This window comes from Eretmochelys imbricata, chromosome 16, assembly GCF_965152235.1.
Source record: "Eretmochelys imbricata isolate rEreImb1 chromosome 16, rEreImb1.hap1, whole genome shotgun sequence".
In the NCBI taxonomy this organism is placed as follows: Eukaryota; Metazoa; Chordata; order Testudines; family Cheloniidae; genus Eretmochelys; species Eretmochelys imbricata.
Genome location: NC_135587.1, coordinates 21,911,760 through 21,970,475, shown reverse-complemented (window position 1 = coordinate 21,970,475; position 58,716 = coordinate 21,911,760). Strand labels below are relative to the sequence as shown.

The 58,716-nt window shown below is 42.2% G+C and overlaps 1 protein-coding gene and 1 long non-coding RNA gene across 3 annotated transcripts; both read right to left on the bottom strand.

Moving 5' to 3' along the window:
* Positions 1-1,753: 1,753 nt before the first annotated feature.
* On the bottom strand, positions 1,754-55,989 carry UBAC1 (UBA domain containing 1). 2 transcript variants are annotated; one of them, XM_077835851.1, is made up of 11 exons: positions 55,684-55,989; positions 47,805-47,925; positions 43,245-43,318; positions 40,380-40,487; positions 38,517-38,619; positions 36,395-36,503; positions 34,410-34,641; positions 31,009-31,095; positions 30,004-30,142; positions 10,496-10,616; positions 1,754-3,134 (listed from the first exon to the last, which is right to left on the bottom strand). In XM_077835851.1, exons 1-10 carry the CDS (start codon positions 55,819-55,821, stop codon positions 10,543-10,545), a joined length of 1,185 nt encoding a protein of 394 aa, XP_077691977.1. In that variant the 5' UTR covers positions 55,822-55,989; the 3' UTR covers positions 1,754-3,134; positions 10,496-10,542. The 2 variants fall into 2 exon arrangements, with proteins under 2 accessions (XP_077691977.1, XP_077691976.1); XM_077835850.1 differs by lacking the exons at positions 1,754-3,134; positions 10,496-10,616 and adding an exon at positions 27,382-27,571 and having other exon boundaries at positions 55,684-55,988.
* Positions 18,268-21,101, bottom strand: LOC144276032 (uncharacterized). The gene is made up of 3 exons (XR_013348180.1): positions 20,432-21,101; positions 19,050-19,160; positions 18,268-18,360 (listed from the first exon to the last, which is right to left on the bottom strand). It is a non-coding gene; the product is annotated as an uncharacterized LOC144276032 (long non-coding RNA).
* Positions 55,990-58,716: the final 2,727 nt, after the last annotated feature.

Sequence of the window (58,716 nt, the reverse complement as noted above, 5' to 3'; positions counted from 1 at the left end):
GTATTTAAAATGGGAGGGATATCAGTGAGTTGTTAAACTTGTTTGCTTTTGCCATGAGAATGTTAATGACTATCCCGTGTTCTGCAGCATTAAGTAGTAGCAAACTGTTATTATTCACATACCAATTGCTCCTAGCCCCATCTTGTGCTATAATACTTTAAGACTTAGTTGCTGAAAAGTGTTAATTTATTGCTTTTTCATATGAAATCATTTTTCTTTTATGATGCTCTCCTTGATTTATCATCAGAGCGAGTGTACATATGCACTGAGGACTGTTGTGTAACTCATTTTTTCAGGAGTACTCTGAGATCATTAGCTAGTCTGTGCCGCCTTTGTATCAAAACATGGCACCTTTCCCAGTGATATTGTAGATGGCAAAGCTAGAACCATGCTCCTGATTTCCTTGCCTTTTTGAAAGAATGCTTGGAATTTTACTTTTTTTTTTTTTAAACACAAACCAGTTTGGCTCTCCTAAAGGGCAAAAATACCAACTTGTACCAGACCAATGATACACAGAGGTATTCTGCCACACTGCAACTACCTTCAATATTGCCGTCATAGGTCATTCAGCTGCAGAAACAGAATGAACTGACCCCACCCACTAGCAGCACCTTTGTTGGCAGTCTCAGAGAGGCCAAGAACTGAACAGGCAATGGGGTATTAAAACTCTCTCAGACCTACAACAGATCCCTTCAGATCAGAGATGGAGTATTACAGTGGGAGAGGACATGGAAAGTTTATACTGCCACTGTCTGTCCAGCATCTGCTCTATGGATAAGCAGAAGATTCCAAGGGCTGGAGCTGTCACTCACACATCTTTCACCAACACTAAATTCACAAAAATGGGCAGGGAGGATTTGTGACTGGGGCATTTTGTCACACTGGATAACTCTGGCTAGTAAAGGTAGCAGCCGCACCATGTACAACCTACCATCTCATAAGAACACTCTGCTGTCATTCAGGATTTGTTTTATTGCTATATTGAGGCCATGTTGCCTGGAGGACAGAACACTGGACTGGGACTTGGGACACCTGGGTTCTATTCCTGGCTCCACCACCAGCTCTATTCAGTGACCTTGCATAAAAGTCATTGCCTCTCTGTGCCCATTTCCCCATCTGTAAAATTGGGATAACAATACTGACCTTTTTAAAGTGCTTTAACAGCTACTGATGTAAAGTGCTAATAAAGTGTGGTTATTATACGAAGCTCTCAAAACACTTCTCCAAAGGCAAGTGTTATCCCCATTTTAGGGATTAGGAACGATAAGAAATCCAAAATAATAGAGCCAGTCACTGGCTGAGTAGGGAAGTTTTTCCTCTCCAACCCCTGCAAAAAATGGTCCATAATATATCAAGGTTTTCCCTACCCAAGCTATAAATGGTATAAAGGTTGGTTTGCTTCTGGCAGCTTGGCCACAGTGCAAAGAAGAAGAAACCACGTTGGTGTCTCATACTCCAGCTCTCCCTTCCTTCCATCTGATTTATAACCCACATCCTTCTGGGAATCAGCTGTCTGCTGCTGGTGTGGCTCATTAGCATTTCTATGGGACCACCTGCCAATCCTCCTATGCATGCCGGGGTAGTTAGCTTTATCTAGAAGTTGTTTTAACAGTATCCCTGCCTTCATCTCTGCACAATTGTTCTTGCCTATATCCTGTCATGGATGGCATGGGAGAGCGTCAGTAAAACAACAGATTTTTTCCATCATCATGCCATTAGGTTTTAATATAACTCTAAAACATACCTGATCAAGTTAAAAAATAGCTATTAAAATATTATACAGTAATATTGTCTTACTGGACATTTTAAATAAATAAAATATGGTATTTAAGACAGCACACTGAGAAATGGGACTTGATAATCCCATATGATGTGAATATGAAATAAGGAATTAGGCAGGGCTTTAATTCAGCTGTTGCCTTGACAGTTTTTAAATGTCTTTCTCCCCAATGTACAAAATCCTATCTCATGACAGTTCATTATGTATCCATCCTTTAGGAAGAGAGATCAAAATAATAGTCTTAGTAATACAGGAACAGTCATAGTGCAATTATCAATAATACAGGAACAGTTTCTACATTGTAATGCAATTGTCAGTGATTACCGAGCTTCAGATCCATATCGCATCAGAAATACATGATCGCGTGTTTTCTTTATGCATTGGGGAAATAAGAGTAGGCCACATGCAACAAACAGATTCTTTTGCAGAAAAAATAGAGTGAATATGTTCTATTAATAATGCAGACAAAATAAAGTGTATCCTAATCCATTTAATAATTATTTAAGATATAAAATGTAAATAAAGCCCAGAAACTACACTGATGCGACCCATATAGTTATCTGGACACATGCTATTTTCCCTCACTTTAAATATGTTGTATTTCAGAGTGTTATCCTAGTAGCACTGTTATTTAAAAAACTATTTTCACTGTTTTTAAGCCTGGTGGAACTTCCCACCAACAGTCTGTAGGTTGCAGTCTATGGGCCCACTCCAGCATTACTCTAGTAAGCTAACTCTAACCGAAAATCAGGGAAGATGACTTCCCTTGTAAGTGAATACAGAGCGTGGTGCTGAGTACCAACATGTTACAGAAAGGGGCAACTTACCCATTTATTGTTCATTGCCCCAGTATGATAGTCATCTTACTCAAAGTAATATTACTACTAAGCACTTATCTTCAAAGAGCTTAACCAACATGAATGAATCAGTTATTGGCAGGGAGGCTGTCCTTTTTCCTATTTTTCCTCTAATTCTTTTCTTAAGCCTCCCAGTTCTTCCATCTCTCCTATTTGATTTACCAAATGTGAAGAATTTGCAATTTTTCCTCACTCAGAATTGTGACAGTTCTTAATAATTAGAGCTTTAGTGAAGAAGTCCATGGGTTTTAATTTTTTATTAAAATTGGACAGTATTAAATAAAAATACCTTGCATACAGTCAGTTCATGTGTTTCTTATAGTTGCAGAGTTACATCATGTTTTTCAGGAATATGATGGTGCAACAGTACTTACAAACTAGTTTGGTTTTCCATAAGAGATATTTTTTAGCATCCTATCTTTGCCTTTGTTCTTGTTTTTCCAGTCCCGCCCCAGAGATACAGGGCATTTGGAAAGTTTTTTGGGTGTTGCCACAATCTAATCAAAAACATTAAATCAAACAGTCAGATAATTCTCAGATGGGCAAAACAAAACCCACCCTACTTCAACGGCTTTTTGGTGGGATTTATTCATTTGTTTTACATTTACTATATATTGTGACAAAGTTCCTCCTCTACCTTGGTGGGTCTTGTGCTTATTGGCAGATTTGCTCGCCTTGGAGCTTCACGGCAGCCCTCAGTTTGGCTGTTTTCGTGAACCCACAGTCCAGGTCAACTCCTCCTGTGTCTGACCAGGAGTTGGGATGTTTGGGGGGAACCCGGACCCGCCCTCTACTCTGGGTTCCAGCCCAGGGCCCTGTGGAATGCAGCTGTCTAGAATGCCTCCTGGAACAGCTGAGCGACAGCTACAACTCCTTGGGCTACTTCCCCCTGGCCTCCTCCCAACACCTTCTTTATCCTCACCATAGGACCTTCCTCCTGGTGTCTGATAATGCTTGTACTCCTCAGTCCTCCAACAGTCCGTGTTCTCACTCCCAGCTCCTTACACACGCACCACAAACTGAAGTAAACTCATTTTTAAACCCAGGTGCCCTGATTAGCCTGCCTTAATTGATTCTAGCAGCTTCTTGATTAGAACACCTCCAGCCAATCAGCCTGTCTGTCTTAATTGTCTCCAGAAGGTTCCTGATTGTTCTGGAACCTTCCCTGTTACCTTACCCAGTGAAAAGGGACCTACTTAACCTGGGGCTAATATATCTGCCTTCTCTTACTCTCCTGTAGCCATCTGGCCCGACCCTGTCACAATATTTAAAAACAAAAATAGATTTTTTACAGAGCACCAGTTTCCTGAAAGATACCTTGAAAAGTAAAATTCCACCCTATTGTAAATGACTATTCCCAACTTTTATACTATTTAAATATTATTGGAATGCAATGATTAATGGAAGGATAGAAAAATGAATAAGAAAAATATCTAATTGAAGTGCTACACCCCCACATGCTCAGGTCCATTCCATTCTGGGTGGCATATTATAACAATTGGCATGTTTTGATATACACAGCAGCATCTTCATGCCAATTTAGGAGTACCTCTTTTGTGGACAGAGGTGTATAAGTCTCAGGACATTGGCACATTTCAGTTCCAGTTAAACAACACATACCCCACTCATGCTTCAGATGTCTATACCTGGTATTCTCAGCAACAATGGTCTAAACTGCACTAAAATATTACATTTAGAAAGAGTGGACTCCTACCAACATCTTTCTAAAGCTTGTACCACATTTATTTTCACTTAAATGTTTTGCATTCACTGGAGAATTCTGTACAGAGGTGGGTGTTAGCATGGGAACAAAACTGGGGCCACTGTGTTCCAGTCTCATTGTGGGATAAATGACGACAGAATTTTCCAGGCATATCTTGGGAAAGCACATGCTCTAAGATACATGGATGATTTATCTGACCAAGACATTTGTTACATTTGTAATCAGTTTCTATAATGGCCTGGGATATGTATGCAATATAGTATTTCTAAGAATGGGGTTCCATTTCTACATTATGCCATTACTCCCTAAGCAGAGAATAAGATAGTAGATAACAAATGGCCCTGGAGCACGAACATAAGACTAGAGCTCACTCCAGGGGAACAATAAATTTCATAATGTGTGCAAGTTTAGCTCAAGTGGCTTATAAACAGAAGCAAGACCTCAGAATGAATTTGAGCCTTCTCTTGCTCTGGGCCATTTATTAATATAATAAATCTTTTGGTAGTACATAAAAGGGAGAACACCCTAACGAAAAACACTACTGTATTTAGCAGCAGCTGCCCTAGCTGCTGCAGGATCTCTAAGATGAGCTGCAGTGTTTCAGATCATGTTATATAATACTGAACAACATATTTTCCTCTGAAGGGCAGGCTTGGCTCCAGGGATGGGTAACTGGATAGAACCTTACACCTTAACTTGATGGGTCCGAATTCAGCCCTGGCCAGTAGTGATTAGCAGTAACCATATGACAGCTGTTTGATGGTCTGCTGGGTTTGGAGGGGTCAGCTCAGCTTCCACTCGATGAATGTTGTCATCGCAAAAGCAGCACTGACTCTTCCTTATGGGCGGTCTGAGCTAAAAGGACTGAATGAGTCTCAGAGAATGAACCCCTAGAGGTGGATCCTTCCAACACAAAGTGCAGACTCAGTGGCAGCATGACGTAAGGAAGTTTACCTGTCCTACTGGAACCACGCTGTATCTGTTACACTGCCTCACAGGAGACCAAAGAAAACTCTGAAGCCATCTCTCCACCACATTAATTCACTAAGACAGAATATTCATCCTTTACAAGGTGCTTGCAGATTCCTTTACTGCAATAGACAGCCTGTTGCTGGCTGAGCCCTTCACTGTTACATCTATTGCCACAGGAAAATGTTAACTTGCAACATTAGTCACTGAGTGACTAGGACAAGCTAAGGCTGATAAGTCTATGTCCAGAGTAGTACAAGAGCCTTCTTAGTTATAGGACACTTCGATATTGTTCTGTATTTAAAAACATTACATTGCAGATCTGAACACCTCCAACAACAAATACAATTCTGAAGCTAAATCTTTTAACTCAATGGTTCTGCCATTCCCCATCTTTAAACAGCCAGATTATATATAAAGAGGTTGAGGGAAAGGCCCATGAAAAGATGCATTTGTAACACTCCCTAAGCAGTGACACCAATATTTGAAGACTATTGAGGTGCTTATAACTTTAACCCCTACTGAAGTGCAATGGAATAGATGGATTCTCTTCACTGGGGGAGACTTCACAGCAAAAAAATAGCAAGAGTTTTGCTCAGTTATAAACAAGATGGCACAGTCTGAGATTTATACAGGCAAAACTGCCATGGAAATGATTGAGAATTGTGCCTGCACTGGGACAACGGGGTCTGGCCCTGATTGTCAGTTGTGACCCCTCCATTCTGGGTAAGTAACTTGTTTTGGAACTAAAAATGTCTGCAAAGCTTCTGGGTTCACTGCATCTGAGTTTTCATCAACAACCATTTATAAAGTACTTTAAACATATAGGAGACCTAAAGAAGAGCTCTGTGTAGCTCCATAGCTTCTCTCTTTCACCAACAGAAGTTATTACCTCGCCCACCGCATCTCTGTAAGTGTTTATGGCACTGTACAATGGCAGGTCTGTACCAAATAGAGAACAAGTCAATATCCTCAGGTTCATTTCAGATATGCATTCAGGTGCTTATCTGAATGTCTTTTGGTCACTGCACATTCATCTAATGAGGCCAAATATGGAATAGTCTGAGGTCTTTTTTTAGCCTACTTCTCCATTTATCGCTGACTCTACATGTTTAGTCTTGGTGGTTGGATCCTGCTTGTGCTTTTCTTTTTTCCCCCCCGCTTTGTTTTGGAGTCTCTCTTTTATACAGCAAAAGTGATGGTGCTCATGTATACATGAAGAAAGACAGAATGGCACCTGTGACAGAGTAGAGAGTATTAACCTGGTAATGTTGCATGGGAGTTTTACTAGTTTACTGTCTGCATTAATACTAAATGGTGGTGGGATATAAGGGTGTGACTTCACTTGAGGGATGATACTTGAGCACATTACCTGAGCCCAGGAGGGGGCTGGGGCCAGGTGACACCTTCTGCCCAGGAAACTGGACAAAGGCTGGAGGAGGAGGAGCCGGGCGGATACTGCTGCAGGGGTTTCAGTTTGGAGTTGGCTGGGGAAACGGAGGGAGGCCCAGAACTCGGGTCTGGGCTCCTGGCTCCCTACCCACCCCCAATATGGACCTGACTGCGGGGTCCTGTTCTCTGTATCTACAAGATCTGTTTTGGACTGTGTTCCTGTCATCTAATAAACCTTCTGTTTTATTGACTGACAGAGTCATGGTGAATCTCAGGAAGTGGGGGGCGCAGGGCCCTGACTCCCCCACATTCCATGACAGCATCTACTCCAGATAAGCCTTCCCCTAACCCATGTTATTAGCTCCCACACTTTCGTGAGTATCAGGTTAAGCCACAGTTTAAAAACAAGAACAGTTTTTCTTTTGAGTAAGTCAGAATAGCCCCTCCCCCCCTTGATTTATTAATTTTAACTACAGGGCAGGGAAAGATTAGAGACGAGAAGCCAAGATTTGAAGGCAAATCGGGTGCCAAGTCACCACCTCATCCTGCATTGAGAACTAGGCAGCCAGAGGCCAGCACTCCTGCAGAGGCTTTGATTCATATCATATCAGGGTTGGAAGGGACCTCAGGAGATCATCTAGTCAAACCCCCTGCTCAAAGCAGGACCAATCCCCAATTTTTGCCCCCAATCCCTAAATGGCCCCCTCAAGGATTGAGCTCACAACCCTAGGTTTAGCAGGCCAATGCTCAAACCACTGAGCTATCCCTCTTCCCTGACTGACTTCACAGGTATTCCACCTGCCTGGCTCTCCATGAAGGATCAAGGCCTGACTGACAGATTTCTCCATGCACCACACTTCTCCCGCTTCCTGTTCTTTCTTGCAGCAGGGATACTGCAAGCTGTAGCCTTGTGGCTGAAGAACAGTACTGGGAGTCACAAGATCAGTATTCTACTTCCAGCTATGCCACAGACCATCTGAGAGACCTGGGGCATGTCCCAACCTTCCCTGGCCCTGTTTTGCCCCATCTCCCCATCTCACATGGGGATGTACAGCTGAGCGCTTGAAGACCCTTGGGTGGAAAGCGCTGTAGCAGGGTATTTTACCTGTACTATTAACTTACTGGAGGTAACTGCACTTTTGGCCTTTTCTGCCTGAATCTTTGCAGTCTCCTTAATCACCTGGTGCTCAAGTGACTCCCTGCATAAGCAAACACAGCCACTGTCTGTGCGCTTCAGCTAGCTGCTCACCGACACAGGCTTTGGCCTCCAACCCACATTCTCTGACTCATTCCAGTGAATGACTGCTGCAAATGTGGTGGATCTGAACACGAGCATAGCAAACATCACCATGGCAACCACAAAATGAATCATGATCATTTTATAACGTGACATCACAAAAAAGCAAGAGAAGTGGGGGGAAGAGATGAAGTATTTCCAGGCAGAGCAATCTGTGTATGTTATACCCACAATTGAGACAGCAAAGAGCTCAAGCGCAGAGAAGTGCCCTCTGCCTCCACTTGCAGTAGAGATAGGATGAAAACACCAAGTGGCTAGTGGGATTTTTCCCCCCCTTGCTCATTAAAGTAAGAACATTATGTCTGAAGAAGACATTTCAATTCTGTTTTCTTCCCCCAGGGTAACATTTTGGTTGCCAGCCAATTCCTGAAGCATGGAGGGTATTTCTATTTTCTGTGTGCATCTGCATAATTAGGATAGGCTGAGAACGACTGAATCCATTTAAATTTCTGCTTTGTTCCTTGACAAAAGCTGACCTCAGGATGATATTTTCAATCTGCTGTAAAAAGGCCACCTCCAGGGCAGAATTTAGGATGGGGGATCCAAATGGTACAGCCTCTGCGGTTCCATAGCGGACAGGATATGAGCCCCATTGACATAACAGATCTTCTGTTCAAGCCCCCCTAACTGAAACTGGTCTGATTTAACTATAATGGGGGGCAGGGGGAGAGACCACCATAAAACACCAGCCAAAATAATCTCTCACTTACATGTGGGTTTGGGCCTCATCTGGAGTAACTAAATCAGTTTAAAAATCAGTTTTGTTGGTGCTAACCCCTAATGCAGATGCACTTAAATCAGTTTAATCCTTACCTTACTTCGATTTAGCTTATGTAAACCCTAAAACTAGAAGGCTTACAGGGAGACAACTCTGAATCCTCCTAGGGGAGAAAAAACTAGCTGCAAAGCAGGTTTTATTTACATGAATTAGAATTTTGCTGATCCGTAGTTCCAGACAGGCCAGTGTCTCCAAATAACGCAGCTGAACGTGCTAACAGAACCAATTTTTAAGTCAATCTAGTTAAACGAACGCACCTCTCTCGTATGGCCTCAGATTATTTTCTCTGTAGGTCTAAGGCCTAATTCTGCATTCCTTGTACAAAGGGGCTGGTCTATGTGAGGAAATTTACCAGCAATACTATACCAACACAATGACTTCCCACGTGGACACTCTTATCCAGAACAACAGTGGCCCTTTATCGGTTTTTCTTATACAGAAGAAAAGGCCACTGATATTCTGGGCTGTCCACACTGGGATGTATACAGGTATAATTAAACCACTAGTAATGCTGGTAAATTTCTCCAGGCAGACAAGGGAATTGTCATTTGCTCCAATTAACTAGAGAGTTTGAGGGCCTGGTTCTCAATTGCCCTACATCCTTTACAAACAATACCATGCTAACTTGGTACATTTCACACCCATTTTGCACAATATAATTGACGACCCAAGGTGCAGGACAATGAGAAAAATCAGGCTTCAGGTGTTCAAGGCATGCATGTCAGATCATAAATTTGAAATCTGTTATTAACATGTTGCCACAACCACCTCTCTAGCCTTTCAAACAAGAGATGGCTTCTGGAGCCTAGAGAAATGAATGTACAGGATTAAACTAGATGGAACAGTAACTAAGATTTACCGTGTATCTAGAAAGAGGAAATCCTGCTGCTGTTAATTTATTAAGACAATCATGTCTTTAAACATGTGAAGAAAGTTGAAAGTTATTACTGCAGTGATAGTTGCCTGATAAGTCAGCCAAGTAAAACAGACAAATTACACATTGAACTCATGAGAAAAGCTAAAGTTTGCTCTAAAAGAACAGGACTTCGTCAATTAGCAAGTCAAATTATCTCTCTTGTCAATGTGATATATACCCATTAGGTGTATTCAGAAGATTTTTTTAAAATTCTTATCTATATTACCAGCACTACTTTTAGTTAACAACCAAAACAGTTTTAAATACTTGCTTGACTTTTTAATCAACCTTCAAGTTGGATGGTGCATATAGACTCAACTTTTGCTTTCTGGTTCTCATGCATTAGCACAATGCTGCAATACTTGGCTACAGGGGAATAGAAAAACCGTAAGTCCAATCATAAGAGTTTCTTCTTAAATTTAAAAGCATGTTTTATAACACTTTTTTTTTTTTAAAACATGAAACTTACATTTGGCCCCAAGTTTTCTGATGGTCTCTTTAAGGGCTTTTGCTTTTATGCACCAGGCTGAGGCAGGTGCTTATCCCAGCTCCCTGTTGATATCAACACTTACTATTATTGTCCTTTTATTTGCACACCCTTCCTCCTCTGACTCTTACTAGTGGTGGTAGCATAGCAACCTCTATTGATGGCTTCCCAACAGTTCCGCAGTGACAGCCACTCAATAACTGACACACTGGTTCATCGGTGAAGGCTACTCCTCTCCCTTTGCTTCGACTCTAAGCCCAAGAGGAGAGAAATTTGTCATAGCCTGTAAAACCTACCTCTTTCCTTCTTTGTGATTCAGGACCTGACTGGCACCACCAACTGCCTAACCACTGCATGTGCAAGGCTCAGGGCAGCAGGTCTTGCATGTTAAATCAGGAAATCCTGGTCCTCCATCTCCTTTGAGAAAAGAAAAATAAAATGCAAATAACATCAGATGAATGGATGGAAAGCCTGATAATACTGGATAGTGGGTTATATTCCCTCCCTCACAAATTGAGCTGAGACAAGCAGCCATCTGTTCAGGATAGGTTCCATCAATCTGACATTTCTGCCCCCAAGGGTGAGAAATAACTAAGTTATCTATTGTGCCCCAGTCACCTAATTTGTGAATTTCACCATCAAATATTTATTAGCGGTTATAACGAAGGGAGAGATTTAGCATTAACAATGGAGGCTTTAGGTAAACCCTGCCATGGATAAATCACTCCTTAAGCAGACATTAAAATGGAGGATTAAAACAGTATCTTTTTTCGTGAGAAACTACCCCAAGGATCATTTTGCACATGAGAAGCTGTGAAATCCTTTTGATCTCAGATGCAAGTGTCACAACATGTGACACATTTTACCATTTTGTTCCTGGCTCTTTCCTAGGCCGTGCCCTGGGCATGACTTATGTTCCCAAATCCGGCAGCCCATTTACAGTCAAAACTCCCAGTGAAGCACTGGAAGATTTAGCCCATCATGCACATCCAGAGTTAAGAGTCATTATGATAGTAATAATACAAACCTAATTTGAGTAATATCTGCTTGTTCACCAAGATACAAGTATCTATAATACACCAACCCTTTATAATGAAATTTCTAAAATGGTTATTGATAGCATCTTACGTACTCTTCTTTGGTAAGTCTTTTACCAAAGCCAGAACTAAGCTGGTTTATTGTGTATATTGTATGTAACTATGTATGCATCTGCTGTCCAGTAGGTACAGTGATGAATACCACTACAGTGTTGTTTATTTTGTAATTGAACAGTTTATAATTAGAGAGACAAGGAAGTTTTAACTTAATCTGATCCCATAAGCAAAGGTGGGTATTTGAGATGGATGAGGAGCTGCCACGTAATAATCTAAGCATACTGAGATGTAATAATCTGATGAACACTGCAGGTGACCTGGTCAGTGAAGTTATTGCATAGTGGGTAGTAAGACTTGCCTGTATAAATGCATTGATCTCACTTAATAGATGGTCTGGGAAGAACAAACAGGAAGGCAAGGAAATGGCTCCCCAAATGAGAACACCCCAGCACACACGATTGACAATGGCCTACTTTCAGACTCTAGGCCAAAGTGACAGTTGTTTTGCCAGGCTGGGAGACTGGACATCAAAAGAAAAGGAAACAGTTAAAAAACCTTCCTTGGGACAAATGAGGTCAATTGGGTGCTGCCCAGGGAGAGACCAGCTGATGGGGAGAGACTCTGGAGGAGTTGGAAAGCATTGGATCCTAGATCCAGGGAAGGATAAGCCTTAGGGAAAGGCAGTCATGCATATAGCCTGGTTGATTGTTTCAAGGTCTGTTTTCTCTGAAACGCTTTTGTTCTAAATAAATACTTTGCTCTAAGGGGGCTGTTTCATTTCTGGATACTATCATCCTAGCTCTAGAGGAAACAAAACTGCAGGGTCTGAACCAAAGTCAGACCTGCTGAGATAATTTCTGTTGATATACTGCAACCCAGGGGCCGTTCTGAGTGTGAGAGAATTGTGTGATTCCAGATGGCTAAAGGCCCAAGACCTTGCATTGGGGGGTGTGTGTGGGGGGGTCTTTCAAGGGACCCCAGGAGTGGTCAGAGGTGTAGTTAGTGTCGTAACTGGGACATATTTGGAGGCAACAGTGAGATGGGGACAGTGGTGAAGTGCCAAGAGCAGCGAAAGCAAATACTGCAGAAGAAAAAGAAAAGAGAAAACCAGCCCTATATTCTTTTCCAGGAAGAGAATAGGGAAAAGATGGACATGAAGGAGGGTTACAAGCAACTCAAGAAAAGTCAGCAGGTGGAGTTATGCAGACAGGCAGCTCAACTCTCAAGAGCGGACCACATCAGTTAATCCAGTGTATTCTGACGCTCTGGAAAGGAACCAAGGACCATCACTGGACTGAGGTGGGAGGAAACAGACCAGAGATCTGAGGTGTTCTAGCTGCCAGGGATCAGGACACCAACAGGCCAACTGCCCAGGGCTCAGCCACTGGCATGGAGCCCTGGCAGGTGAGCATATTGATATTCAGGCCAGAGGAGGGCTGGGATGCTGGCCCTCCAATGCAGCAGACTAATCAGGAGGATATAGCCCCAAAGGGGAGGTTAAATGCACATGTGACTGAATTCACACTTCAGCAATCTGTGCACCTATCCTGCTGCACCCCAAGAGTAAAATACAGCCAGATCCCCAATAGAAACGTCCTTGAGTCAGATGGGGGAGGAAGCACGGCTCACCTCTACTCAGCAGATATGGAACAAAGGGGCCCCACAGCCTCCACGCAGGGTGCAAGCCCAGGCGGTCAAAGGGCTAGTCCACAGCCACCCCTCACTGGGGGAGCTGGGGTGTTGCCAGAGGGGATCCTGACCCCACTCAGGGGAGGGGCAGAGAATGGAACTCAACTCAGGGGAAGGTTTGAGAGTTCATACCTAGCAAAAGTTGGGGACCCCTCATTTACAAAAGGCATTGCTTGGCTAAGGCCTGTTCTGCAGGGGGACAAGCCCCTCACGGCTGCCCCAACTGATGAGAAATACTGGGGTGAGTAGAGCATGTGGGGAGCAGGGCCAAAGGGGCAGTTAGCTCTGTAGCCATGCCGGTATAATTTACTATATTTCCATTTTCCTTATGCAGCTGAATCAACATCCTATCCCTTAGATTGCCCTGTTAGTTTAAGTACCTTGTATTAAGTGGCATTGTTACAAGACTTCCCCAGACACTTCATTCGGTTCTTTGTTTCACTGGCAAATCTGAGCTAGTTTAAGGACTGAGTTTCTAAGGGCTTTGTTTTAAAATAGTTAATAGTACCATCTTCATAGCACTGCTAGTTTTTCAGCCTGCGTACAGAGAGAAACATACACATATAAAGGGATGAATTTGTTATGAGCTAGGCTACAGAAGTTAAATTTATCATTTAATTCAGATCATTAGACAGTTATACAGTCTAGGGCCATTTGTCCTCTATTATAGTCCAACAGGAGAGAGAAACTGCCCTGTCCTCGTGCATTTGGGATTATTCCCCTGACTAACTACGCATCACTTCCTAACCTCACTGCTCACTTTTGTTCCATTCATTGCCTGTCGTCTTCCTTGGCCCTAGCGATCACTTTTCTCTGCTAGCATTTAGCAGCAGCATGTGTTATTTTGCCCTTGCTATGCTTTGTTCTCTTCTAGTACATCTCCCCCTGCTGGGCAAATGCTAGCAAGACACACCCAGCATTTACATTTACTGTCAAGACACAGCCTGCTTTAAAGGGGACCTGCATGAAGGGTGGGAAATTGTGCTTATATCCCTTGCTTAGGTTTCCTTTTGAGGGCTAAAGAAGGCCGGACAGACAGTTGTCTCCCCCCATGCGCAATGGGGGTTTTTTGTGTTAGAAATTCAGGTTTCATCGGTCCTGAATGTCATGAATGAATGACAGTGAAATGAGCACACCACAACAGCTGAGGGGGCAAGGGATTGTTAGTCAGACTGCTTAACACACTGGTTTGCTAGTTTCTGTTCATGCCTGCTTTACTTCAATGACTAACATACATTCTGGAGGAAATATCTGTCACGGATTGAGCAGCCCCACCCCTCTCAAGTGCAAGAACTCACTCTCACACCCACACCCCTCCCCAAGAGGTCCACCAGCAAAACAAGGGAAGAGCAGCTTTGAGAGTCCCGATATTTCTAAGGCTACGTCTACATTATGAGGTAGGGGTGTTGTGCCCCTGCTCGTGTACTCACGCTGACGCCAGCTCTCATGGAGCAAGCACAAGTATAAACAGCAGCGTAGCTGTGGTAGCAAAGGAGGCATAGCCGAGCTGTGCTTAGTACAGACCCATATGGCTCAGCCATGGTTCCCCTTCTGCTACCCGCACTGCTGCGGCTTCACTATTATTTATACTCATGCTAGTTCAAGGAGAGCTAGCATGTGCGTACATGAGCAGGGGAATCATACCCGCAGCGCATAGTTTAGACATTGCCTGAAAGTAAAAACAAAATGAAGTCCGACCCTAAACAAAACCCTGTCAAGCCTTTTTCAGACACCGCAGAATCAAAAGGCCCAAGCTCTATTTTTAAAACTCCTGGGCACATCATCTTTAAAAAATAAGATCTACTGATTGCTTTGGAAAGGTGCCACATGCAGAGGAGTGGAACCTGAAGCCTTCTGTTTAGCCCTGAAATACATTCACTGTAGAGACCAGCAGAACAAGCTTCCTCACGTGCCCCAGTCTGCTCTGTGTGCTGGAGAGATGAGGGGGAAGTTCAGTCTCCATCACATCTCTGCCCATTAGGATAGGGAAGCTATTTGTGATGCCCTGTCTGTTAGGACCTGCAGTTAGACCACTCACTAGTTACATACTGGATTCAGACTAGTCATCAGATAGTTGCATCTTTGAGTCAGAGCTTAGGAAAAAAATGTTTCTTAGAAATGCAGACATGGCCCAACATTCCAGCCCTTGAGAGCCTCCCCCGGCCTTAGGGTAATTATACCTCCAGAGCCATTTGGTTAAAGCACAGCACCGGGAGCAGGACTCTCAAGCACTCTCTTCAGTTCTACCACTGTCTCCTTGTCTGGCCTTTGGCAAGCAACTGAATCGGTGCCTCTCTTTAATCATCGAACTACTTTACCTGCCTCACAGGGGCATTGGGAGACTGCCTAAGGCACTTGAGCCCCACTCCTGAGGTCTGCTTTGCGCAGGCGGGAATCTTGCTCATGTAGAGCCCTATAGGCTCTGCCTGCATGGACAAGCTGGTAAGATCAGTTCCTAAGTCTGGAAACACTTTGAGTTCCTTGGCTAAAGATGCTAGAGAACTATTAAAATACACACATGCTACTCTAAAGCAAATGTCATCTTAACTTTACATTCAGAAACAAATATTTTCATAATTTGATGCATTTCACAGAGTTGTTACTCACAGCAATGCTGTGAGTACCTTTCTTCTATAAGATCAGATAAACAAAACCAGAAATACTGAAGCTTCATTATCTCTCAGTCACAGGCTTTGTTTATTTGATCTCCTAGCCAGAGATGACAGCAAGAAATATTTTTAGTAAAAATTCTGTGCAAGGCTCCACATTTAGCATAAAGTGATGGTAGGAAATTAGTTAGCTGCAGTGAAACAGACTTCCCACCTAATCTAAAAATTAAGAAATACTGTAATTTCAACTGCTTTTATTTCTTAGAGAGCCATTTGCATGAGGAGTTACACACATGAATGACTTGTCCCTAGTGCCTGCATGCATGGCTCCCCACTCCTCTGGCAGTTTTTCCTATGTACCTTTTCATATGAAGCCAGGGGTCATGGAATAGACCACTGCTCAAGTACCATAAGCTTTTATTTTCAGAAAGGAAAGCTATATATATAGACATAGTATTAACTGATGGAAACCTGATAGACTTATTCGCTCAGGAAATGTAACATTGATGAATGCCAGAGAGTTATAAAGGGTCTCACTCTTGGGCCATTTCACCCAAGCAAGGGGGGCATGGGGAGCATAATTTACACTTGATCCTGCAATGAGCTGAGCAGGGGCACATGGGTCCAACACTATAGACACCATTGCAAAACATGGCCTAAATTGATCCTCCATTGTGTACTTCACCAGGCCTTTCTATCTATCTCTGCCTCTGTTCCCAAATATATGCGTGGCCCGTTATTTAAAAACAAAAACAAAACAAAACAAACCACACACACTTCACTTCTATCTAAATTGGAAGATGATCTAAGCTAATTTTTTGTTCCCAGATCTCAACTAATGAGACCTCCACCTCCCTCTTCTGGCAGCGATATCCCTTGTCAGCCAGGACCCCGGGACACAGCTGGGAAGAGAAGCAACCTCAAGGACCAAGATGCTACATTTCCCATCACTTATGGTTTTCTACTGTAGTTTCAGAGCTCTGAACAGATACAGGACTGTACTGATAGCAGATTTTTTTTTAGAGCATATTGCCCCTTCTTGGGGAAGAAGGAAACACACATGAGCAACCGAGATCAAAATCCTTACAGTTTTGTGATTTACAGAGGTAAATATGCTGCTAGATTCTTAAAGAGAGAAGAGAACCTCGTTAAAGCCCAGCAGTCACCACGAGCAACAAGCTTGTGTGTAGAGAAACACACCCATGACAGGGCTGTTGTTAAGAGTCGGCAGCAATATGGAAGTCCCATGGCAGTGTCCTTTTAGGAGAATTCAGAAGGGCTGAACTAAAAGTATTTCCCTTATCTTCTGGACAGCTGAGCTAAATACGTTTCCATGCACTGGCTGCATGGAGTTCAGTCACATGGTTGTAAATTGGCAGTGAGCATTTTCTGGCTATTGCAATGTTACTGCTGCCCCTTTCTGTACGGAGAAAGGGAATGCACAAGAAGGGGAGAAAAATAAAAAAAATCTCATTACCAAAGAATCCAAAAATTGTCTTAATCTCCATCCCTCCTCCTGCATACACACAGCACTTGACAGCGCAAGAATTGGAGATCTAGTAAGCGCCACACTGGCATTATTCAGGTCAGTCAATTACTTCAAATAGCCTTTTCAGAAATCGTACTATTCTTCTGGCAACAGTATGGATGGATGTCAAAAAGCACCAGAATAAATAATTCACTATAAAAAGCTCGGGGGGGGGGGGGGGGGGAGTGATGAAGAGGGGTATACAAGACTTAAACCCAAAACACTCTCGGGGGAAGGGACAAGTGCTTCACTCTTACTGTGCATTTTTAAAATCAGGAGTTCAGCCATAGCTCCATGGATTTTGTCAATCAGCTCTGACATAACAGAAGGAAATCTTTGATTAAACCACTTTCTTTAGGAGTGCACCAGCAGCTGCACTTGGATATTTACAGCAGACATTTACAGCTAAATACATACATTTAATGGAATTTAAATAGCATTTGCTGAGAATAAATCTTAAGTATGATCTGGGCATAAGTTGGTTTCATCAGTGCACACATGCTGGCAAGTGATCAGAAGTTCAACCAGTTAAGCAAGCTCCCAGCTTGATGTACATGACTTTTCCAGACTAAATGAGAGACAGCCCTTTGTGCAATCACTGGTGTCATCTTCAGAATATTCAGCGAGGTCTAATGAAACAGGTTAGAGAACTGGTTAATCACAGCAATGCTAGAGAGACAATTGAATAAGTAATCTGGTTAATTCTGTACCTTTTTAACAATGCGCATGACCAGGGCCTAATCCAGACTGCACAGAATCACAGGCCAATGATTGCAAAACTCAACTGCCTGAAATTAAGGACCCTGTTTCATAATGAGGCATTAAAATAAGCAGCCACATTTTCCAGAGCTGAGCACCCACAGCCCTCAGTGATCTCCGGGGGAGCTAAGGGTTCACAGCACCTTTGAAAATTAGGCCACTTATTTAACGCAGGTCCCTGTTTAGGCATCAAAGTTTAAACACTCATGTTTGAAAACATTAGCCACACCGTCCACTCGTATTCTGGTAGAGTACGGTCTAGTCCTTTACATCTCAAAAGGACACATTGCTTCTGGCCTGCTTATATAAAATGGCACAGGATTGTTAGTGATACTAGATACACAAGGGTTTGGCCAACAGGAGGCTATTCTCAGGTCTCACTGCACTTACGTGGTAGGTCTTCCGCCAGTGCTTCCACATTCACTTTGGAGATGTTTTCCAGCTGAAAGTCAACTTCCAGGCTAAAGACATTTGAGCTATGGCTAGGTTCAAACACACATATCAAAGTTTTATTTGGAGTTAGGAATTTTTGGCTGGGGGGTGGGAGGAGAGGAGTTAATACCATTTATTCTGCCCCAAGAGAACCCATCCTCCTTCCCCACCCCAAATATTGCAATCCCATCTTAGACAACCACTGAAGTACCCTCATCTCAGAGCAGTTTTCTACTGTCTCACTCTTTCCAGTACTCTGGATGTTCCTTATCACAAGTTCACTGTATTTAACAGTAAGATCAAACGTACTATGAGATATTAGATGGATACATGCTCTCGAGGGGACTATATCCATGACCTGTTTATGATGGACTTCCAGATTTTAGGACCTCACAGGGACAGCATCTGCTGACTCATTCTGCTCTATCCTTGAACCCAGTCCAGACGGCATACATTAGTTGAGCTGGTCAAACAATTTTACACTGGATTCTACCCCTTATTTTTAGAGCATCTCTACTCATTAGCTCCAATTCAGGGTAAAGAAGGTGGGGGAGCATTCTCTTCCCCCTTCAGAGAGACAGACCAGTTGGAGAGGCAAGGGCAAAAAGGGCTTGCAGGAAGTAACCCAAGGATGAGCCAACCTAGGGTGAAGGCTGGTTAGTGTCTAAATTTTGCTGCTGTCCATAAGGCCTGAGATAAGGACTAGGCTCAGATTGCATGCCATGCTTTGAGCACTTACCTTTCCCATCCTTTTTCAGGGCAGAACACAGGTTTTGACCACAAGGTCTCAGTCAAGGCAACGCACTGCAACTTTGAGACCAGAATAGAGGATCACTTCTGGTCAGCACTGCTGAAGAACAACATTAGTAATAATCGCACTTAGCCATTTTCAGCACTTATGTGATTTCTGAACATAGACTGAGTCAATGTCTAAACTTTGGTTATTGAGATGCCAGCCGCTACATGTGAGAAACCCTGCTGTGCCCATTTAGATTCAGTTTGAAGTGCTACTACCTAATCATGTGCAGCAGTCAAACCATGATTGAAGACTTTTAAAGAACTGACTATTGAAGAACTGGAGGTTCATCGATTCCAAGGCCAGAAAGGGATCACTGTGATCACCTGGTCTGACCTCCTTTCTAACAGAGGCCAGAGAACTTCTCCAAAATAATTCCTAGAACAGATTACTTAAAAAAACATCCTATCTCGTTTTAAAAATTGTCAGCAATGCAGAATCTACCATGACCTTCAGTAAATTTTCCAGTGGTTAATTACCCTCACTTTTAAAAGTGTACACCTTATTTCCAGTCTGAATTTGTCTAGGTTCAACTTCCAGCCGTTGGATCATGCTCTAAGAGTCCATTATAAAATATTTGTTCCCCATGTAGGTACTTACAGACTAATCAAGTCATCCCTGAACCTTCTCTTTGTTAATTAGATTGACTGAACTCTAAGTTTATCACTAGAAGGCATCTTTTCTAATCTACTAATCATTCTTGTGGTTCTTCCCTGAACTCTCTCCAATTTAAAATCAACATTCTTCTTGAATTGTGGACACTAGAACCGGACACAGTACTCCAGCCATGGTCACACCAATGCCAAAGACTGAGGTAAAAACCTCCCTAACTCCTACTCGAGAGTCTCCTGTTTATGCATCCCAAGATCGCATTAGTTCTTTTGGCCACAGAATCATACAGAGCTCATGTTCAGCTGATTATCCATCATACCCTGCACCAAATCTTTTTCAGAGCCACTGCTTCCCAGGATAGAGTTCCCCATTCTGTAAGTATGGTCTACATTCTTTGTTCCTAGTATACATTTACTTACGCCGTATTAAAACACATTGTTTACTTGTGCCCAGTTTACCAAGTGATCAGGGATGCTCTGAACCAGTGACCTCTTCCTTATTTACCCCTCCCCCATTTTTTTGTCATCTGCAAACTCAAGACAATTACTCAAGGTTACTCTCTTGAGTCCAGCTGATCTAGGATATTTGTAAACTTCCTAATGGAAACCTTTCCAAAATCCCAATCAGTTGCTCTCTGGAGCCACCTCAAACTATCTAACCTGTACTGTGCCACATGGCATAGGCAGAGGAGAGGAAGAATTCTGAAGGAATACCTGATAGGAATTGGGAGCCAAGTCATCTCCTTTCTGCAAAGGATGTAGTCAGGGTTATGGCAGGCTCTTTATTACACGCTGCACAGTGTCCAATTCTTCTTTGCAGAGGCTCTTCTCTCCTCTATACATTTTGTTAAAGTTTTAATAAATCCCAGATGCTCTCCAGAGTAACCATCTGACACAGCTACGTTTCATGCTCAGCAGCCTCCAAGGCAACCGCACACAGGCAAACTTAGGGAGAAAGTCTTCAAGTATGTTCCCAAATAGCCACAGTAGTACTGGAACGTGAGTAGGAGCAGCATTTTAGGTAACTCATATGCAAACGATCGTACTGATGCATCCCACCTTGCTTCCGCACTACCCCTATTTACTTTAGCTCCATTTCTTTCTAGCCCAGAATTTTCCAGTCAGTCTGTTGCAAGAGTGCAGCGCATGCTGGATATGACTTTTTTCAGCTCAACAAATCAACTAAGATTCAGGATAATCCCTGGTAAGCAAACATTCACCACTATGCAGAAGGCCAGAACAAGGTCTATGCTCCATTTAAGCCCTTAGGGTAAATTTCACCCTGAAGGAGCCAAGTTGATAGGAAGGAAGAGGAATATTTCCCAGATGCAGAAATGATTATTGGAATCAGACTGTGCTGCTCACTCTTTGTTCCAGGTTTGCTCACCAGTAGAGCTGGTCAGTAAAAGATAGTCTGTTAATGAATCGCTTACCAATAGTGCCTTAGAGACTAAAATTTATTTGAGCATAAGCTTTCATGAGCTACAGCTCACTTCATCAGCTGTAGCTCACAAAAGCTTATGCTCAAATAAATTTGTCTCTAAGGTGCCACAAGTACTCCTTTTCTTTTTGCAAATACAGACTAACATGGCTGCTACTCTGAAGCTTACCAATAGGCACACAGTTCTAGAATCCTTCCGATACAGACTGGTCAGTAACCTGGATTTGTCAGCCCAATGACACTTTTCAAAAGGTTTAGAAACAGCTCATAATAAATCAAAAAACTTTATTATTTGATGTTATAAATGTACAACACACATTACCAGATCATTCTCAGAGTGCGCGTGTGTAGGTTTAAAAGACTCAGCGTTCATTCTAATCACGCTCATGGGTCCAACTTAGCCATACTAACGTAGGTAATAGTTACCAGCAAAGCCACACGAACCAAACACTCGTGATAGTCTCTCAGAATACATTTCTGCAGATAACAGCCTGACTGTTTAAAAGGCATCAGATTAGTAACAATGCAGAATTGATTTTATTTTGGTCAGACAATCATATTAAAGCAAAAATGGGTGACAAATGTTTAGTATTAGCACTAGTCGTTGCTGAATCTTTCTGCAGATGTGTAGCAGATCACTGACCCATGCTAGTAAGTTTTAGAATGAACCCTGAATTCTATAGGTTTGTTGATGTTGACCCAAGTTAAACTTCATAAAAGTAACATTACATCTTAAAAACAACTGTGCATGCCACACATCAGTGTCAATTCCATATAAAAACTATGTACTGTACCCATTCTATACACCGATGAAATGAAAAGTCATAGTACCTTACAGTATAACTTCACTAGTGCTACTTTGTGGTCAGTGCTGTATGGCAAATCACATTCTTGTACAGTTCATTAAACTATAATAAAAATAAACTTGCAAATTAAAAAAGGTCTACACGCCTTTCCTACCTGCTGCAACAAGACAACACACATTTCATTTGGTAGGTTTTTAGTTTAAAATGTTAGCACAATTTTTCCCCGGTCCAGAACATGATATAAAAAAAAACTATAACCAAATTCAATAAGAATTTAATGCTTTCACATTTATTAAAGTTTGTATGCTTCAAACAGGGATCTGCATGTAAGTTCTTTAAGCCTAGAGCAAAAGGTTCACCACATGTTAAATACATGCCGTCTGTAATGACGAAAGGTTGGGATGCAAGTGAACAGGACTTTTTAAACCATGTTCATGTAAACGTAATATGCACTGCTTGCTTTTCTTTCATAGGATTTGCCATCCTGACTCAGACTAGTGCCTAAGCTAGTCTGCTAACTAGTCTAACAATGGCCAGCACCAAATGCTTCAGAGGAATAATCTGCCCATGAGTGAAGATGCATTTAGTGGTTGGGTTACGCCCTGAAGCATGAGGATTTATATCCCTTTTAAATTATCTTATCCAACATATCTGTGGATGTAAATGGCCAGCTGTGGATGCAGTTATTCCATCAGCTCTTTATAAAGTCCTAGGAGTAAAGATTAATAACTGATAAAAAATGCCACTCTAATTAGCAGAAAAATGAGGTATTTCCTTTGGATAACACTCTATCTTGTAAATAGTGCTTTTGAACCTCAGACTACTGGGAACAACTTGTGTGCCTGCTCAATAGACAAGATATACTGACACAGTGATAGAATACAATCATCATTTGGTGTTGTGTCCATTTGCACAGTTGCTTCCAATGCAGTAATTCAAAGATTCTCAGCCCATGGATCATGATGCCAGAAGACTGCAACTTGCTCCAACTAAAAAGCATTTGAATAAACACAACCATTTCTCAGATACCAAGAGCCACCTCTAGAAGTCAAGTTTGGCTCCAGGCAAAATGGGGTAAAAGGTTCTGGGGAACAACTGTGACAGACTGCAAGTAGCCAAATGTGGGGAGATGGTCTGGAAACCTAAGAGCTCTTGCAGCCATGCGTTCTTGGACTCCTAGCAGAGTGCAGGTGTATTGACCACTGCACTAGAAACTGCGTGAATTAGCTTTCCACTTCCATCAATACACACAAAGCAGAAGTGTCCTTGGAACTGTGTAAAGGACAACGATGTGCAAAGCTGCTGTGTATTCTTGTGTGACCATTTCCACCATCCTCAAGAGATGGAAGAGGAAACAACGGTGGATTCTTTGGACTTGTCTATTACAGTGGCTCCGAGGAGTCTCATGCTAGCTCGGTCTCACAGGTCTAGACTAACCAACATTTAAGTTGCAAAGTGGCAACTAGCTTCCCCCCCACACCCCAAATACATCCCTTTAAATGCATTGCCCTATAGTATAAATATGAAGCCCTGAGAACAAACTTCTATATAGAACATTTCTATTAAAAATATCAAAGCTTTGTGATGACAAAATTATAAGTTACACATATATATATTTAAATAAATAGCTAGCTAGCTTTTAAGAGTCACACATATCAAAAGGTAAGAGATTATCTATGTCAACTGATGGGGCAAGTATAGACCAAGCATAAGAACAATTATAAGCAGTCAATATTGCAGCAGGTAATCCACCTACCTGGCCCATTTCCTCATTTTTCCTTGGTTTTATCTATCTTCCACTTTTTCCCTTGACCTAGTTCCGATGATGCAATAAGACACTTTACAATGAAGCCAGCACCACTGCTAATCTCTTTGCTAACTTTAATCGAGACTTCAGACATGCAAGCACATGGCTCAAACCTGCAAATCCTTACTCACGCAACTACTACTTACTCACACACGTAATCCCATTGATTTTTAAAAAACGTCTACTCCCAAGATTCTTGTAGTTTTGCAGGTTTGAACCCACAATCCTTTCATCATGACACTGCCTGGAACCAGCCCCTGCAAATGCTGAATCCCAGCCTCATTGCCCATGTAGGGATCTTTATGCTTTCAGAATTCTAGAAAGCACAGGAGAATTGCCACAACTGCAACCACAATGGACTTAAAAAGCAATAGTAACCTTGGAGTAGCAACCCATCCAGGTCACAGGACGTGCCACTGGACTTCTAGCTCCCGAGGCACTGGCAGCACACAGCATGTATTAGTGTCAGACATTCATACTAATGAGCTGAATCAACTGATTCCTCAAGTGGCATTCTAAGTTACATTTGAATTGACATAGTTAAGTACATCTTTATTCATGCCCAAGTCTTGCTGAAAAACATTAAATCCATATAACCTTCCACTAATCCCAGATATTGGCCACTGGAAACTTGTGTTTTCAAAAGTCAAGCAGCATTTAAAAATAAAAAAGCCATATGAAAAAACCAAGGCTGGAGGACACTTTATAATGATAACCAGCCTCTCTCCTTCTACACTTATACTGTACAGGTGTAAAGCTCTGAAATAATAGAGTCTAAAACTGCACATCCTCAAACTTTTTAGTTTTTTAAAGATGCAGTATTCCTTTAATCACAAGGTTTCTTATATCATAGTTGCCATATTAATTTTATTAGGAAAGCAGATACACAAGGCATTCTTGCCTTCATTTATTTCAGTTTCTCTACTGCAATTCTATTGAAAGCTATTTTAAAAGATGCGTTGAACCTGTTGCGACAAGACAACAAGTGCAGTTTTGATGTACTTGTGTCACCTAGATAAGCCTGACATAGAAACAAATACACCCTGTTCAGAAACAGACAGTGATGAAACCATACAATCTAACTCAAGTCCATTGCCATGGGGATAATGCAGAGTTATACAAGCAGCAGAACTTACAGTCTAAAAGTGAACCATTCTGCTCCTTGAAAGAGAAGGCTTAAGTATGAAGGATATGTAGATAAAAACAATATTTTAGTTCTTTGTGGAATCGGTTTATGAATTATTTTAAATAAGTGTCTGATCTTACTGCATGAAAGTTAATGGGAGCTTGGGCACAACTTAATGGGAACATGATCAGACCGTAAGTTATTACAGGACATCCTGCTGTCTCAACTTGTGTCCAATACATTCAGAACCGCAGTCTGGAACAATTCTTGTTTAGTAAGGAAATCAGTATAATCACATGATGGTGGTTCTACCTCATATTGTCCTGTAGAAACAAGCACTGATTATTTACAAGAACTTGGATGGAAGAGGGAATATCATACATATCAGTGCCTCAAATGCTTAGAACTTCAAGTAATAACATCTTCAGGTAGTAGTTCAAGGAAACCATTGCAAAACAAAAAGCCTGATCGAACGAACAACTGAAATCCTTCATTATCAGGAAACTTGCTTAAATATTATTCTCAATATTATATCTATAACCCTTACTCACGTGAGTAGTTGCAATGAAATGAAATTTGACTAATTTGAGTAATTACTGTGTTGAAGAATCAGACTCAGATTTTAAAACCAAAACTGCAATTAAGTTTTGAGGATGCCAAGAACGGGTTGAAAGAAAAACAGGGGTGCTGAAAATGGTTACTTTTGGATTTGGAAATCTAAGTGCCTTACAGAAATCTGTTTAAGTGCAATAGACTGTTAATGATATTACAAAAGCCAAAAATAAAACTGGGATAGTACGTAAAGATAAGATCTGAGTGACTGACTTCCCCACCCATCCACATTATGTGAAATTGGCAACTTCTGTGTCTCAGCTGCATATTACTACAGTTCAGATGCCAAGATCAGGCCAAAACTTGTTCTGTGGTTTAGATCTGAATCTAGATGCCCTCAGTAAGATCACTTTAAAAGGTGACCTACAAAGTTATGCAGAATATCCTCTCACAAAACATATACACACCTTTATGGTGGCTAATGAAAACTTAAAAGGTTTAATTTTCTCAGCATACTTTTTACATTAGAAATCCAGGTCTTGTTTACCCTGTTTTTCATGGCAGACTGTATAGACTAGCGGAGGATTGGTTTATTACACTGCAGACACCAAGCAAGTGAAACTTGATGGAAAAGGGAAATGATTTTTAGTCCAGCTATTTAAAAATTTTATCACCACCCGTGTAACTCAACTGCAGCATAAATAGTTGGAAGAAGAGATCTATGTGCGAGATTCAGCATGTGTATTCCTTTAGTTAGCAGCCTGACAAAACTCACAATACACATCTGAGACCTCCAGCAAGTCTTCCAATAAAGACAAGGGAAGACAAGACTTGAAATTCCTGATATTTCTAAGGTAAAGTACAAGCAGGGGAAAATTCCTTATTTGGAAGAGGGCAATCATTGTGTGTTTTATACAACAAGCAAGCAAAAACAGGACACAAACCTAAATATTTTTGTGTGGATTCTTGTTTCATTGTGCAGGTGACCTTTCAATTAAAAACCAAGCAAGTTAGTAGCTTTTGGCATTGCAAGCAGAGAAAAGGAAGATGCCTGCAAAACAGAACTCCTTTCCTAAAATATACATTCAGAAATGCAAAAGTACATGGAAACATGTCACCTTTCAAACTAAGATATGTTAAAACAGGACAAACCTATGAACTGTAACACTTGAGAACCAAACTGCTGGAATGACAAATTACATTTTTCTGAAAGGAGATACTGCATCTTTAATCTAGTTGAGTGAAATCTCCTGCAAACACATGAGCCCACAGGATTGGAACAACACTAACGCAGAAAATAAATAGGAAAAAGTAATGCTATTTATTAATTAAAGAAATTCCATCTATGAATTATTCTGTTTAAATTAAAATGTAAGACAGACAAGTCTGGATAAAAACATGTTCTCTCAACATTTGGACTTATTTTAAAAAACAAGTTCCTAAGTGTCAATTTAAAAAGTATTTTGTATTTTGATATAGACATAAATTAACACTGTATAGAGATGAATAGTATGATTATTATCCTATGATAGTGGTCAGTGACCTTTTGTAAACACTAGCCAGATGCTGCTATAACCACTGGCTAGTAAAACTGCTGTCATAGGTCTTTTGAGCAAGAAGATCGAAACATGAGGCAATGTCATCATATTACTTTCTCGGTCAATCAGATGCTCAGTTGTGTTACAAAGCTTTTTCCTGTATTTGGATATATATTTCATTTTCAACCTACCATCTGAAAGCAAAAAAACCCCCAGAACAAGTCTTCAAACCTCTTCCACTAAATCCACAAGGCTATTAACGTCAGGATGGCCATAACCACACACACTCTTATTTGAGAGGTGCCTACCCAAACAACAAAAAGCTATTTTGCTTCCTCTGCTACCTTCTTCCCTCAGACCCCCCCTTCATTCCCCCCCCCCCCGCCCCCAAAAATCTATGTTCCTTCTTGTTCAGGAAACATGAAGCTAGAGACAGCAAGAAGTGGCACAGTGGATCGGCATTCCCCTCTACGTGCGGTTCAGCGTCTGAAAGATTCGAGAGATCTGTAGCATGACAGGTCCCGTCTCTGGATCGTTCATCCACTGAGTGCTGTTTAAGGGGTTTTCAAGCATATCTTCAAAGGCTGCCGAGAAAAGGAGGTGGCAACACTCAGTTCATGATGTTTTATTTGGCAAATATTGGGTATTTTGGATGTTTTACAAAATAAAAAGTTAGTTTAAATTGCAGTAGGAATCATGACTTGCTTTGATCACAACTCCATCAGGACAGATCTTGGGAGGCCAGAGCCACCCACGCAGAGGCCTTCCCCCCACCACCAAGCTCCCTGGCAACACAACTCTATTGGAGCGGCACTGCCGGCGACTCCTCCTGGCTGTGACTATTGGGGGTGATGAGAAGGAGGTAGTACAAAAGCCAGCTGTGTTATGTTCTACCTAGGTACTCCTATGGTGCCCATCACCACAGTGCCTCAATGCCTCCAGCAATGAGTTTACTCTCTCAACACCCCTGTGAGGTAAAGCATTATCCCCATTTTACAGGGGGTGAAACTAAGGCACACATGCATGCCCCTAGGTCGCCCATGGCAGAGCCAGGAAGTGAACTATAATCTCCCGATTCCCACTCAAGTGCCTTGGCCACAAGACAATCCTTCCTTCCTGGAAAAATTCTCTGGGGCTAGAGAGGGAATAATGTATATTATCCCACCAGCCAGCAAGCTCCTTCCTCCACCAGCCTAATCACTGCCCTCTCACCTTGGACTGGAGTCAAGGGCATGCATGATGCCATGGAGACAGTAGACCCCAATTTCCATGGTGTGTGCAGGTAGAAGGGTCCCCTCCATTTGCAGATTTTGGAAGGAAGGATGACCTAGGCCCAAATGGCTAAAAATAGTTCTCTTTACCTGTGTCAAATAACCCCTCTATCCCAAGATTATTCCACTTATTTACTTTTGACTGAACTTATTTTGCATTTCACTCAGCTTGGATGATGCACGGAAAAGTCAGTGCCACTGTGTGGTTCTCATGCACTAGTACATTGCTGCAAGATTTGGGTTGCAAACACAGCAGGAAACAGGAACATTTGAGCCAACAGTTTACAGATGCTTGGGACATTTGGAACTTACTCACGGGCCACACACACACACACACAAAGTCTGACCTTTTCAGAAGTCACCTAAAGGTCAGTGTAACAATTTACATAACAGAGTCTGGCAAACTCTGGCATAGAGGTTAATGATCCAATTTTCCAAAGGTGATAAGCACCTACAACTCCCAATAAAGTCAACGAGAGCTGTAGGTACTCAACACCTCTGAATGCCACACTATAAATACTTTGCTAAGGTTACAAAGTAGGTCTCTGGCAGAACTGAGAATAAAATATAGCTCTCATACTTCGACCACTAGACCTCCTCTTTTGGGGAGAAGCGAGGGATTAAAAATATATTGAACTAAAGGACTTTTGATCATCTTTTTCATAACTAGGAATTTTCTAATTCAATGCAAATATTCATGTTAAAATGCATGACACTGGCAATAAGCCGAGGTATCATTAGCAACAGTACATGCTCTGATGCTCATCCAAGCGTTATACATGTGTACAATGACATTTCATTTTCTATTTTTATATCCTGCACTGCAGCATGGAACCTTCCTCTGAAACGAAGATGCCACTTGTTTAGAAATCAGGGTGGGCAGGTTCTGCTCCTGCATTATTTAAAACCCACAAAACTTCACAGTAAATGTAAGTGTTCAAAAGATCTACTGCAAAGGAATTCATATGCAATGTATGTTTTAAAACATGCCTTTAACCACTGAGGCCAAAGATTAAGCACGTTTATATATTGCAGAAACGCCAAATTTCTCCCTACTAAATATCTCCCTGTGCAGAGTTTCCTCAGAGTGACCCATCAACCACAGATTTACATTTCAGTCTTTTTTGGACTCATTAGTGATGCAGCTTTCCCAGCCACAGATGCTTTTTGACTGAGAAAACACAGATGCTCTACAGGGCAAACCTCCAAAAAGGGTGAAGCATGTGTCCATAGCTGTTATTTCAGCCTTGGCAGGACACACACAGAAGTCCTTAGCTGGCAGCTTTCAGTTCAGTTAAACTCAGCCAATCACTGCCCTCTGAGTAATAAGCAGACTTCAATCAATAGTGAGCTGTACTACAGCATGCATTCTCTTCCACACTTTTTTTGCAGCTAAGGACCCCAGGATACCAAGCAGAGATCTACATTTTCCCTGCCAAACTCTGGCCAAGTTGAGTGCAACAAGTCTCCTAGATCCACACGGATACTCTAGCCAGCAGCCATGACATTCTAGATGATTGCAGGTTGAAACCATTGCCCTGGAGATTCAGTGTCATATCTGTGACGGCCCCATGATTGTTCCAAGCCCCTGCTGCCCACATGGCATCATACGCAGCACTACAAAGCAAGCCGTCAGGCTGCCCCCTCCCCGTTTATTCCCTTAGCTTTACTCAAACAGAGTATTTTCTGATAGTCAGCAACTGTGCAGGCAAGGCTTCTTTGTCAGAAGCCAGGACAGTACTTACCTAACAGCGTTTTAGGGTTCGTTAGCCCTAACTGTACCACTGGGTTTTCCAGGATGGCTTGGAAGAGAGGGCTAGTGGTGTCAATTCCCTTATCCAAATCCTCTGGAGATGGCTGTCTGTCTCCCAGCAGCCATTCACACTGTAAAAGTCAGCAGGCATGACAAGTTTATAATTAGTTCCATTAAAACGCAAGCTCATGAGACTTCAATCCCACATGTAAGTAAGGCACAAGATAGAACATCCTAGACAAAGTTTATCATCCCTGCATGCAATTTGAAGACTAAACCATGTAATACATTAACTACTATTCACTTAAGTCCTGCTCCAGGTCAACTGCAAGGATCCCATTACTCCAGCGGGAGCTGGACTAGAGCCTGATACAGCAATAAAAGTGATTTCTAGCTTTCAGACCCACATGAGGTGACATTCTATATATCACACTGGAAATCTACAGCTTGCTCCAGGACTGTCCTCCTCCTACCCAAGAACTGGCCAGGATTCCCGAATCCAAAGCTGGAGGGCAGGCTCACTGATCTAAGTGCCAGAAGCACATCTCAAAATCCCAACAAGGTCAGCTCAGCCCTTTTTCCTTCAGGAGAGGATAAAATGAGCATTCCTCTGTATGCATGCGTGTGTGGTCCTTCAGAAGAGAACCTCAAAAACCAATTTCATGTCCCTGGCCAAAGTTCTTCATCTCAACATTTCCACTCTGCAAGTAGTTCTCTCAACATTGTGCAGGATGCTGGTTGACTGCCACTCTCCAGCCCACAAGTGACTGCTTTCCAGTGGTGTACGTAGCTAGTTTCAAAGATGCACAATATTTAATCATGTTTGTTTCAACTCCAATAACTGCTAGGGCTGGAATACAAAGAGCAAGACATTGTAACATGAGGCTAGTTTGAATTAAAAATATGACCAAGCGCCATCCAGTTCAGCGATCAAGAATTCTCAGTTGAGCAAATGATCATCATAGCAATTAGGAATAAAACAACAGAGGATACTCACAGCTGCGTTTTGCTGGTTGTTGTTTACTCTGAGTGCATCTATCACTTCTTTTTCATCAAAGCCCATCTCCATCAAGGCAATGACAGCCTAAATCAGAAACACACAGCTTATTACACACAGCATTTAGCTTGGTCCATGGCAGCTACAACACACACAAGGAATGAATCGTATCCCTTCTTCTGTAGAAAAGCTTTTCCTTCTCCACATACAGCAAAGGAGCAGAAGGCGATGGTCCCGGTTTTAAGAATCCTGACAGGCTTTATTAAATCAGATTCTCCTCACTAGAGGAGCCAATGGGATTTTCTGTGTAACTGAGAGGAGAATATAGCAGAATATATTCCCTTTCGACTATTTTTTTTTTTCTAAAAGGCTTTTATTGGGTGCAAACTGTTGGCTAGCAGAGATTCAAGAGATTTTAAAGATCTACCATCAGGCTACAAGTAGCTTGTTTCCAATGCAATGGCACAACCAGGCCCTGATCTATGACTGGAGTCCTTAGACAGTACTGTAATACAAGGAATAATAAAATAGCAGCAGCCAAATCCTGCTTCTATTAAAATAAGGAGCAGGACTTGGCTCTAAAAAAGCAGGATAGGATGGGTAGTAGGAACTCCCATGTCTAACACACATTCCTTCTGCGACCATGAGCAATTCACTCATCTCCATTGCCTCTGTCTTCCCTCCTGCTCATCAGTCAGAGCGCTCAGACTTACCTATCTCACTAGCACACTGTGAGGAAAAATGTTTGCAGAGCTATTTGAAGATTAAGAGTACTAAGTATTACTGCACTGTTCCAACGCACAGGTGAAAGAGAAATGATTGAATGATCCCTTGTTATAATATTGTTCCACGTCAATATCCTTGGGACTCAGAGAGGAAACAGATTACTCTCACCAGAAGCCTCTCTTTTTGCTGGTAATCTGGCAGTCTCCACCCTGCACCTACTACTTACACAGAACATCTGGGCAAACACAGCAGCACCAATGTAAAATTATATATAAGGAAATGCAGCCCACAGCACGCAAGAGGTGAACTTCTCCATACCTAGCTCCTACACATCAAACAAGCACTGGAAGAACTAGTTCTTTTCCTTTTCTTACTCTTCTCTGGTCATACACCTTGGCTGCTTGTATCAGGATGTGTTCATATCAGAATGCCTTCTTTTTAAATGAGCGTTAGGTGTTCAATTACAGTACATGTGCCATTTGCAGGCTGTGGCACTAATTTTAGATTGGGCAATGTGACATTTAGGAGAGGGTTGTGATGGGTCAGAAGCCAGGATAGAGAGTCTCTTAAGAAGTAGGTTAAAGTCTAAACCACATGTCAAATGGGACAGTTTGCTTTAAGTCTCACATCCACATTTGAAAGTAACTTGTTTTGTACTGAAGGACAGAAGTTACTTGCTTTGAATCAACTTACTTCCATTCCCCCTTTACCATTATGCATTTGTAGGGGTAGATTTTGCTCTCAGTTACACAGGGTCAAACCAGGTTGATTTCAGTGAGGGTTCCAGCTGCGTAACTAAGCAGCATTTGGTTGTAGCCCACGGTTTCCTTCAGGTTCAACACACTCCTTGGAATAAGGACAAGGAAGGCTGCTGTTTGCATCAGTCATTTCTAATATCCCATCGTACTCCTCTTCAGATATTTTGGTTTCCATTTCTGTATCTAGAGATGGGATAGTTTTATTCCTGTTTCCTATTTGTATGCAACTCAAAAAGTAGAAATGTACTTACATCTATTGGGAACAGTTATCTTAGGAAACCCAGCCACCATCTAGTCTGCCCTAGGCAAAAGGAACCCAGGATTCTATCCTAAGGATAGAAACCTGGCTCCACACAGGGAAAAACTCCCATTAACTTCAGTGGTGCCAGGATTTCACTCCTGTGGTTAAGGGGCTTCCTTTATTAACTGTTCTTACAAGGCCAAATACTCCAGATGTTATGGTGCTACACAAATAATGATTCCTAAACATTGATCTGGAACTAGTCCACTTTCCATCACTACATTATTTCATTGCAATGTAGGCAAATTGAGATTTCATGTACAGGTGACCTTCCTCATGGCACAGAAAGAAAACAATTTACAAACAAACAAATTGGATCCAGGTTATTTAGTGATTAGGACGTTAAACGGTAGGCACAGCTGAAATATAGATTGGCAAGACAAGTGTATTCAGCTTGGTCTTTTTAAGAAGGTTAACTGCCTGTAATACTCATGATTTAGATTAGACGACTAAACAGCAGAATGAAAAAGGTAAGAAATGAGCAAGCAGAATCTGAAATGTGTTGTGAAATATTAGAGAGGAGGCAAGACCCAAGGGAACAACTGCAGATTTAAAGGGAAGCAGAAAGTAGAGTTTGTAAGCCAAATTCTGTTCTTAACTACACTGGTGTGAATCTAGGAGTTCACTGAAGTTTCTCTGAAATTTCCACTGGTGCAACAGAGTGGAATTTAGTGTTAGGAAATGCAGCCATGCAAGTTATGAGAACACAGCCATGATCTGGTATGGAGCCAGATAACTGGAATGCTGGGGATGGGAGACAGGATTTTAAAAATTGTACTTTATACTCCCTATCCAAGGCTTGTGGTTTTCTGGCAATAACACACATGCTGTCATGTGCATTTGCAAGTTCTAGTAATTAGATTTAGTCCTGGTGCGCACTAAATATTTAGAACTGTGTATCTGAATATTTTAAAAGGTCTTTTTCAGACTTAAGTAATTTTACTCATGTCTTAATATTAGCTATTAAGTTGTTGATGAATCTTGTCAAAGTCTCAGGAAATCTTCAGTGGTAAAAGCAGATCTATCTTGAATTCTAAACAGCACCTCCTGGTTGTTCTGAACAGGGATACATTTTCTATGCAAGGTATTTATAACTGTTCAGATAAACAGCTTGAAAAGATGTTTCACTGTCACTTCTGCAAACTCTTCAAGATTCAGCTTAAATGCTCTTTTGTACCCTTCTATGGTAAGAGTCCTCAGGGCACCATAATTAATACCCTATGGTGCTTCTTCACCAATACACACAACTGCATTATTTCCACTGGCTTTAGTGGTGGAAGCAAGGCATGATTACAAAAGGCTACGTCAAGAGATTAGCCCCAACACTAGGGCAGACATAACAACACTGGTAATTTAGATGCACCTGCATTAGAGACTGTAGCATGTAGGTACTGGGTGGTACTCTTTTAAATATTTTAAGAGTCCTCTAATGGTCCTCAACATCTTCTGTGTTTAACAGCCTCCAGAACCCTCCCGGAGCAGCAGTGTATTTAGGTATCCAGACCTTACATGTTGCATATAGTTACCAAACATCGTTATTTGGAGCCCACTGTGTCCCCGTGGTTTCCTTCATATTACATTTGTTGTGTAAAGAGTAAAAGACAGACAAGACATACTCGTGGGTCCGGACGAAATTCTCTTTTCCTGCGGATCTTCTTGAATATTTCCGTCAGCTCATCCTTGGGCTCTTCCCCACCAGCTTCCAAACTAGGACCAGCAATTGCTCCAGCAGAGGAAGCACCCACTTCAGAGGCAGCTTCTAATGAGGTTTGACCTGGAAGCGGTGCGTCAACCGTGGGGTCATCTGCGTGTTCTATCAACCACTCCATTGCTTGCGTCACTGACATACTGAGACACAAAGTTAACGGAAACGATTATGGGGAGTCATCAAAGCTCAACAGGTATGTTCTACTCTGCAGCTCAGAGCGAGCCTCTGAGCCAAGCTAGACAGACTCCCACTAGCTTAACAGTAAAAAGAAAAGGAGTACTTGTGGCACCTTAGAGACTAACCAATTTATTTGAGCATGAGCTTTCGTGAGCTATAGCTCACTTCATCGGTGTTGACACTGTGGCTCCAGCAGAGACACTGGCTAGCCACCTGAGCTCAGATCAGGGGATCAGTTGGGCTTGAGAGCCCAAGCTGCAACGTCTACGCTCAAGCCGATGGAGTCTGGGAGGCTTACTCCCAGCTGCAGGGTAGACAGACGTCAGTGAGTAAATCATCATCTCACACAGGTTTGGCTTTTGTTCCTAGGACTTTCATCATCACTAGCTAGTTTGTATCAGAGGTCACGAAATACAAATTTGCTTCCTTTAAGCTTTCTTTGTGCTTGGTTATAAAATAACTTTGGTGCAACATCTCAGACTTGATGTTCCTGAAATACCACAGACACCACAAACTGATTTCTCCTGAGCTAATAGTGAAAAGAGAGGAGAGGTGGAGATAGAGGAAAGCCAAGGTTCAAGATGAGCTGAACTAGCAATCTAGCATTTTTAAACAGGCTTTTGAGGGCATCGCCTGCTCTCCAGAACCTCAGCTTCATTTCAACATAGAAAGTCACTCTTCCCCTTACAAGTCAGAAGAAACTCTCACTTTGCAATTTTTGGGTGAATTAACAATGTGATGTCTGCCCAAGTTTCCACGGAACCTGAAACCATAGTCCAGAGAGGTGAACTGCCCCTGTTCATCTCTCTGGAGTGTTAATTCAGATACCCAGTGACTATCATTGAAAATGTCAACATTGGGAACTGTTTCACTGTCAATCAAAGCATGAAAATAAGGAGAGGAACAAGCACATCACATGTACACAATTTATCATGAGTGACAGCTCATTTTGGTACGAGGACTGGATGCTGCTTGGGTGAGCATCACCCCTTCTTTCCCCCACACTTATCCTTGGAGCCCAAAAGAGCATCTGAGCCCCACCAAGCAGCGCCTATGAGCATTTGAACTCCACTGAAAAGACGCCAAACTCAAGAAGATCACTGTGATAATATTTTGAACCTCTGCATAATCTGCTGTGTCATGTCATTTTGGTATCTGACGTAGGTGAAGCTTGGGATAGTAACAGCATATCACTCCCCGATTTGTGCCCTGGGGAAAGCAGAGAAAGGAAAAATCCAGAGATGGGATTGGCATAACCACACAAGTAATTTTATAACCAAAGAAGAAAAGAACAGCCCTTGATATCACTGTTTGGATGTGGGGACAGAAATGAATAATTTAAAATGGTTTTAGAAGTCAGTGTGAAACGTTTCTTCTGCAGTTTAAGGATTGGGTCTGTTTTTCTTTTCTTTTTTTAAATTGAGAGCGTGAATTTAATACTCATGAATGATGCCAAATATACAGACCTCCATTTATTCTCAGAACAAGTCCAGCACAGTCAGCAGCAGAGTAAGGTTCTCTCACTTGACACCCTCTTTGCCCCCGGATGGACCTCTACCCTGAGCAGGGTTGTTCCCTGTGCTAGTGCTTTGTATCATCTTGGTTTAGGTGCTCCAAGAGGCGGTTTACAGCAAATGCATTATTATCCAAATAATTATGTGCACCAATTATCTCAGTAATTAGCAATCCTGTATGCTGGGTGCTGCGTATACTCACTGGTTTAAACGAAGGGCTTTGACAGCTCGGCTCTCTGGAAACCCCATTTCTGTAAGCTGGCGCAGGGCTATTTCATCCACTCTGTCTTCCTCATCCTCATCCAACATGGCTACAGACAAAAAAACAAATTCAGGTTAGTATTTCAAGCCAAAATAAGTCCCTGCTCCATCTGGAAAGATATCTGCTAAGTTTGAATCCTTAGTCTTCCCTTTCCCACCCTAACAAATCAGAAGGGGAGAGAGAAAAACCTATAAAGTCTTTTAGTTCAACCCCATTAGCTCAGCTAACGCTGGATTGTTCCCAGGGCTTTGTCAAGAACAGTGTTCAACATCTCAAATGATGGGGCGTGGGTTTCCTCACTACCCTTAACATTCTATTCCACTCGGGACTGAGCTTTCAAGCATTTAGACATGAGCAGTCCTTACGCAAACAAGCAGTGCTGCAGACTTCTATGAAACACATTAAAGAATTATTTGAGAGAGAGAGAGAGAGAGAGAACACTGGTGGGATCAGGCCCTAATAAATCCCAGAGTCAGGAAGTTTTCCATTATATTCACCCTACTTTTTCCCTTTTCTCCATTTAATCCTAACTCTTAGGGTAGGTCTACACAAAAAAAAGGGTTTTCTTAATTTGAGTTAAAATAGCCCAGAAGACATGGCAACTTAGGTTAGCAGTTTGAGTTCAACCCTACGGTCCCCTATAGCCTTTACCTCTAGCTGCTAACCCAAGTTAAAAGACAAGTTACCGAGTCTTCACTGCTATTTAACCCCAGTAAGCTAACGCAGGTTAGCCAACTGGAGTTAAGAACATACTTTTGTTTTTGTTTTTTTGCAGTGTAGACATACCTTTTAGTGCCCTACACCCTAAACCATTCCTCACCATCCCTAGAGCTGCAGTTTGAGTGAAGTTTTCCAGTAGTTATACTAGGAATAATTTTACATTTACATGGTACCTCTCATCCCAAAGTGCTTTTCAAACAAAAACCAATACATCAGGGATGAAATCCTCCCCAATTCAATTCAATGAGAATTCTGCTATTGACTTCAATGGGATCTGGGTTTCAGCCCAGGAATGCTTCCCCTGACACTGAAGTGTACACACATGGAGTGGAAGTTAACAGCTTTTTTATAGCCTATAGCAACCCTATGCAATCAATGACAAATACTAAACCCAACTGAAACCAAATGGTGTGTTAAGGAGGTCAAATGTTATTTAAGTGGAATCTGGCAAGACATCATGGCCTATGACCCCTGTTCTTGTGAAAAATGCCATAAGGTCTCTAGTGATCATGAGTTGTCAAGACCTTGGCTATGGTTATGGCTCATTGAAAATATGCCACATCCTGCTGCTCTGTGTCCCCTAAAGTATGGGTAGGGCCCTACCAAACTCTCAGTCCATTTTGGTCAATTTCACAATCATAGGTTTTTAAAAAATCGTACATTTCACAGTTTCAGATATTTAAATCTGAAACTTCACAGTGTTATAACCGGGGGCCCCCACCCAAAAGGGGGGCCACAGGGGGGTCAGGGTGTTGCCACCCTTACTTGTGCGCTACTGCTGGGGTGGCGCTGCCTTCAGGGCTGGGCTCACAGCCAGCAGCCGTGGAGCTACCTGCAGCAGGGGGCAGTTCCCAGAGATGGGTCTGACCCGGTCCCGGGAGCAGTCCCTGCAGGGGAAGAGGAAATCCCGTCCCCCCCCAGCATCTGGAGACCAGCACATGGTAAGAGGCCCCAACCCTGTCCCTCCTCTACACTAGCCAGATTTCACAGTCCAGGACATGGTTTTCCACAGCTGTTAATTTGGTAGGGTCCTAAATATAGGACAGGCATATTTTAAAAAATAAGCCATCAAATTGAGACCTGATTAGTCAGAGGGAAGAGTGTTACCTACTGAATATCCAACAGCACTTCCTTCCTCTGCACCTGGGTATTCCTCAGAAGAGTCCCACTGATATATTGACCCATCCCACCTCTGCTTAGCTTGGGAGAGATGACGGAATCACAGAACAAGGTGCGTATGGCTACAAGCCTTTTGTAATAGGATGAATAAACATTTTTGGTACTTCTTGACAAGACTAGTCAAAACAAGGATCCACAAAACACATTAGGGACATGTTCTTACCATTTGCCTTCTTAAATAGTTCAACTGCATCCGGGTTCAGTGCCAGCAATTTCTGCGCAACTTCTATAAGTGAAACTAAGATCTTCCGGAGCTCTGTCTGGAACTGCAAGAAAGGAAACTGTCAAAACATTTAGATAGGAAGCTACCAATAGCCATCTTCACTTAATACATCTATTGTTAGAGAGTCTGTACGCTATGCCCTTGCCCCCTGTAGAGGAAGTTGCTTTATTATGGCTTTGCTTTCACTGCGTTTAGCCTGTTTCCCGTGGAGTGCTATATAGAGCAAGAATTGACATGCAGAAAGGGTTGTTTATTTCTTCCACTGCTTTTAGTCCCATAAGAAAATGACACTAGCTGAGAAAGCTTATTTCTTAATGGAAACGTGCCCAACCCTGTAAGGAGCTTTGTGTGGGCAGACAGAAGTCAGTGGGCCTCTGGTCAGATGCTGTGGAGTTCCTTTCAGGACTGTTTCTATTAAGGGATGAGTTTTCTTGGCTAGTGTCATTTTCTTCCTACGACCAGCTTCTTCTGAGACTTGTCATACCCATGTGTCATGGCTTCCCTTCCTTCATCTGGAAACATTTTTACTATATACCATATACAACAGGGCAAGCTGCTCACTAAACGTATTAAGTTTTCCATGCTTCATTTTAATTAATAGTAAGTGCTAGGAACATTTAACTTTTTTTAAAAAAAGAAAAATTTTCAATATTTTATTTATTGATTATTTAATAGCATATACTATGCACGTAGGGCTTTTCTACTTCATGCACATGGCAGCATCAAACCTGAAGAAGGAAATCACACTATTGAACACACATTGAACACATACTCACAAGGTCCTTCAGCATTTTGAAAGCTGTACAGTGCTGGGGCAGTTTTAAACTTTGAAAATAGAGCCAAGAGGAAAACTAACTGCCTCAAACTCAATGTATAATCAAAAATTTTATGCAAACAAAATGCAGTCACACTTTATAAACGGAACCGTAACATAAAGGGTTAAGAAATGATCAGATGTATTAAGTATCTTAGGTGCTATAACCATATCAGCATGAGGCATTATAGATGGTTATAAGCAACCCACTGACCTGTTAGTCTAACATTTGATTAACTCATTTATTAAAACTTCTAATAAGTATTCATTAATCCTTTATAAACGGAACCTTAATGTAACCCAGAATGCAGTACAAACTTGGAATTAAAAAAGTTTATTTTCTGTGGAGAACAGTTTATAATCACACTGGTCTTTTAATTAAGATCTTTATTAGAACCATGCAGGTAGCCACTAAGACAAAAGATCAGGTACTTTTTTAAAAAAAACTCCTTTGGGGAAAAACATGGAACGAACTGGGTAAATATTTGTACAGGTATAGGGCAGTTTCACTATTACCACCATGTATGAGAATACCCTAAAACCAGGGAACGAAGATCATATTTCTCTTTAAAAACAAAAAAACCCACATTCCCCTGCAGTATTTCCAATCAAACTTCGCACTGCTGTGCTAGTGCATTAGAACCTGAAAGTGACTAGGCTGCATCATTCCGTGAGAAATGCAAGAAGTAAAACACAGCATAAACAGGGAAAAACCCTAATTTGATTCTTAAAATTCAGTTTTAAATTATCTGCGTTACTGGTATATTAAGCACACCCCCCACCCCCACCCCCAAAAATATTATTTTTCACATGAGACATGAACCATAGATTTTCACTTATTTCAAAAGAAATAAGCAATAGGCCCAAGTTTCAGCGAAGTCTTCAAGACAAGATGAACTAACCTATGGATGTGGCAGAGAAGGGTTAAATCAGGGAGGAAATCTAGATTTAGCACGTAAATTAAAGGAGATAAAAAGCACCATACTTACATCCCTCATGTTGTGGTGGGCCACAGTGCGATCTACATTGCGAGAGGGCAGATTTGCTGTTGCTTTGATAATAGCATCCTTATCGGGAGCTTTCTGTTCCTGCTTCCTCTAACCAAGAAAAGGAAGCATGATCAGATTTTACAGTTTGTTATCCACTGAAATACAGTAATAAAAATTATGCTATAGCTGACTGATTTCATATTCTCTTGTAGGCAAGCAAGCGATGTAAGGTAACTTGTGACTAGGGGAATTGACTAGCAGTGCAATTGGTTAATAGCACCAATACTTTGTAATCACAGGGCCAAATCAGACCTGCGGTGTCACATATTTTTCATAAAAATAAATCAGTTTTCCCACATTCTTCACAGGGCCACATAGTGCTTTTCATTTAACTATCCCCATTTTGCAGATGGGGAAATGGAGGCACAGAGAGGGGGAACTGACTCAAAGGTCACACAGTGTTGGGAAATAGAAACCAGGAGTCTCCATTCCCAGTCCCATGCTCCAACCACTATGATATGTTTGTGACTTTATCTGATGAAAATATGACCATATAGATCATTGTTGCAACCACTGTTATATATTTCCAGAAAATCTTGTACAAAAGGTTGTCAACTGAGGTGTCTATGAAAAGGTTATGATTTGCTGGTTATGATTATCCTGTCTGAATGTATCATTTTTCCATTTGAATTATAAGTATCGGCTCTAGACTTGGATTTCAAATGTTTGCTCCTGGGGTAACGCCCACAAGGTAGCTAACCAGCACATCTTGGAGGGACTATTCAAATTAAATGGCCCATCAAAAGAACATTTAATTGACAATGGATCATGGGAGACGCCCATCTACACTTAATGGAATTTCCTGCTGTGACTGGGCGACATGCCTGGGCATGGGATTTGCCCATGTGACTCCGAACTCCATCTTGTTGCTGTAATTTTCCACAGTAAGAACAATGGGATGTCCTCCACATGGGGGGGGGAGGGGGGAGACTATAAAAGGCCCTGGAAACACCTCAATTTGATCTTCAATCCTGCTTCTTACCTCTGGAGGAACTTTGCTACAAACTGAAGCTCTGAACAAAGGACTGAATGACCCATCCAAGCTGTGGATGTATTCCAGAGACTTGACTTAAGCCAGCCGTTTATTCCATCACTGCTACAAGCCTGAACCATGAACTCTGCAATTACTGTACATATTTGATTATTTTAACCAATTTTAACTCTCACCTTTCTTTCTATTTATAAACTGTCAGATTTTAAATTCTAAGGGATTGGCATCAGCGTGATTTTTGGGTAAGATCTAAGCTATATATTGACCTGGGTGTGTGGCTGGTCCTTTGGGATCAGAAGAACCTTTCATTTGATGAGACTGGTTGTAAAGAACCACTAATCTCTGAATCCAGTGTTTTTGGTGGCGATATAAGAACTGGAATGCCCAAGGAAACTGCTTTTAATGACTTCTTGTTAGCCAGTGTGGTGAAACAGGAGTTTACTTTTGTGGCTGGTTTGTGATATCTTATGAAAGAATAACCACCAGTTTTGGGTTATGTTTGCCCTATTTCTCAGCAGTTTGTTCTGAATTTGGCATCCTCATTTGTGGCCCACTGAGGCACGGTTACAGTGGCATAGTTGGAAGGATAGGCTAACTCAGTGACATCCCAGCACATCAGGTGACACCCCAAAGGGCCCAAACCTGTCACAGTGTTCCTTCCCTGTAGGGTACTCTCTTCAAATGCATCTGTTTTCTGTTCAAAATTAGTAGGGAGACGTGAGTTGTGTCAACACCTTATGTGCCATTTAATACTGAAAGCGCTCCATTGTTTGTAAATACAGCGTGGGGAAATACAGTGCCCTGGAGTAGCTCCAAATTTTCAACATACAGTCCAAAAATGGAAGGCTTGAAGCCCAAAGACACAGATGCACAGAGGACATAGTGTGAGGAAGAGTGTGTGACACGCAGCACAGCAAGACCTCAGAAGGGCAGTGCACAGGGAAATACAGATACCTACAGGAAGCAAATGCCAGAAGAGAAAAACAGGTTTGCACATACAAGCAGAGACCGCCAGCAATTCACAAGGACAAGCAAAGGCACAGCTCAGTACATCTGCAGATGATGGCAGCTACTGCACCACCAGGGCAGAAATGTCCTTTTGGAGAGCGTTGACCCACTGTAATAACAATTACACCCCGGGGGGCGGGGGGAGGAGTAACCCACTGTTATCCCAGTTGGAGAAAAAAAACTGAAGTTCTAGCAGGGTCAATGCTTGTGCCCCAGGGTATGTCTACACTGGGGCTGGGAGCCAGTCCTCCAGCTCGAGCCGACAGACTTGGGTTAGTGGTGCTTGCGCTAATGCGCTAAAAATAGTTGTGTGGATTTTACCCCCTAGATCTGAGCTCCCTGCTGGTGCTGTAACATCCCCACAGCTATTTTGGCTGGCTCCCAGCTCCAGTGTAGACAAACTCCTGGTTACAGAGACCAAGTAGAGCTAAAGACAGAAATTAGAGCAATTAGACAACTTTCTAAAGGGCAGATCTATCTGAAGGCACAACATGGCACAACTTAAAATAATAGATTTATTCTGTTATTAGACATTCAAAGATCAACCTTACAGCATTTCCACAGAGCGTATCTATCCTGTTTGAGTCAAACATTATTGTTAATTTTCAGTCCTAATGCTTATGGTATTCTCTGGGAAGTTTCAAAGGAACATGAATCCTCCTGAAATTAATTTATTTAATCTTTAATTAACTTGATGCATTTGCCTCCATAAATAACTAGTGAACACCCACAGCTACGCTTTTCCAAGTTGTTAATAAAAGGGGGGAAATGCAGACTAGAAAAACCTACAAATCTTCTGAACTCACTTTTTCCTCTGCTGATACTTCTGCCATTTTGGGAGGTGGAGGGGGAGCTCGCTTCTTTACCAACAACAAGACATCTAGAAAGAGAAGATACTGGAATATGTTAGAAGTAACATGCAATGGGTCACTGTCGGGCAATTCAGAACCCAAAATTTACAAACTGTAAAATGAAGGATGTTAGTTTTGGGCTAATTGCTCCTGTATACCCCCTGCATGGTCCCTCAAGGACATCCACTGAGAGCTTCCAGCTCCCAGATGCACCTCTCTTGAGCAGAGACCTGTATTTCTCTCCCTGCCGACTGGGGTTTTAAGGCTGCACAGCCCCGCACCATCCACTGTGATGACCCAGCAAGCCAGTTTGCCGGACAGACTTTGCCAGCAGCCCATGTGTTGCTTTCTCTCCTCGAGGGCCATGAACAGCATAACCCCAGCAGTTACAAGGTACTGCTCAGCTCTTTCTGAGCTAGCACCTTTATTCTTGAAGTAAAAGCATTACAGAGTAAACAAAAAAAACCCCAATGAAATTTCCTATATGCATGCAAAAAGCTTACCAGAGGTCACCCATCAGTCTTATGGGGCCAAAATCTTCCCAACCCTTCCACAAGGGTTGGGGGCCCCTGGACAGAAGGTCCTGTCCATTTGCTGGATCAGAAAGAAGGCCTGAATCAGTTTAAATGCAGCTTTTTTATGCCCCAAACCCTTCCTTTGTTGGTCTCTGGAAAATCCACTTTGCACCGGTATATACCGGCCATCCCAGAGAGTGGCACATTTCCAAAGGTGTTTCACTTAAGTCACCCCTTACTATTTTCGGTTCCTGGAGGAGCTGTGATAACCCTCCCCACTGGAGTTGCATACAATCCCTGCCCCACAGTGATAAATACAATACAGTCCCCAGAGATATTGCATGTGATTGCAACATCAGTTACATCAGAAATTGTAAAATGAAGGTTTTAATAGAAATGGGGTTTTGTTTGCATTCTTTGCACTGTTTCAGGGATTTTCCAGATTTAACTGTTTTTGGATCTAAACATTCCCCTTCTCTGTTTGCAACTCATGCACTCCAGCATTATGCTAGTGCAAGCAATTCAACTGCTGTATCTCTATATTAGGACATAAAAGTAAAAAAAACAAACTGACAATAAAGTACTGGACAAAGTTAAACTGACTGGTCTATGGGTGAGGCGGAGTGACATACAAAGAGTAAATAAAATGCTGAAAAGTTAGATTTGAACAATCCTTTCAGTCGTAATCATTTGAGATATTGCTTGGAAATGGCTTATTTTAATATGTACAGTTAAAAAGTTAGACCTTTGCAGCCAAATTTTGACATCAGTTAAACAATGGATTGATCCTGGATTTACAGTTCTAATAAAATTCAGAACATGGCTCATCATTAGTTATACTCTGTCTACATGTTAAACCCGCTTATCCCTAGTTCTGCTCCCCGCCTCCCCCCTGCCCCAGGAAAGGAGCTCCTTGTGGGCCCCAAGTCCCCTAAAATGGATTGTGCTGTTTGCAAAAGTGACAACAATTGCTCCAACACAATAAGAATCCTGTAGCAATGTGTTCCCTGCCAAACCAGAGGCTGGAAAGAAAACCTAGAGCCAAACCACCTACGGTGTTCTTTACACTGGGGATTTGTCCTAATTGTAGCCATGAGTTGCCAGCCACCTGTATAGCTGCACCAGTGCAAACCCCTAGTATATGCATGTAAAGCCACTACCTGCAGTAGTGAAGCTTACCCCTACTTGAAACCAAGGTGCAAATGGCAGCTTAAAGCAGCTCTCTCCGCTTAGACTAGGTGTCTGCACTGGTGACTGCCCAGCAATGCCTATAACTGGAGGAAATCTTCTGGGCAGATAAAGGTAAGTCTGAAAGATCTCAGGACGCATCACATGCTTTCCCTTTAGGCTTTTCATACTAATATTTTGCACTTACAAAGCACCTTTTCTTTCAAAGGTCTCAAAGCACTTTACATCCATTGGCTTAATTAAGTCTCCAGTACCCCTGTGACATAGGTCATTAATATAACAATTTACAGGAGGGGGAATGGGGAGACAAAGATGTTGAGGCCTAAATTAATGGGCATTTCTGAAAATTTAAATGCCCAATATGAATAGAATCCAGTTACCTGGCTACTCTAACCTTTAGACCGTCCTTTGTTTCACACTAAGCCTTTTTGCATTTTAATTCTACAGGCTAAATGCACACTTGGCGCAATTCCATTATAGCCAGCAGAGTTATACTAGGTATCCATTCTGATCTAAATCTGCAAAGCACAGCATAAGTGTACAGAGCTATAAAACTGAAACGGTGAAACAAAAACTTCAGAAAGCAACATAAGCCCACGATTTGACTTAGAGACCTGATCTGATAAAGGTGGTTTCTTTCCTTTTTTTTTTTAAATCTATTATTTTTATTTACTTATAGCCAAATATTAGGGCTGTCGATTAATCGCACTTAACTCACACGATTAACTCAAAAAAATCACAATTACAAAAATTAATCGCGATTAATCGCAGTTTTAATTGGGCTGTTAAACAATAGAATACCAATTGAAATTTATTATATATTTTGAATGTTTTCTGCATTTTTGTATATATTGTATTCTGGGTTGTAACTGAAATCAAAGTGTATATTATTTTTTATCAAATATTTGCACTGTAAAAAATGATAAAAGAAATAGTACTTTTCAATTCAACCCATACAAATACTGTAGTGCAGTCTCTTTCTCATGAAAGTGCAACTTACAAACGTAGCGTTTTTTTGTTACGTAACTGCACTCAAACACAAAACAGTGTAAAACTTCAGAGCCTACAAGTCCACTCAGTCCTACCTCTTGTTCAGCCAATCGCTAAGACAAACAAGTTTGTTTACATTTACAGAATATAATACTTCCCTCTTCTTATTTACAATGTCACCAGAAAGTGAGAACAGGCATTTGCATGGCACTTTTGTAGCCAGCATTTCAAGGTATTTACATGCCAGATATGCTAAAGATTGGTATGCCCCTTCATGCTTTGGCCACCATTCCAGAGGACATGCTTCCACGCTGATGACGCTTGTTAAAAAAATAATGCGTTAATTAAATGTGACTGAACTCCTTGGGGGGAAATTGTACGTCCCCTGCTCTGTGTTTTACCCGCATTCTGCCATATATTTCATGTTATAGCAGTCTCGGATGATGACCCAGCACATCTTGTTCGTTTTAAGAACACTTTCACTGCAGATCTGACAAAACACAAAGGTGGTACCAATGTAAGACTTCAAAATATAGCTACAGCACTCGACCAAAGGTTTAAGAATCTGAAATGCCTTCCAAAATCTGAGAGGGATAAGGTGTGGAGTATGTTTTCAGAGCTTTTAAAAGAAAAATGCTCTGATGCGGAAACTACAGAATCCGAACCAGCAAAAGAGAAAACCAACCTTCTGCTGGTGGCATCTGACTTAGATAATGAAAATGAACATGCGTTGGTCCACACTACTTGGGATTGTTATCAAGCAGAACCCATCATCACCATGGACGTATATCCCCTGGAATGGTGGTTGAAGCATGAAGGGACAAATGAATCTTTAGCACATCTGGCATGTAAATATCTTGCGATACCGGCTACAACAGTGCCATGTGAACGCCTGTACTCACTTTCAGGTGACATTGTAAACAAGAAGCGGGCAGCATTATCTCCTGCAAATGTAAACAAACCTGTTTGTCTGAGCAACTAGCTGAACAAGAAGTAGGACTGAGTGGACTTGCAGGCACTAAAATTTTACATTGTTTTATATTTGAATGCAGGTTTTTTGGTACCTAATTCTACATTTGTAAGTTCAACTTTCGTGATAAAGAGACTGCACTACAGTACTTGTATTAGGTGAATTGAAAAATACTATTTTTTTTTTTTTTACAGGGCAAATGCTTGTAATCAAAAATATAAAGTGAGCACTGTACACTTTGTATTCTGTGCTGTAATTGAAATCAATATATCTGAAAATGCAGAAAATATACAAACATGTTAAAAATTGGTATTCTATTATTGTTTAACAGCATGATCAAGCAAAATTAATAGCGCGATTAATCGCTTTACAGCCCTACCAAATATCCAAAAGCCAAGTAAAAATAAAAGAATGCATGGGGTGCTATTAGGCCTAATGGCCTAATTTGTATTTACCATCCTCAAACACAATTGCAAAGGGTAAAAGCTGTATGAACCTATTAGACATATCAGCTTATAACTGTAGTTCCTTTTTTTGTTTGTGTTAAAACAGATTTACAAAATAAAAAAATCATTTAATCTACTGGCTCAACTACGGTGTGTATAATTCATGTTTATTTCTTTAAAAAAAGAACACACAATGTTGCAGCAAGCAACAAAAACATATTTGATAGTCTAAACACTTTCTATTTCCTGTACCTTTTAGCCATTTTATCAGTGCCCTTGTATCAGAATCCAGAATAGGCGTTAAGGTCACAGCTTGGCATGCACCTCACAATTAAATACAGTCTCATGTTACTAGGCTCACAGGCTACGATTGCATGAATGAGGTTTAATCATAAAGCTCTCCTACCTTTATCTTGAATGTTTTCCTCCAAGACTGTTTTCGTATCTGTCAGGACCTTCTCTGAAGTAGCGTGGATCAATTTATGATGCGTTATGCTTTTTGGATCCTCTAAGCTCCCAGGTACACACTAGAGAAAGTGATAAATACTAAGCATCAGAGGACAAGAATAATAAGCCTACTGCATAAATCACTATACCTCGTCTTAAAGGGAGTTGCCACATTTGAACTGTGCCAGCATTTATGAATCTCTTAATAGCTTAAGTAATAGACAGTATGCCAGAGGCTAATGTGCTGAGTATAATATGCACTAAAAAAATGGAGATTTGAGTCATGGTGTAACAGTACTCACTGTGGTAGTGAACAAGAAAATGGGTTTTTTTCCACATAGCCAAGTGCCCCGGCTGAGAGGGGAAAATATCCAAAAGGAGGATTTCAGATTTATCATAGTGATGCTTTTAAAATTAAAAGCTGGCAAAAAGCAATATCTAGGTTCCTGCTGACTGACTGACGCTCTAAACAATTTTTTTGAAACAGCTAACTTCAAAGACCAAACCCTGCAGCCCTTTCACGTATGGATAGTCCTTTGGAAGTCAGTAGGCTACTCATGTAATAGCTACATGATCAGGTCTCAAAAAACTGAAAAATGTCAGATAGAAATATTTGGTAAGACATAATATTTTATTATGACAATTTATTTAATATGGTGATCTGGAAAACATGGGAATGAGGGACCATTAATTTAACACTATCGGCGTGGGTTAATTTTGTTTCTCTCTCTTTAAAAAGTGACAAATTAGTCCAAAAACCCTTAAGACTTTTCAAATGAAATATATAAGACCAATGCTAAAATACTGCTTTAAAGTCATAGGCCTCTCAACTGGAATTGCTAGCATTTGATTAGGTCTGCCTTCCTAATGTCCAGACTCAGAGTTTCTATGGATTTTTTAAAAAAATATGTACTGCTGAGAAAAATAGGTTTGAGCGTAAATAATGTACTATGTTCATTTCAGTCTGAGCACCTCAGGAGCAGTCACAGTTCGAGAGACTATTCCACGCTGAGTAGGCTGCAACTGGACTATTTTGTCCACATCCTTCCTGAAATGAGGCACCCAGATTGGACACATTGGAGAAAGTCCAGGGACGCGCAACAAAAATAATTAAAGGTCTAGAAAACATGACCTATGAGAGAAGATTGAAAAAACTAGGTTTGTTTAGTCTGGAGAAGAGAAGACTGAGAGGGGACATGATCACTGTTTTCAAGTACGTAAAAGGTTGCTACACGGAGGAAGAAGAAAAATTGTTCTCCTTAACCTCTGAGGATAGGACAAGAAGCAATGGGCTTAAATTGCAGCAAGGGAGATTTAGGTTGGACATTAGGAAAAACCTCTTAACTGTCAGAATGGTTAAGTACTGGAATAAATTGCCCAGGGAGGTTGTGGAATCTCCATCCTTGGAGATTTTTAAGAGCAAGTTATACAAACACCTGTCAAGGATGGTCTAGATCAGTGGTTCTCAAAGCCCGTCCGCCGCTTGTTCAGGGAAAGCCCCTGGCGCACCGGACCAGTTTGTTTACCTGCCACGTCCGCAGGTTCAGCTGATCGCGGCTCCCACTGGCCGCGGTTCGCCGCTCCAGGCCAATGGGGGCTGTGGGAAGGGCGGCCAGCATGTCCCTTGACCCGCGCCGCTTCCTGCGGCCCCCATTGACCTGGAGCGGCAAACCACAGCCAGTGGGAGCCGCGATCAGCCAAACCTGCGGACGTAGCAGGTAAACAAACCGGTCCAGTGCGCCAGGGGCTTTCCCTGAACAAGCAGCAGACCAGCTTTGAGAACCACTGGTCTAGACAATACTTAGTTTTGCCATGAGTGCAGGGGACTGGACTAGATGATCTCTCAAGGTCCCTTCCAGTCCTATGTTTCTATGGGTTGGGGTGATGCAGATGGTTTGCAATTTTTCTATCACTAATAAAAGCAAACATATTTCCTAATTCTACAGATAGAACGGATTTGCTAAGAAAACTGCTTTAAAGCCGAACCAACAATTTCACTTTTAATAGGTGACATTTGTGATCAGCTACCTCCGGAAGAATTGGAGGTGAGGACAGTAGCAGTTAATGAAGATCTGCATTCAGTGAGCCAGCTTCTGATCTCAAGTACATCAATATAACTCCATGTAGACTGGATTTACACTGGTGTAAGAGCAGAGTCTAACACCAGTGCTCAGGGGTGAAATCTCTGGGCACTAGGGCCAATATACAGACAAAAGGGAGACTTGGGGAAAAGACTGACAGCTCAGACAGTAGCAATTAGGCCTTCAAGTTAAAAGGCTAAAGAAAACTAATACTGAGCTTTTAAAGCATTCTTGCAATACTGAAGGTTGCAATGCCGCTATCAGGCATCTCCTTCACAAGGAGTGCTAAATGCACATGCCTTCTCCCTAATCTAGCAATCACTATTTCCTCATGCAGTATCATATGTAGTGATACTTTGCACTTCTATTGCACCTGTCAGAGGATCTCACAGCACTTACAAACACTAAGCACAATAAGAACTCCCTGTTGTACAGAAGAACACACAAATAGTAGAAGGAATTTCTGTGTCTTGCCCGAGGTCACTCAATGGAATCAACAACAGAGTTAGCCTCAAGAATCCCTTGTGTCTGTAAGCCAATAGACTGAACAGTGTTTTCTGTAGCTTTTCTTCTTGATCTGAGAAATATTCACAGTAAATCTCATGTTTCTCCTAGTATTCTATGTCTAGGAATGCACCAACCATTATAAACAGAAGTAGGGTACCGGAGCATTTGAAGATATTTTTGCAGCATGTGTCACTGCATTCTCATTAGGAAACGGGAATCTCAAAACCCCTGGGCTTCCCATAGAAATGTTGTCAGAAGTTAGATTACAACAGTGCTCAGCAATGAACAGCGTATTTACAAAGCCCGACACAAAACCAGGGATTCTCCTCTTTCTCGGAAAAAAAATCTGATTAGAATATTGAAAACTGTTCCGTAGCACCAAGTATATAAACTAAGACTATGCATCAGGCCCACAGCAGGTGTAAATTGGCAAAATTCCACTGAAGTCAACGGCGCTCTGCTGATCTACACCAGCTGAGGATCTGGCCCTTTTTGTCCAGGTATCAAAGAAAGACTGCACAGGATTAAGCTTTTGGTAAGCTCAGCAAATGTAAGCATCTAGCCTCTGAATGTACGCACCCCAGTGGAACTTTAGAAAAGGAGCCTGGCGTTTCACCCTGCTTGGCTATTTTAGCATTGCGACACAAAATACGAATCCATCCACAGCTTGAACTGGCTCATCTTCACGCGAGAATGGTTCAGTGACCCAGAGCGATAGACTCCCAGAACAACATTACATCAGTGCATCTAGAGGCTTCTCATTTATTCCAGGGGAAATAGGGAATATAACAGTTGAAATGTTAGAAAGGGAGAAACTAAAATCACTGAAGCCACAAGACTGAATGCATCCGATGAAGTGAGCTGTAGCTCATGAAAGCTTATGCTCAAATAAATTTGTTAGTCTCTAAAGTGCCACAAGTACTCCTTTTCTTTTTTGCGAATACAGACTAACACGGCTGCTACTCTAAAGACTGATAAAGTCACTCATCTCACCCAGGCAGCACACTGAGGACAAGCAAAACACTTAACAACAACCTTGAGCAAGACCTTACAAAGTTGTTCACAAAAATGAAAAGAGAGCTTTCTGAATGAGATTATTTTCAATATACATTTTTAACTAAGCATTTTTAGTCTGTTCTTTGCAAGTGTCTTTCACCTCTAGAAGAAGGCATTTACCATCGACTGCAATGGGTTTTTTGTAAACATTAGTATTAATCTAACTCAGGGTCTTTAGAGTGCTTTCAGAATCCATGATCTCTCTACCTGCCCTGCATTCAGTGTGGTCATTAGAGAGCTCAACTGTTTGTTCCTTTACTTATACATCAAAATGCACCAGTTTTCACCAAAAGTCTTCAGCTCCCGATTTTAAATTATTTCTGAACACCTAACACATCAACAGGGCTGCAGTGAGATTGTTTTAGCTTTGCATACCCGTGACTTACAACTAGTCCTTCAGCATGTTAACTGCTGATCTAAAGCCAAAGACTGCATTAGAATCTAGGATCAAACAGAAACTCCTAAAATTGATCTAACGAGGTACCCAAAATGCATGAGAAGAAACCATCAGTGGTGCGTTTGAACTCTAGACACCATAGGGATGCTAGTTTCACAAATCCTTGGATTAAGGCTCTTCTGTGAAAGAACATGGGGCTGATGACCAGGACCAGCTCCAGGCACCAGCAAAGCAAGCACGTGCTTGGGGCGGCATTCCAGCCACCCTTCTCTTTTTTTCCTTGGGCAGTTATGCTCTTGGAGCGGCAAAAAACCTAGAGCTGGCCCTGCTGATAACTCTAGGGGAAATAGCTTAGATTAAACTACAGAGCTTTGCAACTATTGGTATCATACTGGCATCTTGGTAGGAATCTAAGGGCTGCAGTTAAATTTTTGTTTAAAGTATGCAAAATCATGGGTACACAACACTAATATTTGCTTGCACTGCTATCTTCCTTGGTAGACAAGAAGCTATCGTTGGGAGTTTGTGTGTTTTTGCTTTCAATACATTTTTCTTTGAAATTCTTTTTTGCTTTTCTAGTTACAGCAAGAGTGTGGGTTATTAAAATTTGCACTACACACCTACAATCGGACTCCAGGGCCATCTGGTTGCAGTGTGCCATTGTCTCTTATCACACCACTAAACATATGGTGGACAAAGATTGAACATCCAGCCAGACCACCTTAAGGATTTAGCTAGAGGCTGATCTGGGAGGTGCTTGACCTGCAAGTAGGCTACAACCCTTTGGGATCTGTCACAATGATGAAGATACTGTATTTTCTGTAGAGTCACCTCTTCAAAGTGACAAATCCCCCATGTTAGACTCATGTACCCTCCTCTTTGCTTAACAATTGAGCATTGGAATTATTCCAAAATGTCTCCATCAACCACAGTGTCATTTCCTGAACCGCCAATTGCTAAAGTGCAATGTAATTATGCCCACTTGTGTGTGGTTGAACAGACTGTTAAAAAAAAATCTCTTTAAAAACTGCCAGTTTCAAAACCAGAACTGGGCAAATTTGGGTCCTGATATTGCGAGGTGTCGTGTGCAGGTAGACCATGGCACCAAGCCCCACTGAAGTTTGTGGGGATCCACACAGCGGCAGGCATCTTCCCACACAGAGCAGCTTGTACGACTGGGGCCTTGGGTCACAGATAACTGGGGAAAAATGCTTCCCTTTTGTAGGCACAAACACTTGCAACAGACATCCCTCCAAGTGGAAAGCTAATTAGGGATAAAGAGCTTGCCACTGGATCAGAGTGCAGAATTAGTTAGGAAAAGACATCAGGATACTTAGTGACAACTTTGGAGCTCAGTGACCTTTTGGAAGCTACTGGAGGGGAAAAGGGGTGAGAAATGGAACACCTCCTTTCCTTATCCAAAGTAGGACTATGTAGTGAATGTTACTTTCTACTACTCACAGCAATAGTGATTGCAGGGGCTTTGGGGAACAGATTAATTAGCATCACATTAGAGGTGGCTGCATTAGTTATCTGAAGGTGCTACCAAGATTCATTACAATATGCTTGTGATCACTAGACACGATTTTCCCATTTCCATTTTTCCTCTTCATGAGGTTATATATTATCCATAATGGCTATGCAAATCCACACCATTACCACTAAGAAGCAGACAGAATGAGATCAACCACCACTGCCTGCCTAGTTATTAATTGTCTTCTGCCCTGACTCACATTACCTACAAGCACTTCTTCAATTAGGCTTCCTGAAAATTAAAGGTCTTTCAGATCTGCACTTATGCATGCAATCATTGTACTACTCTGCCTTGGCAATCCTCACACCACTCTTGTGCATAATCACGCAGTTGGGCTGAATAAGGATAGCAACATGATAATTCTCCATGAGCTCTGCAGGATGTGGTAGTCCCACACCTATTCTATAATGCAGAGGCCTAATTTTGCCCAACCAACGGTTGCACTGGTCATCAAGTTGGAATATTGCATGCTGAGACCTATAGCTTCCAGGGGCTCTGTATTTTAAAATAAACAGCGAGGGGACCCATTATAAAAAATTTGTGTACTACATTTAGCTTACTGGCCACCCTTACTGAAACAGAATCACTACACATCTAAGAGACAAACCCCTTCACTTAAAGTTATGTAAGCAACAGAAAGCGTAAACATAATTATAGGCTCCTGCTATAACTACTTGCTCTCATATATCTATATGTAAAATCTATACACACACACACACAATTACTAAGACACAAAACTTCACATTTCAACAACACTTTGAAGAGGAAAAGTGCTTTGCAAGGCAATATCCTTTACTCCTCCGAGAAACAGGCAAGAACTGCCCCCCCGCCCACCCCCTTTTCAGTTACACAGCCATTTAGCGTCAGAGTCAAGATTAGAACTCAGGAGTTCCTGGCTCAGACAACTAGAACACGCTGTCTTGGCCCAGGAATTGCATCTTCTGGGGCAAACCATGGTAAGTGTCTCATGTACGGAGATCCTATACGTTATTGTATTTGTCACATTTTATTGAAAAATAGAACAGTTATTACAAGCTTAGAATTGCAGTCCAATAGACCCTCCAACAAACTGACTCATTTACTTGGTGAACAGATCCAAAGCCTGTCACCAACAAGACATGTATGGTAAATAAGCAAACTAGAATGAAGAAACCCCCTGTGTTTCAGCCACATTGCTACAATGACACCTTTACATATTCTCTCTTCAGTGCAATCAGTTTCCTAGAGGGCAAAGGACTGTGAGACATGTGAAAGTCTTAATCAATTGAAGGCAAGGAGAACATGAAACCCACAACAATACTGCACCTATTAAGCAGTAGTGATGTAGTAAGTAGTAATCTTCCGACAAGTACTGCCCCACTGCCAACTTCAAAGAATTTGTAGTTATTACCCCTGTTCTTTATGTTTGTTCTGAAAACACAGAAAACCAAGGAACAAAAAAACATTGCAGTCGCTTGTAGGGAATCATCCAAAACCACTTCAGCAATTTCTCACAAGCTGTATCTGCCAACTCACACAATACTGTGAGTATAAGAGCTAGAAATATGTAGTCTAGGGGTCCCATGAATCCAAACTCCTGTCATTAAAGATTGCAGAGCAATTCCCATATTAATCCCGTTTCCCCCCCATGAACTCGTAACTTTCTGAAGCAGGTATTCATCTCATAGGCTGAAATGCACCATGCCTCAATTTTTGTGGGACAATTCCAGACACAGCAAAGGAAGGAGTCGGGAGGGAAAACAACTCTCTATTTTTCCACAGCACCTTTGGGGGGGGGGGGGAGGGAGGAGAGGAGACATATGAATTCTGAAATATTTAGTACCCACTGCAGTATCTACCTGAGCCAGCAGGCTCAGAGGTCAAATAGCGCACGACGCCTCCAGACTGCAATGGCACCCCCTAGGCACGTAATCGTTACACCCCACCCCCAAGGACATGCAACAACTCGCTCCAGTCAAAGGGAACTGACCGCAGGCCCCCCCCCCCCCCCGAAATGGCGTCAAGGGAACTTTTCTTGTGTGGGGTGGGGGAAAGAGGCAGAGGGCACTAGGGACCCCGCGCCCCCCGGCCCGCCCCAGGCTGGCTACAGACAGCGCGGGAGGGGGTGGACGGTACAGCTGCCCCCCCCCGCACACTCGGGGCCTATCGCCAATGCTCTGCAGCCCCCCCCGACAGCCTGCAGGGGGTCTGTAAATAGCCAGGGGCCTCGGGGGGGGGGAGGGGAGAGCGGGCCGGAGGGGGGGCGGGGGCCGGCCTCACTGACGTGTTTCAAGCACCGCTCCTTGAGCTTCTCCACCGTCGTGTCCTCGGGCACCTCCTCCAGCCACTCCGCGCCCTCCGCGGAGCAGACATGGAGCCTCAGCACCCGCCCGGCGAAGAGCTTCTCCTCCTGCACGAACATCGCGCCCGGCCGCCCTCACCAGCCCGCGGCCATGGCGGCTGCCCCCGCTGCGGCCGGCTGCCCGGGGCGCGGGCCCGGCCCCTCGCTCGGCGCCTCCCGCACGCCCCAGGCTCCGGCGGCAGCTCCTGTCACCGCCGCCGTGCGTGCGCTCGCAGTCGCGGCCGGGGGCTCCCGTAACCGCCCAGCGCCGGAAGTGAGGGAGGGGCTGCACGGCATGCTGGGGCTTGTAGTTTTCTTCGCCCTCAGCGCCCTTGCCGGAGGATGACACGGCTCCGGAAGCGGGAGACGCACTGCATGCTGGGACATGTAGTTTTCTCCGCCCTCCCGTCCTGCCACAGCCCCGGAAGTGCGGGCCCAGGGGCCTGTCGGGAGCTGTAGGTTTCCCCCTCTACCTCCCTCTCCAGTTGCCAACCCTCCAGGAATGAAAGATTATTTTTAGTTAAAGATTCTGTCATGTGATGAAACCGCGGGGAATATGCCCAACTAAAACTGGGAACCCTACACCAGAAGGGAGCCCAGTGCACTCTGGGAGCTGTAGTTTTTTACCTGGGGCGGGCAGGGAGGCGGGAAGCCTCCTGGTTTCTGATGGGAGTTGGAGCCCGCACCCGCAGAAGGGCATGGCGCACTGTAAACTTGCAGTCCCGGGGCATGGTGGGGGTTGTACTCTCCTCAAACAACGTGCCTTGTGGGAATTGCACACCCTCTCTCTGAATACAAAGGGCTGCCAAGTGAATTGCCAGTGCATGGTGGAATTTGTAGTCCCGGACAGAAAATTAAGTGGGCCAAATGCATTATGGGAGTAGTAGGCCCTATTGGAAAAAAATAACACTTAAGAGCATTATGGGCATTGTAGTCTTAGCCCCGAAAAAAAGCCCAAGTGCATTGTGGGAGTAGTAGTCTCTGTTAGAAAAACAAACCACAAGTGCATTATGGGAGAATGCATCTGATGAAGTGAGCTACAGATCACCAAAGCTTATGCTCAAATAAATTGGTTAGTCGCTTAGGTGCCACAAGTCCTCCTTTTCTTTTTGCAAATACAGACTAACAGGGCTGCTACTCTGAAACCTGTCATTATGGGAATTGTAGTCCTGGTTCGGAAACAACCCACTGTACTCTATCTATTCTAGCTCTCTCTGCGTTTTTTCTCTCACAACTACAAAACATCTCACAGGCATCCGCCCTACCACTAATGGGCTGGGTTCAAAGCCGGGACCTAGGTGTCAGACACTCAGCCCTTTGCGTCTTCTAGTCTCCCTCTTGTTGATGTAGGAACAAAAGAGAAGATGTCATTTTAGGAGAATTGTACTTGACAATGTTTTGTAATGAAGGTGATAAACGAATTTATGTACTTTCAGAACAAATAATTTAACCTGTTTGTGCCTCTGTTTCCCCCTCTGTAGAATGGACAGACAGAGAGGAAAGGTAGTTCAGTAGCTAGGGCTCTAGCCTGAGACTTTGGAGGGTACGATTGAATTCCCTGCTCCATCATGTACTTTGTTTGTGATCCAGGCAGCTCACTTAGTCTCTTTGTGCTTCTGGTCCTCACCTGCAAATAGAACAATACTTCCAAGCCTCACAGGGCTGTTGTAAGGACTGAGGCACTAAGATATACACACTAAGATATTACAGTAATGGGGGTGTAAAGGTACCTTATGTAGACACAATATTTATTGTCCTTTCTGAAGGATGGAGGATGTTGTGATCTGTGGATTATGTATAGCAGTTAGATGTTATAAATGTACAAACACCACCCTTCCTTTTTATTACTCAATTACCATATATTTTCTGAAGTTTTGGTTCTTACAGACTCCCAGAACAAAATAACCTGTACTTAGGTAATGAGCTCAATATAAATGCCTGGATAGGCAGATAGATAATGGATTAGATAAACAAAAAATAACATTTTCCAGATGATGAAAAAATTATGCTAAATTGAGCTAAATTATGCTCTAAACACATCTAAGCAGTTTTAAGGAACTACATGGATAAATAATAAATAAACCTTGAAAATAAATAAATAAATAAATAAATACACCTTGAAAAAATGTTACCTTAAATCAATTGACACCAGACCAATTTAAGAAGAAAAGACAATTAGAAACACATGTAGGTTATTAAATGAAAAAATAAAAAGATGAGGAGTATAAGACAAACGTAGGAAAAGTCCAGTCAATTATTTCCTTTTGAAATTATTGTTAATTATACCTTACATTTGCACTATGATATTCCCAGAGATGGGCAAAAGACTTTCAAAGTAGCTTTGAAACACTGTGAAATACTAAAAAGGAGTACTTGTGGCACCTTAGCGACTAAGCACGAAAGCTTATGCTCAAATAAAGTGGTTAGTCTCTAAGGTGCCACAAGTCCTCCTTTTCTTTTTGCGAATACAGACTAACACGGCTGTTACTCTGAAACCTGTGAAATACTGGATATTATTTTTGTGTTCTTCCATTTCTGTAGGCACATCGGTTTCCTGTTTTAAAAAACCCTTATGTATAGGTAACTAGGTATTTTATGAACATTTGGGCACCTATTTCTACAAACCCCCTAGAAGTTGTGGGACTTTACAGGAAGTTTTCAATTTGGCCATTGGGGGGAGACAATAAACTGTATTTAGGATTTTTTGAAAAGGAAGGAAGGATTACTGGAAATATAAAGTGTGGTTGACAGGCAGATGAAGCTTTCTGGAAAAAATAAATCCAACCATGCCTAGTGGTTCGGTGGGTTCATGCATTGAACGTTTATTTCTCAAGGTGAGGAGTCTGGTCAAAATTTGTCAATGATTTTGAAAGGCCCATTGTATCGCCCCAGTTGTACACATGCACATGGCTACTGGCTGTGGTGCACCCCATTTCCGATTGCACACCAAACCTGTACCAGTTCTTTCAGCTCGCC

Coding starts and splice junctions, on each gene's coding strand:
- UBAC1 (XM_077835850.1), bottom strand. CDS start 55,821: ATGTTCGTGCAGGAGGAGAAGCTCTTCGCCGGGCGGGTGCTGAGGCTC. Junction 47,926..55,683: donor AGGAGCGGTGCTTGAAACAC/GTCAGTGAGGCC, acceptor CACTTTCTCTAG/TGTGTACCTGGGAGCTTAGA. Junction 30,143..31,008: donor ACAACCAGCAAAACGCAGCT/GTGAGTATCCTC, acceptor TGACTTTTACAG/TGTGAATGGCTGCTGGGAGA.